This window comes from Serinus canaria, chromosome 23, assembly GCF_022539315.1.
Source record: "Serinus canaria isolate serCan28SL12 chromosome 23, serCan2020, whole genome shotgun sequence".
In the NCBI taxonomy this organism is placed as follows: Eukaryota; Metazoa; Chordata; class Aves; order Passeriformes; family Fringillidae; genus Serinus; species Serinus canaria.
Window position 1 is genome coordinate 6,402,497 of NC_066336.1, and position 62,508 is coordinate 6,465,004.

The window sequence follows — 62,508 nt, forward strand, 5'->3', positions numbered from 1 at the left end:
AGATACTTATTTACATAGAGAAGAAAACAGCTGGAAACAGATTTTTCTTCTCTCCCAAGGTTTTGGCTTCAGCAGGTTGATGTGTAAATCCCTTCCTGCTGCCTGGTTTGGTGGAGGCAGAGCCACATCAAGAGCAGCCGTGGCTCAGGGAGGTGTTGGCTTAGATAAAATGTTGTTGATTTAAAGGACTTTTTTAAATTTGGGTTTTTAACTTCCCCTTCTTGGCTTGCCCTCCCATGGCACAGTAGGGAGCAAAACTTGGTCAGGGATGGCCACAGCTCCCAGGAGCTATCCCCCTGTGCCCATCAAGGAGCCACACACACACACATCCATATGCATGTGGCAGAGTGACTGGGAGCATCAGAGCAGCAATGTTTCCAGGGATGAAGGGAGAGTTATAGAGTGCCCATAACCACCTTCAAGGTAATGTTCCAACCTAATTCCCAATCCCAGAATGGATTTTTCCCATCAGCCTGATGGAAAGATCCATCCTCCTCCCTTCCACTAATAACTGCACTCCATTAACAACTTGAATGTTCTAGGCTAAGTGTTCCCATTTCTCCCACAAATGGGGCCCTTCTTGTGCCCACCCAACAGCACAACACCCCCTCCTCCCCATGGCTGTGGGACCAGAGCTGAGGGTGGATGCCAAGGGGACAGTTTTTAGTCCTTGCTGTAACCAAGATATCTTCTGAGCAAAGCAATTTTTCATTTTGCCTTGTGCTTCTACCTTCCCCGTATCCAAGCACAGCCAGGATCCTCTGAGGGCCTGAATGACTCACCACAGCAGAGATGTAAGGGCATTAGCACGATTCCTCCCTGGGCTCTACATCTCCCACCATCAGGAGTTTTTATATTCCAAGCATCTTACCTGCCCCGAGGAATTGTCACATTTACCTGCAAAACGTCTGGGCAGAGGGAGCACGTCGAGGAGACAGCAGGGATGGGGGCTGGACCAGGGAGGGTGGTGTAGGGATCAGAGGGATGGGAGCACACACACGGAGTGTCACAGCCTTGCTGGTGGCAGCATGACAGACGTGTTCCAGAGCTATTAGTGCCCTCATCCTCAGTTATAGCCGGAAGATGCAGCAGTCCCTCCTCCGTGGCTGCTCTTTCCCCACAGCCCCAGCACTGTGACGAGTGCAGTTGGCTCACTAATTACATGCCATGCCTAGACCGGCTGCTTTGCACGGTGCTATTAGTTAGCATTTGTTTCCCTGATGGTTGCTGACCCTGCCAGAGTTGGGAATAAATTTGCTGCTGTGGGTGATGGGTTTGCTGCGCGTGGCCGGCGCTGGTGGCGCAGCTCCTGGGTAATGGCTTCGTTACAGGACACACTATTTATATTCTCATTTTGGAAAGACAAGGCGGTTTGTTGGAAGAACGTGGCCCTCAGTGCCAGCTGCTCTCAACTTTCAGGCTTCCAGAGACCTTGGAGAAAAGGCAGAGAGCTGAGACAGCTGGGATTGTTCAGCCTGGAAAAGAGGCTTTGAGGTCACCTAATTGTGGCCTTCCAGCACCTAAAGGAGCTGTAAAGAAAGACGGACAGTGACTATTTACAAGGGTCTGGAGTGGCAGGACAAGGGGAATGGTTTCCCACTGCCAGAGGGCAGGGTTATATGGGATATTGGGAAGGAATTCTTCCCTGTGAGGGTGGAGAGGCCCTGGCACAGGGTGCCCAGAGCAGCTGTGGGTGCCCCATCCCTGGAAGTGTCCAAGGCCAGGCTGGACAGGGCTTGGAGTAACCTGGTTTAGTGGCAGGGGGTGGGGCTAGATGGGCTTTAAGGTCCCTTCACACTCCAAGAACTCCATGGTTCTACAACAATGAAAGGGAACACAGATATGGCTGGGGGCAGAGCTTGGGACCCGTCCAACCTGCCCTCCTGGGGCATTTTTACTCAATAAATAATTGACATGGGGCTGGGAGACTCTGGAATGGTATAAAGCTGGTGGAAAGATACTCTGGGGACATTACAAGCAAACCTGGGTTAGAAAATGTGCAATGATTTTTCCTCTGCAACACAAGCCCTGCCCGGTCCACGCATTTTGGTGCAGAGGATCACAGAGTAGGGATGAGCCTGAATATCCCATTGAGCCCCCCAGGCTCCTTCTCCTCTTTCCCATCACCTTGGGTGCTCTACCTGCACTAAGCCTGTCCTAAACCATGTCAATCTGTAGAGCAACTGTCCCCCCCCTTCCCCTCCCCCCTTGTTCACCAGCTCTGTCCTCCAGCCACCTGGCACTTCATTATATCACTCAAGATTAATCCACAGCTCCTAATTACCAAATGCCCAAGAGCTCCTGGCAGGGAGGAAAAAAAGTGTCAGGCAAAAAAGCCAATGTCTTTTTTTTTCTCTGCAATATTTAGGTCGACGTACTAATGTGGGAAGCACAGGGATGGGAATTTGTGCGCTTTGAGGGAACTGGGGGGGTTTATAGCATTTATCGGGGTTTTTTCGCTGTCATCTCCTCCATCCTGGCTGTAAGAGGGAAGAGTATGCATGATTCCAGCTGAAAGTGAGGAAAAAATGTATTTTATGGAGGGATTTTTGCATTTAATGGGGGATCTTTGCTCAGTTACTCTGAGTATTCAGCTAATGGAGGGGAAAAAAAAGGTCTGTGCCAAGCACTGTGATTTTAGGCAGGCTTAGATCAAAGTGCTCTGCAGACTCAGCAAACCTCTCTGGCCTGGAAAAAAAAGGGCACAGGGTTTTTCTTTAGGAAATGTATATCCTGTAATTTTCCATGCAACACATTTCACTTTAGAAATAAAGGTCTGGGTTCAGTTTGGGCTCTTTTGATGCTTTTAATCATTAGAAAGCCTGGTGTGCAGAATTGCAGCCATGCACCTCGGCGAATCATTTCCTTCCAATGGACTGCAAACACTGCAGATGAAAACTGATTTTCCTCCTCTTTCTTTTTTCTTTTTTTTTTCCCCAGAAAAACACCCCAAAGCAAATACCCAGTCAGCTCAAATCCATGGCTTTGCTCCAAGTATTTTGGCTTGGCTGAAGATCCAAGCTGGATCATGTGGCTGTCCTGGACAATCACTAATTTTTTCAGAGCTGCTCCAAAGCAATTGAGTCACTCACATCAAGACAAAACAATGAAAGAGAAAGGAAATTCAATTTGCATCCCAACCTGGGGCTGGAACCAGAAGGAGGCTCAGCATTTTTTTCCCTCCAATTTCAGTGCTATTTGTGTGTCATTCAATGCTGGGAGTGTCCTGCCAGTTACCCCTGCTTGGTTCCTCCAGGTGTTTGGGGACCACCATACCACTGCATCCTTTAACAACCACCCCTACGGAATTCAGACCCAAAGCCCTGCATTCTCCTGCCCTTCTAGCAGAGGCAGCACCTTGTGTTTAGGAAAACCAGTGCCTAGGGGTTTATTAAAACAAAAAGCTTGAGGTCTGGGGAGGCAGTGAGTGCCTGTGCCTAAGGGATCATTACCTATTGATTGGAAGTGAGCATGGGAATGGGCAGGGGAATCTGCTCAGTTTGTCGCAGAGAATGCCAGTCATGGAATCATGGAATGGTTTGGATTGGAGGGGACCTTAAAGCTCTTCTCATTCCACCCCTGCCATGGGCAGGGACACCTTCCACTAGAGTGGGTTGTTCCAAGCCCTATCAGGCTGGCCTTGGACACTTCCAGGGATAAGGCAGCCACAGCTTCTCTGGGTACCCTGTGCACAGCAGGAGCACTAGGACCCACACAGAGAGGTAAAGACTGGCTCCAAAACTGCTTTAATTCAGTTCAGTTCCAATAAGCCCAGGTGCTTGGGAAGCCCTGGCTGTGGTGAGACAGAGTGGAAATTTTCCAGAGGGTCCCTCCAGGATCAGCTGTCCTGGTGGTGGACAGGACACATCATCTCCTGCTTCATCCCTGTGCACAGGGACCTCCCACTGTGCTTTGGGGGTCGGTGACCGGGGCCGGGGGAGATATAGATGCATTAAGTGAGAGGATGGGGAAATGGGGTTGCCAAGGAAACCACATGAACAGCAAAGTTCTGATTGTTTTCTCAAGGCTGGAAAAATGCGGGGGAGAAGGGCAGCGGCAAAGCCCCGTGCTGCGGGGGAGCTGGGGGGCTGGAGTATGGTGTGGTGGCCCCTGGGTAAGCCAGGATTGCAAAGTAAAACTGGCCATGTGCCAGAGTCTGTGGAAGAGGGTGTCCCTGAGGTGGCTGAGGGTAGTCTTTGGGGAAGGGATGTGGTCTGGCCGCACCAGCAGTGGCTGTCCCCTCCCGGGGAAGCCTGGCTGGAGTTGGACACTCTGTGGGGATGTTTAAAGTGGTGCAGGTTGGAGGTTGAATATAAAAACTCCATCAGATAGAAGATTCAGCATCTCCTTGGAGTAACCTGGAGGGATTTAAAAGATATGTTGATGTGGCACTGGGGACATGTAGTTAGTGGTGGGCTTGGCAGTTCTGGGAGAGCAGTTGCGCTCAATTATCTTGGAGGTCTTTTCCAACTGAAATGATTCTGTGATTCATGCAGAGATAGGAAGGGAGAGGCGGGAAGAAACACCAGCTTATGCTGGAGCATCCAAACCTGGAGCCTCGGCGTGGGTAAATCAACCCCTGGCAGGAACTGTAAGGGCCTCTCCATCATTGCATGGTCACGACCAGCCCCATATAGGGCTGGAGCTGCAGCAGAGGGCCTGAGGGCTCTTGTGAAGGACACAAAGGGATGCCAGGAGATCCATCACAACATGCTTGGAATCTGGCTCCCTCTGGTATCACTAAAACACCTTTACTAGACTGGACAGCAAAAAAATATAAGTCCAAATCCCCCTATTTCAACCTTGTCCTAGGCAAACATGCCCTGCAGCGCCCTGGGGATGGCTGGGAGCCCCAGTCCTGCCCTTCCTGTGCTCCCCTCACACCTCAAGGTCACACTGATGTTTTATTCATTCCCTACAATCCACTATATTCCTTAATTGCAGCCACACACACTGTCACAAGGGTAAATAATTGCCTTGGAGGCTCATTAATCACTTCAGAGTGTTAAGGAGCACCACAGCCCAGAGAGCTCTTTCAGGGGCCTCAAGGGTGGTGGGGACCCTCAAACACAGAGGGTTTAGCACCCAAGTCTGGGTACAAATGGCACGGCCTGTGAAAAAATTCACACCAGCCCAAGATTAAAAAATTAATGATGGGTTAATTAACAGCTTCACTGTCCTTCTCTGCTCTCACATGCTGGCTCATGCAGGCATAGGAGCAGTACCCTCCACAACCCTGAGGCTCAAGCTGGGGAGCTATAAACTTGAGACAGACATCCCAAACCCATCTTAGGAAACAGTCTGTGCTGCAGAGACAGTTCACACCTTTATTACTCTGGCTGGAAGGGTTCTTCCTCGCTCTGCCATCTTTCCTTCTTTCCTGGGACATGGTGCCTTCAAGCCAGGCTGGATGGTCCATTTGTCATAGAGCAGAGGGGCACAGTGGCATCCCAATAGCATCTGGACATGCTGCACCCACCCTGTCCCCTCCATGTCTCTCCCCTCCCTCTGTGTGCACTTAGGTGAGGAAGAAGGTGTTTGGGTTATTACCTAGCCCTCTGCCACTCTCAGCTCCCAGGCAAAGCTGCATGACCATGGAGCAATGTCTGTCCTGCCCCCAAACCAAGAATGAGTCTGTTCCCAGTGGGATCCCAGCACACCCCAATCAAAGGGCAGGTATTTGCAGGGAAGAACCATTGAATTCACAGGGACCTTCTCGACTGAACTTGACATTGCCAAAGGCCAGGTCCCCAGGATGTTTGAGGGAGCCCAGTGCAAAGGTAAAAGGAGTTGGAGTTTAGGGACTGGTGCCACCCTGACTCCTCCTCCCCTACCCAGCTGCCCAATGTGGTGTCACAGCAGCTTGTCTTGCACCACGTTCCCTCCAGCCCAATCACCAGCAGCGTCAGCAGAACTGCAGGAGAAGCAGAGTCCAGGGCAGGTGGTAAGCCCTCACCCAGCACCCAAAGCACCACTTCAGGGGGCTCTGCTACCCGTGAAGGCTAGGAAAGGGGTGGGTTGCCCAGAGCATCTCCCCAGATGGTTACAGACCTTCCAGCGGTTCCCACACTCATTGCACAGCACGAATGTTGTCATGGGCTCATCGGCACTGCGCGTCTGTACCTGAGGTGGAGCAGCACGGCCTCAGTGCAGACCCTTATAGCATCCCCCAAGCCAAGCTCCCCTGCAGACCAGGCCTGACCTGGTTGTACGTGCAGTTCTTCTTCTTGCATTTGCCACACTGGAAGAGGTCGGTGACGGTGCCACCTGTCTTGGCCATCTGGTGCTCCCGGATGGCCTCCTGGGTCATGGCATTCCGCAGCTTCTTCAGCTCATCACTGGCCATCTCCTGCCGGCAGCATTGGCCCAGATGGGTCAGTGTGGCCATGACTCTGCTCACATCCAAGTACCACAGTCCAACACCTTCCCCATCCTCTCCCAAAACAAGATTAATCCTGCTGTCTGTGCTTGCTGGGAGGGCTTAGACCCATCCTGATGAAAAAAATCACCCCATCTTCAAACTAAAACTGCTGTCTGCAGGGATCTGTCTCCTCACAGGAGAAACTGGGCTTCTGAGGAGCCTGATTTGTGGACTCTGGTTGAGGACAAATGGGGACACTCCAGCCTGATTCCTGCCAGTGTGACATCCCACAGCCAGATCTGTGATAGGCTGGGGGGTCTGCAGGTCTTTAAGGGTCCTAGCAGTGCTGCCTGCTTTCTCCTAATGCTCCCCGTGTCTCATTAAGTGCTGGGGTGGGACAAGGAAGTGCTGGGACAACCCCACTGTGGACAGCACCAAACCAAGACCCAGCACTTGGGCACCACAGAGGCAGCATGGAAGAGATCCAGGGGCACCAGCCCCATGCACCCCAGTGCCCACCTCAGCAGTCATGCGGGCGATGAGGCTGGGCTCGATGGCCCCACACAGCACATTCCTCCGCAGACCAGGGTTCTTGGGGTCCTTCAGGTTGCTGATCCTGCTCCGCACCCGGTTGCGATACTTCATGTCTGTGCTCTTCAGCTCCTGGAAGATATGTGGGGTCTGTCAAGGAATCAACACGGGGATGCCAGCCTGGGTGCTGCTGTCACCAGGGCCAATGGTCACGTTGAGGTGGCTGATGTCACTGGGGCTCTCCTCCCTGTGGGAAGTGTCTCCATCCTTGGCTTTAAGAGGATGAAGCACAGCTTGAGATGTGGGGAGGAAAATGACTTTGCATTGCCTTGGAATGTCTGACATCCAGGCAGAGCTATGGGGCTCAGGGACTATCACCAAGCCCTGTGCTGGGACAAAAGTTCATGGTACTCTGTCTGCTCCCTCTTCCCAAAGAACATGGTATGGACAGGTTGATGTAGCAGCTTTAGGCACAGAGTCTGGGAGGCACCAAAAAGGGAACCCAGGAGGTGAACCACCCTGGAGTTGGTCCTGGACTCAGGGGGCTGCCAGAAGAACCCCAAGCCTTGAGTTGGGGGTGGGCAGAAGTGGCTCCATCTCTTCCAGCATGGCACAGCCTGGACATTGTGAGAGACTGGTTCTGGCAGGAGACACGGGCACGGGCTCATGGAAAAAGATTTGGCTGGGTTTGAATTTATTTCCCCAGAGATGAAGGCAGGTCCCTGACCAGAGGGGATGGGGGGAGCACACACACTCCCCTGCACGAAGGCAGTGTTCAGGAGACGCTATGCTCAGCATCAGCTTCAGCCTTAGCCTCAGCATCCTCTCACTGAGGTCTGGGCTCCCTCTGCAGGCAACGAGCACGGCAGAGTCTGTCACCCTCTTCCTTGTCCCTGTCACCCTTTGTCCTGTTCCCAGCAGCACTCTGGAGCCCATGTACACCCCCCCCAGCAGATTAAACCTGGGGATCCGTAGCCCCCGAAAGGATATGGTCTTCAATCTCCGATGCCATCTTCTCGCAGTTGACACTGAACTCCTTATAGTCGTCTAAAGGGTAGAGAGGTTAAGGGGTGACTTCCAAGTGTGAAACCAGCCACAGATCTCACTGTACTTCCCTCAAAAAATCTCACCTCTCCCCCTGTACTTGCCCCAGACCCTCCATCTCTAAAATACCTAGTTTTACCCATTTTGAACCTTAAAGATGCATCCTCACATCCAACTCCCTTATCAGAGACCCTACCAACCTCCTTTTCTTTTCTTCGGGGCTGAATGCTCCTATCAGGACTGTCCCATAGGAGAAATAGCCCAGCCTGGGGTCCAGACACCTCAGAACTGCTCACCGTCCATGCGCAGTGCAGCCGTCAGCATCTCAATGCACTTGTCCCGCACCGAGTCCCCTGTGAGGTAGCAGGGGGCCAGGAAGCAGGGGCTGGCAGAGAAGGAGGGGCTGCTGGGGGTGCGCGGCACCTCAGGCTTGACCTTGCTGCTGTTGGCTCTGCAGGGGCACATGGAGGGGGCACGGGCAGGTGGTAGGGTCCTGGCACAGCCGCAGGGACCTGACGGGGTCCCTTGGAAGTGGAGTGGGTTTCTCCTACCTTTCCTCCTCTGTCCTACCTTTCCTCCTTGCTGTCACTGGAGTTTCTCTGGGAGCTGGTGGGAGCTGGAGAAAGGCTGGTGCCCACAGAGGCTCTCCTGGGAGTGGCATGAAACAGGACAGTGGGGATGATACCAGAGACAGGGCAGGCAGGACAGGGGGCAGGGACTGGTGGCAGGACCACACGCATCAGCACATCAATGAGAGCGCTCACTCGGAAGCCAACAGGAATCTCCATTTGCTCCTCCCAGAAAATATCCCAGTGCTGGGGCAGGATCAGGGCTCCCAGCCACTTCTCACCCCCTCCATGGTCATGGTATCCTCAGGGGGGACCTTAGAAGCATCCCCAGGCTGCCCAGGGACACCCCCTCCTTACCTCTCCCCTGACAGTCTCTTCTGTGTGGAGGAAGAGGAGGAGACGGTTGAGGACTTGGAGTCAGCAGAGGCTCTCCTGGCAGGACAAGCCCCATGTCAGAGGGCAGTCACTGGGACAAGTGGTGGGTCCACACCCGAAGCACAACCCAGTGAGGGGCCAAGGTCTCGCCTCTCCCATCCTCACCCAGCCCAGCACCCACCTCTCTTTCTTGCCATCCTGAGGTGATTTCTTGGAGGATGCAGTGGGGCTCCTGCCATCACTGGACTCTCTTCACCACGGAGGCCCAAAGGAAGGGAGAGAAGCTCTCAGCAAACCCAGCATACTCTGGCAACCTGTGAGCTGGATCCTGTCCATCTGCATCCCCCATCCCTGAGCCCCACCCCAGGCTGCTAGCAAAGCCTCCTCTGGGCTGGCAGTGCCTGGCATGAGGGTCAGGGCATCCTTCAGCAGGTACCTCTCCGGGCTGGAATCGGCAGAGTGGCCCTGGGTGTTGGTGGCGTGAGAGTCACACTTGCTGGGCTTCCTAGGGATACAGAGAGCAGGGGTCAGATGAGCACTGTCCAAAATAACCTAGTTTTAGAGAAGGGAAAATAGAAAATGGCCACTTCTCCCTCCTCCAAAATCTGCCCTGGTGAGGCAGTTTGGTCTCCAGAGGTGCTGCTAGCATCCATGGGTAGGCAGAGATGGATAAACTCTTAAAGACCAAGCAGAGGGTGGTCTCATATTGGCCCTAGTGTCCCCCAACAGCAGGCAGGAGGCCTCACCTCTCCTTGTGCTTCTCCCTGTGCTTCTCAGCTGTATTCTTGCTGTGCTTCACCCCTTCACTGGTGCAGCTGGAAACATCCAGCCCTTTCTTCTTCTCCTTGTCTCCATCTGTGTCCTTCTCCTTCTTCTTATCTGCATCCTTCTCTTTTTTTGTGGTGGTGGACTCTGGGGGAAGGATTTGGGTGTCACAGTCACAGCCCAAACCAGCACAGGGCACCTGCAGAGTTGCATCCTGGGGTGGGGAATGATTGTGGAGATGCTCAGCCCTTGGTGGGGCACACATTGAGTTATGCCACTCTATCCCAGAGGGAAAACAAGCCCTGGGAAACCTGGGTTACAGGTTATAGGAGCCTGCACGTCCCAGCTCTGGACTGATTCCACTCCATCCCCCCAGAAAGCACTGGGGCTTGAGGTGCGGGGATGGCTCAGGGAGGATTGAGGCTTTGGGGGGGTTCTCGTCTCCCTTCAGCATCACTCACCCAGAAGCCGCTTCCAGTTTTTGATGAGGATTTTGGCTGAGGCCACCACCTCTTCATCTGAGCAGTGTTTCCGCACTGAGTTCACAGCCACTCCAATCCGTGTGGTCTGGGGACAAACACCAGGAACACATCCTTAGGGATGTGCTGGCTAGCACAGGGCACAGGACAAGCTACCCCATGGGGTGTTCCCCCACCGAAACCCCCTCACCTGGAGCAGCTGGATGGTCATGGTGTAGCTGGTAAGAGACTTGAGCAGATCCAGTGCCCCTTCCTACAGCAGGGAGAAGCCACAGGAGCCCTTGAGGAGGCACCAGGCAGCACCAGGAAGGGCATGACAGGAGAACCCAAAGCAGCCCTGGGCTGCTCCCTGGCATTGCCTGACCCTCTCACACTTATAGAAAAGTCCCACACCCAAATCCTGCTGGACCATCCCAGCACCAGGTCACATCTCCAGCTGGATAGCATGAGCTTTTCTTAAAACTTGGGAAAACCCCCATGTGCAAGAAAAATCTGGGCTGGTGGGAGTTAGGGACAGCTGGGGGATTTCCCATTGTCTGGGCTATGAAGGTCCATGGGACACAAGCCCCAGGATTTCATCCTGATACCCTGCAGTGGCAGCTGGGATAAAGACAGTCCAGCACAGAGCCTTCCTCTTGCTCCCTCTCTTTCTCCTCCTCCTTACCCTTGGTATTTTTAGAGCCCCAGCAGCAGACACCAGTTCCCAGGTATTCCCCCCTGGGGACACTGTTCCATGGAGTCCCACCATGAGGGGCTGGATCTGATCTCCCCGGTTTGATGGGTGCAGGGACATTCCTGTGCTGTAGGTGGACCCTGGCTCTGTCCCATCCCAAAGTGCAGCAAGAGAGGTGTGGAACACCCCTGTCCCTTGACCCCTGGGTAATTCCTGGCAGCAAGCAGAGCCATGGGATCTAGTTTGATACTGAGCATTGGTATCCCAAAAAGCCACCAGATCCATGGAGACGGCAGTGCTGCCCCCCCAGGCAGGAGCCTGCACCTTGTCAGGGCAAAGGCCAGTGGAAACAGTCAAATATTAACTCGGAGAGCTGGGCTTGGCCCATGTAACTGGCTCACCAGAATCCTCACTTGGCACAAGAGGTGGCAGGGCTGGATCCTGGCTTCTCCAGAACACAACCACCAAAAACACCCCGGAAACAGTGTCTGACCCCTTCCCCTCCCTTTGCACACTTGTACAACAGGCAGGGCTGTGCCCAAGGGTGCATTGAGGGTCTTACATCCCCCAGACCAGAGCTTCTCCTTGCCTGTACACGAGCCTCTGGCCCTGGCACTGATCGGGTGTTGGTGCACAGGCTGGGGGCCAAACACCTGTCACCCACAATCCGGCACTGCCAAGCAGTGTCAGGAGCTGCCACCCATGGGAAAAACGCCCCCTTACCCCCAAATCCCAGTGTCTGGGAGCAATGGGGTCCAGGAGAGCCCCAAATTAGAGGCAAAATTAAATCCCCTGGGTGCTGACTATGATGTCCTGAGGCTGGGCTTGGGTGACAAAGGCAGCACCCCTTAAACTCACTCCGTGCCTCCAGGGACAACGTGAGGGGTGTGAAAAGCAACCCCCCCCCCCCTTTCCCAAGCCACAGAACATTCAAACATGCACGTAAACAAGCAAGTGTGTAAATATGTACACCTGTAAATACGTACGTGTTTAAATACGCGCACACGCCCCAACGAGCTCGGCCACCTTACCGTGCTTTTCCTGGCCACCATCTTATCCAATTTCTTGGCAATCCGGACCAGCTCCTCAGCAGGCCCCATGGTGGGGGCTCCAGCAGAGCAGGACGCTGGCTGCAAGCACAGCTGGGTACTACTGACATGGGGGTCCTGGGCAGCGGGGTGGGCGGGAGCAGAGAGGAGGGGAAAAGGGGGAAAGGGACGGGAAGGGAAGAGAAGGGAAGGGAGAGAAGCAGAAAGGAGGTGGGGCTGTCCCGGCCAGTTACAAACTCCTGCCAGGAAAGCAAAATAGCACAGGGGAGGGCTAAATATAGCCGAGAACCACGGCTGCAGGAGCGGGGGAGGTGCACATCGGGGCGCTCCAGGACGCACAGCTCGCAGCCATGGGGAGCCCGGGGTGCTGAGGCACAGGGCCTGGGATGGGGCTTTGCCATCGAGATAGCTGAGGCAGGGAATCCTCAGGGGCAGGGGTACCGTGTGCCACAAGCTCCGTTTTTCCCAAAGTTGATCCAGCAGCAAGATCCCTGGGGGAATAATCTTTATACTCCATGCATTGGAACGTTCCACTATACGTGGAATTCCAGTATACAGGAATAGTTCTTATTCTGCAGTACTCCACATACTGGAGTATTTTGGTACTGAGAATATCCCATCCCTGGAAATGTCCAAGGTCAGGATGGACAGGCTTGGAGCAACCTGGTCTAGTGGAAGGTGTCCCCCCTACATCAGGGGACGTAAAAACCGATCTTTAAGGCCCCTTCCAACATTCCATGATTGTGCAATGACAAATGACACGCTGCAGTCTTTGAAGTGCAGCAGAGATGGTACTCCAGCAGTGGCAGCAGAGCCAGTTGATGGTGTGCCAGCCTAGGGCAGGAGCGGGAGCCCCTCAGGCCTGGTTGGACAGGCAGCAATACGGGGTGCAGGCCATTGGGATATGTAGGTGACAACAACCTTGCTATCCTTGCTTGTCCCTGCTCCAGCACTCACATGGGGTGGCTGTAGGATGAGGATCCTGCTCTGGATGCTTGTCCCAGCCCAGCCCTACACACCCCAAGGGTGAGCACAGATGCCAGTGACTGGGAGCCTTGGGGAAACATTAGCAGCATCGCCATGCTGGGGATGGCCAGGGCAGGGGTTGTACCCCCCAACACACTCCCAGGTGTTAAAAAATGATGGTTTATTAGAAATCAGACAGGAAAAATTTAAAAAAAGACTTTTTTGAGATGAAGCATTTGACACAGAAATGGGGGCCCCTGCTACAGGGGTATGCTGGTCCTAGAAAAAGTTGTAAAACTCCCTCTGAGACACCCCCCCAGGGAAGGGGCAGTGATCCAGCACCCACCCCACATGAGGGACATGGGGCAGGGGCTCTGTGGTAACACCTGGCATTTCGCTACCAGTTTTGGAGAAGCTTTGGAGCATCCCTGAACTCCATCAGTCCAGGCCCCTCCCAGAACCTGGGGTAGGGGATGGACACAAAAAAAAAGGCCCTCTCCTATTTCTTGCCCATCCCAAAGGCTTCACAGTTGGGGTACAGAAGGAGGCTGGTGGTTCATGGCTGCCCCCAGGATGAGGAGGAGGCTTCATGACTATCTGGCAGAGGGAGGGGGATACCAAATACAGCTCCCCCATCCCAAATTCCTTTCAGAGAAGGAAGAAGAAAGCCCAAGGGATGGGCAGAGACCACGGGAAGGACAGAAGAGCAGTAGGAGCAGGGGCTGGCACAGAAACCTCAGCCCAACAGTGCAGCGAGCATGTCCATTCTCTGCTCTTCAGCTCCCTACTGCTGCCATCCATGGACAGTTTTCCCAAAGCAGGGGATCTCTGGGCCCCCTTGTAGGGCAGTGGTCTCATGCCAGGATCCAGGGCACATGTCCCTTGTGGCCTGGCTCTACCAAGTCCCCGGCAGGGAGCTGGCTCTACTCCCAGTCAATGGGACAGTGACAAATGGGCCACCCCCACATGGTCAGTCTTGCAAGAGGTGGACGAAGCTGGCAGGGAAGACTCCAGTGCGGGAGCCATCACCCTCGATGAAGCCGACCTGAGGGTGCAGAAAGAGGGTTCAGGGGAGTGCAAGTCTTATCTCGAAATATCAGCCCCAGAACTTCTTCCCTGCTCAATTCCAACAGGGATTTAGAGAGGCAAAGCTGCGGTGACAAATCCGTAGAGCCCTCCCAGCCCTCCTCCATGCATACATGGGGCAGAAATCTGTGCCCCCCCAGAAAAACCTAGCCTCCTTCTGAAGAGAACTGGAGGGGAAAAAGGACCAGGATTTGGATCCCAGCATCTGTTTGTGCCATGGTGACTCACCCAGATCTGCTCGTCCTCCTCCCGTGTCACCACAATGACCTCCCCCTTGGAGAAGGTCAGCTCTCGTGCCTTGTCTCCCTTGCAGTCAGCCACTGCCTTTACCCGCTTCTGCCTCCCCTTGGCCTGAAATGGGATCAAAAGGGGGTGACAGACCCCCCCCGAGGCCATCCAAAAGGTGGTAACAGGGATAGGACTCCCTGATCACTCCATCTGCCACCCCAGGATAAGAGGAGCTGGGATGCTTGGGGATGCAGAGGAGGATTTGCACCTACCGGAGCAAATCTTCTGGGCATGGGCACAGGGGGCACCTTGCTGAGAGCAGGGTCCTTGGGGCCACCAGGGCTCTGGGGGGACCCAGCCGACCCCATTTTGCCCACCATGCCACCAATGCGCCGGTACGAGCGGGTGCTCTCTGAGCTGTGGGTGACAGTGGGAACCATGTCACCCCCTCTCTGCTGTTGCCTTCCCCCACCCTGTTCTCCGTCCTACGAGGTCTCAGGGAAGTCAGGGCTTCCCCCATGGGACCTGGATCTCACCCACAGCCCCCTGGATGCTGATGAAGAGTCCCCAGCACCCAAACTCCCTCAAATGAGCCCATCCCACCACATTTTCCCAAAGGAGAGAAAAAAATATATGATAACGGGCAGAGGATCTTGATGTCCTCGCAAATAATCTGCATCATTGTCTCCAACAACAACAACCCAGCATCCCCACAGCTGCCCTTGTCTCCTCCTGCATCCCAAGGTCACCATCAGTTTCTTTGGGGATCCCAGAGGGTGGGGATCCCTTTGCTTCACAGCAACTCTCCACGCCCGTGGGGGTGGCAGTGTTTAAAGCTCACCCACCAGCATTGTGCAGTGATCCCCCAACATCAAGTGCAAATGCTGTCTGGAGCAGGGTCCCTACCCAAACTTGACAGGGGGGATGTCAGGGACTGTGCTGCCTGGCAGGGGCTGTGTGGGTGGGGGACTCAGCTCTGGCCCCCGCCGACTGCTGCTCGTGTCTGTCTCGGAGCGGGTTTCCCAGTACACTGCCCGCTGGCTCTCAGTGGGGCTGCGGGTGCTGGGGGTGCCATCCAGGGCACCCGTGCTGCTGGCAGAGGGCAGGCTGCGTGGTGCCACTGCCTCCACTGTCCCAGAGAAGTGGGGCTCCGATGCCTGCCGGGGCAGTTCAGGGTGCTCTGGGGGAACACACGCAATGAAGACAATAAACTTGGTCTCTGGGGGAAGGCACAGCCCCACCATGATGACCCCCAACTCCGACTCACCGGTGGGGCTGTGGCTGGGTTTGGGGCGAGAGCTGCCCCGTGTAGGGTTTTTGAGGGGCAGCGGCGGGGGGATCTCCTCGCTGTGAGCCCGGCGGGGTGCAGTGCACGAGGGCACCAGGATGCTCTCGTAGGTTTTGTTGGTGATGTCCATCCCCATGCAGCTCCATCGGCTCTGGGGGCAGGCAGGTAGTGGGCTGGCGGCGAGTGGTGGTGTGCCCTTGAAGGAGCGCTGGAGGGGGCTCACCTAGGGGCACACACAGAGTTCCAGGGATGTCCCACTGCCACCAGCCCCCCAAAAGGGTCTGCAGTCCCCCAGCTCTCTTACTGGGGATGTGGAGGCCCCACCATCCCACAGTACCCACCATCATCCCCACAGTACCTTCTCCTCTAGCTCATCCTCACTGTCATAAGGGAACTCTGATGGGGGCTCCCAGTCATAGTCCACATGGATTTGCAGGGATAGCTTCCCCGCCTGCGCCTGCTCCAGCTGCCAGAGGGATGGGGCAGGTCAGGGGGATCTCCAGATGGGACAGCCCACAGGGGTCTCGGCACTGGAGGGACATGTTCCAGAAGCCCCCTGCCTTCATGCCAGCCCTCCTCAGGCACTTGGTCCCCTCTCCCCAGTCTGAGCTTCTCCCCCATTCCTCCACCCCACCTACCAGCTCCTCACACTCGCTGTACTTCAACCTCCTCGCCACATCCAGAGCTGTTTCGCCTGCCGCGTTCACTGCCCAAGGGACAAAAGGGGGACAAATCCAAATTGCAGCCTTACCGCTCCCACCAAAAAAGCCCAAAACCCCCATCCCAAGCTCATACCTGTGGTGAAGGTGGCTTTCCCTTTCAGAAGCAGCTTGAGGCAGTTGGGCTGGTTATAGAGTGCACCATAGTGCAAGGCCGTGTTCCCATTCTGTGTCACCCGGTCCAGTGTTCCCCTATGCAGGAGCAACAGCAGGAAAGTCAAGGCTAACAAGCATCCTGTACATTCCTCCCATGAGGGAGAGGGGCAGAGAATACTGGGGGGTCCTCGGGGACGCACCCATTCTGGATGATGAAGTCCACCAAGGGAAGGGATGATCTGTCCGCGTGGCGCACAGCCATGTGCAGCGGCAGCTCGCCTGCATCCTGCCAAGAGATGGGAGGGAGAGATGACCCTGAGACTGCTCATCTTTCCTCAGGATAAAGGGAAAAGAAGTACTGGATCCAAGAATGCTCATCTTGCCTCCTGAATGAAAGGAAAAGGAGCACTGGACACATGTATGCTCATCTCCCAAGATATGGAAGGGAGAGGAGAGTTGGCCTCAACAATTCTTCATCTCCTATGTCTAGGAGAGAAGAAAGCTGGACCTAAGGATGCTCATCTTCCAACCAGCATATCCCTTCCCAAAGCCCAAGACAACCGAGAGCACAGCCACCCAGAGAGGGAAAATCCATCCCCTGTCAGGTGCAGGCCTCACCTGACCCTCAGGGCTGGCCAGGGGCTTGGCCAGGTCATGCCCCTCGGCAAAGGCCTTGAGCAGGGCCAGAAGGTCACGGGCTTGAATGGCTTCCCAGAGGCCGTGGGGGTTGTCCTGGCTGCTTTTCTGCACGTAGCGTCGCTCCATGTACTTGGCCATGATGTATTCCTTGCGCGCAGCCCTGCCAGAAGGGGGGCTTGGATGGGCATGGAGACGGGGTGTGCAGCCCTGTGCTCCTGCCTCCTCCTGAAGCCTCAGGATCAAGGGTAAGCCTCCAAAGAGGTGCAGATCCCCACCACAAACCAGCAATGACACCAGGATGCCTCATCCCAGGGCTGTCTTAGATGGACAGTGACAGCATGGGGACAAGAACACGGCACATGCCATGCACTCCTTTTCCTTCTCCTCCTCTTCCTCCCAGCACACCCAAGCCCCTGACTCACATATCACTGCTGGCTGAAGGCTTGGGACAGTCCTGTGTGGGTAGTGCAGCCTCCATGATCTCATTGAAACGAGTGTTCCCAATGCTAACAGCCAGCTAGGGAGAGAGGAGAAGAGAGGGACATGAGCCCTCCTGACCACACTCACCCTGTTCCAGCCAGATTCCATCCCAGAAGGAAGATCTTTGCCAGGATGAAGCTGTCTTATGGCAGTGGAAATCTGGTTTAGGAGGGAGAAAATCCCGGGGAGCTGCCAGCAGCCCCCTGCTTAGCAAACAGCCCTTGCCCACACCACTGCGCTGGGGAAACTGAGGCAAGTTTGCAAGCCCTGGAGCAAATTGGGGACAGATGAGATGGAGGAGAAGGAAGGAATCCTACGTCACAGAGTCTGGGGGACACAAAGGGTGGTTCCCAGGGGCCAGGAGATCTCTGGGCTCAAAGAGCAGCTTACCAGCAGCTCGGAGGTGCTGAGAACATCCAGAGTGAGGGACTGGATGCGGGAATAATGCACACCCAGCTCCCGATGGATCCCAGAGCACTCGATGCACGTCAGGATGCCGAGGTTGGTAGAGAGCCATGTGGGATCTGCAGTGGGAGCGGGGCAGGGCTCAGCACCACGCCCAGCCCCCAAAGATGCTGTGACCCCCATGACCTCTGACTCACACCCAGGGCGGGGGGACACCCCAGGCCATGACATACCTGGGGCACCGCAGTCACAACACTGCTTGTTTCCTGGCATGTTCTTCACCTCGCTGATAACCAGCCTGGTGAGCTCCTGCATGCCGCCGTCCACCCCGGTGCCTGCCGCCCCCCCGCCACTGCCCCCATCCCCCTTGAAGGCATTGCTCAGGGCTTCATCCTTGCTGTTCTGCAGCACTGAGACCCACCTGGGTAGGAGGGAGGGGAAGAGGAGGATGAGGAAGGCAGAGCAGGATCTGGCACGTCAAGGAGGAGGGATGGGCTGTGGCACTTACACAACACAATCTTGCTCATCCTCCGCTTGGAAGTGATACGTCCTGTTGTCTGCAGGGATGGTGAGAGAGGAGAGAAGGTGAGAGAAGCTGTGTCTGCCACATCCCTTGAATTGTTTAAGCTTGGACGGGGCTTGGAGCAATCTGGTCTAGTGGAAGATATCCCTGCCCATGGTGTGGGGATGGAACTAAACAGTCTTTAAGATTGCTTCCAACCTAAACCAATCTAGGATTCTGTGGTCTAGGGATGCCGAGGAATCAGCTGAAATCTCTTCAAAGGAGCTGCTTAATTACAAATTAAATCACTGCACATCACTCTCGCATCACCTGAGCCCTGTCACAACCTCTTTTTGTCTCAGCTTTCTAGCACTCATTGAAGAGATTGGTCCTTCATCTGTAAAGACAGCCAGGAAGACACCCTGAGCCAGCTTACAAGGCTTTAAAGAGGGTGCCACTGTGTTTCAGAGGGAAAACCCACTCCAAAAAGGGAGAGGTCTCACCACAGCCTCCGCCTCTAGGTCAAACACCTTACACCCCAGCCACTGCACCTCATCCCAGGTACTCACGTGTCACCAGATCAAAGCATTTTTTCTCCTCAGCATGGGGCCGCACCTGGCAGGTGAGGAGGTTCAGCTTCACAGGGGGACGGTTTATCTGCAGGGTGAGAGGACCAAAGTGGGTTAAAGGACCGGGAACGAATGGGATGGGCATCATCAAGGGACGGGCATCACCATCTCCAGTGGCAACTGTGGTGGTACAACCACCACCACAGATGGTTTCTCTTGGGATTACCATGCAAATCAGACCCTGTCTGACTCATTTCAGAAGAACAGGAACCCTTTGCAGGGGAACACGGCTCCAAGAGGTCCCTCTGTCCCTCCTGCAGTTTCCAGCCTTCACCGCCAGGTGGCAGCCCTTCCCTCCCATCCAGCCCCGTCCCCTTTGGGCTCGTCGGGACCCTCATTGTCCATCGGGCTGCCCCAGCCAGGATCACCCTCCTCTCCCATGGATCCTGTCAGACACGGGGCACCGCCTCTGGACCCCTGTCGGACATGGGGGACTTCCTTTAAACCGTCCTGTCTCATCCTGCATTGACTTTTACGCCAGGCAGATTTGTGATCAGTTTTGGCAAAACTAAACCTGAAATCCAGTGGACACCAAGCCCCAAAGGGTGCACAAAAAAGGGTCAGGGCTGCAGCCCCCACGCTCCCCACCGTGCTGTGGGAGATGGTCAGACAGCCGTACTTCACACCACACTTCCTCTTCTGCCACACTTTGCGGATCCTGAGAAGGAGGAAGAGGAGGAGTGAGGATTGCACAGCTGCAATCACCCACATCCACATCCCAAACCAGACATGGCAGAGGCCTGATGGGAGTTCTGGACATGGGGTTATGCTTTCTCCAACTCACAAAACACTAAATGTCCTGTGAGCTGGATTTCAGCTCTGGGGCCTCCCATGAGCACTGACAATATCAAGATGAAGCCAAGAACTCTCCGGGATAACACTCATCCTCACCCATCACTCTTCTTGTACAGGAATCCTGACTTCTCTGTCCCATACTGCTTGTTGCCTTGGTGCTGGTGGATACTGTAGCCACTGCCAGAGTTCTTCCTGTTCAAGTTTTCCTGAAAAAAAGAAAATAAAAAAGCAAAGTGAGAGGCACAGAGGCAGCAGCTGCCCCAGGAGACCTTGTCCTTACGGGGGTGCAGTGTGTCCCAAAGATGACAGACAGCCCCGTGCCCTCCCAGCATCCAAATGTCTCCAGGTCCCTTGGAAAGGTTAACCCAGCTTCCCTCTCCCAAACTAACCCCAGGTACCCAGCACCCTCCCGATACTCCTTCTCAGCTCTTCCCTGCTCATCCTGGGGTCTCACCTCCTTGTTCTCCAGCTGCAAGATGGTGCGGAGGGAATCGCGGGTCTGCGTGAGCTGCTTCACCTCCTCTTCCTGTGCTTGGCGCAGCTGCAGAGGGAGCAGCTGCCCTCAGGGCTGCTCTGAGCACAGGGGCTCTCAGGGGCTGGCACAGGGACAGAGGCATCCCCGGGGACAGGCTGAGGGCACTGCATGGCAGCGTGAAGGCCTTACCGCATGCAGGGACACAGCGAGCTTCTCAATGAAGGGGTAGAGATTCTGGGCAGCCTTCCAGCCGTCTTGGAAGAAACTGGGTGTTTGTTGAGGGTGATTAAGATGCAGATGGGGAAGATGGAGCAAAAAAGAGGGTTTTAAGAGAAAATGTGGCAGGAGATCATGGTGATCCTCTCCCTGGTACTTGCTTTGTGGCTCGCTGGCTACAGGGATCTGGAGAGAGCCCAGCAAAGGCCAAGCCTAGCCCATGGGGTTTGGATACCCCAAATATTTGGGCCGTTTGGCGTGCACGATTGGCCTCTTGTTTAATCCCAGCTCAACTCACTGGGGAGCAGTGCTGCCAAAAGCCACATTCTGGGGGGGGTCCCTGGATCACAGTCCCAGCCAAAGACATGCTTTTAACCACAGTGACTGTTTCAACCTGCCTCAGTTCCCCAACTTGAGAGCTGGAGGAGATGGTGACTCCCACACACTGCTATTCCACCCTCACAGAGAACCGGGAAAGGCAAGGAGATGTTGATCCTCACTCCAAACACCCTCGTTACAAGCCCCATGGCTAATGCCAGAGCTGCTCAGCTGAGCTCATCCCTGGAAATCTATCCAGAAACCAAACAATCAGATACATCTCAAGCCAATGCCCCTCCCACTTCCCCATGGACAAGATTACAGCTCCTCAAGACCACAAAGCACATTTCAACTCCCCAGAGAAAACTGAAAAGTGATGGGCTCTGCCCAGTATCTCCATCAACAGCTTTATGGCTCTGGGATGAGAGCAGAAGACCCCAGACCCTCGTGGGACCACCCAAGGGTGACAACCAGCCCCATTTTGACCCAGGTGGCACCTACTTGTGCTGAGCATGGAAAAACTTGATGAGGCTCTGCAGGAAATCTGGTCCCTGCTTCATCTGAGACTCTCTGGCTTTTAGCAGGTACTGGAGGGGGAGAAGACACCTGGTTAGGTGACAGAGACAAGGACCAGCTGAAAATATCCCAGAGGAAAGAGCAAGAGCCTGCCTAGCCCTTGATTCCCTTCCCAGCACAGGGAGGAAGGTTAAAACACTGGCTGGGTTTCAAGAAATCAAGTCATGATATTGGATTTGAAGGCAGCTCACTGGGGACCACCCTCAAAAACCTGACTCTGGAAGTCCTCCAAAGACATGGAAAGTTCAAGGACTGAGGCAGGCCTCCAGGCTTTCCAGCCAAGCATGCTTCTCCCACTGCTCATTCCACCCTCACTTCTGGAGTTAATAAATAACCAAAACTCAAGGCAGCTTGTGGAGGAAAGAAAAAAACACAACAAAAAAGGCCAAATGTTTTTTAAGATATGGCCCTTTTATTCCCAAAAAATCTGGTTCCAAGAAGTGAGCACCTGCAGCCTACCAGCACTGGAGGTCTGCTGAGGTGCCCCATGGGATGGGGAATTTCAGCTTTATGCATCAAACCCATCCATCAGCTGCAGGCAGGGAAGGAAACACACAGAGTCTCGCTCACCCTAAGCAAAAAAAAGGAGGGGAAGAGATTTTCCCCCTGCAAGCTCCTCTCCAAGGCTGGAATAGTTTTGAGTGGGGAGCGAGGGGAGGGGGAGGCAGCCTTGAGCTCTGGGGGCTTTCCAGGGTGAGACAGAGCTCCTGGAATGGAGCCTCACCATGCCCCAGGCACTGCAGACACCCTGAGGGGCCACTGGACTGGGCACAGCTGTAAAGTGCTCCATGACAGCTGGAGAGCCCAAGTCAATGTCAGGGAGCACGTCCCACCTAGAAAAGGCCACATATGTGCAGCTCCTGTGGGATGTCCCTGCCCTGCCACCCGCATCCCACAGTGACAGTGGCAGCAGAGCATCCCAGGCAGCGCTGGCTGGGACCTGTGAACAAAGGGATGCTCCCAGCAGCCCTAGGGCCGTGTCCAACTGTTCCCACAGCCCTGAGGGTGTGAGATGGCCCACGACGGGGAGACACCACCACCCCATGGGGTGAAACAGGACCCTGGAAGTAGCAAAACTCACTTCCCAATAAACCTGTATGCATCATATGGCCCCCAGCCCCTAGAAGAAATGCCCTCCCATTTCCAGGGCCAGCAGCAGCTCTCATGCATGCAGAAACATGGGTACACATGCCCTGCTCCAGCTCCCACCTCTCCATGTGCTGTTATTTATCCCACAGTGGAGCTATTCAAGGGAGTGACTCATCTGGCTGGGTCCCAGCTCCGAGGCAGGCACAGCTTCCTACCCACAACCCCCGTTCTTTGCTGGGTGGGCATGGGGCAGCACCAAGATCTGGCCCTCAGGAACATGGGAGACCTCTGGGACAACCCATGGCAGACTGGTTTCCTGCTCTGCCATCCTCGAAGTTTATGGGGCTGCTGAGGGTCTAGAGCCAGGACACTTGGGTTCCTCCTTGCCACAGGGCTTTGAAATTGAGTCTCCTTCCCTTATTCCCATCTGACCTCTTGAGCATGGACTGCAAGGACCCAGAATTGACAAGGATCTGGGGTGACTTGTGACCCCCTTCATTGAAGCTAGGAGCAGTTTTGAGAATAGGCAAAAACCACAAAGCCAACCTCGCGGATGTTAGCCAAAAAGCTTACTTTTTACCCAAATGCCACCCAAGGAAGGGCAGGAATGGGGCTGGGGGGACATGGAAGGAACCCCCAGGCCATCCTTGTGGGGCACCATGGGTGCCATTTGGAGCTGCATCCCACAGGGACTTCAACAGGGGGATGGGATGGGATGGGATGGGATGGGATGGGATGGGATGGGATGGGATGGGATGGGATGGGATGGGATGGGATGGGATGGGATGGGATGGGATGGGATGGGATGGGATGGGATGGGATGGGATGGGATGGGATGGGATGGGATGGGATGGGATGGGATGGGATGGGATGGGATGGGATGGGATGGGATGGGGTCCCCAGTACTCTGTTCCTGGGGTGGGAGGGAAGTCCCCAGTCCCCTCAGCACAGCCCCCACCTCACACATGTGGAGCTGCAAGAGCCGCCGCTCCTTCTGCATGTCCTCGGTGACCTCCGCTGCTGCTGGCTCCGCCTGGATGACCCCGGCCACGCGGGCTCGTTCCTTCTCCTTCTCCATCTTTCCCCTGTGGAATGGGATGGAGGTGGGCTGGGGACATCCTTGCTCTGAGGGGTGTCCCATGCAGGAGGCTACAGTGGGGATGGGATCAGGAGAAACATCTCCAAGCCCTCTCCAGCCCCTCTCCCTTCCCCTTTTGGGAAAAGCTGGACCAGAACCCTCCCCATGACAAACTGGCACCATCGGTGCCTGGCTCCAGCCCAGGGACAAAACACCTTTGTGCAGAGTGGGATTAGGTAGATTTTGCCACAGGCAGCACGTTACTTACACTTTGGTCTCATAATCCTTCCAGGCCTTTTCAATCTGCTTCTTGGAATCCTGTGGCAAAGGAAAAGGGGGATAGCAGCTGTCAGGGAAAACAGAAGAGCCGGTAGCACTAAAAGGGCCAAGAGCTTTGCTCTGCATTGCTGCACCCCTTGAGGGTGACAGGTGTCCCTACCACATCTTCATCCCTCACTTCTGTCACTCCCAACGCTCACTGCTTCCTTCCAGGCCCTGGTGCTAGCTCCTTCCTTCTCCTGGCCACGGGCATGAGCTGAATCCATACCAGAGGTCTCGCTGCAGAGTGTCGCCAAATAAATGACCCTGGGGACAGGACTTACCAGGCGGCCATCCTTCAGCTGCCCCTTCAACAGGCTGTCCAGGGGGAAGGACACGATGTTATTCAGGTTCTGCACCTGCAGAAGGTACAGATAGGGTCACCCCACGGTGAGGGAAGTCAGGGAGCTAGAGCCACAGGTCCTCCTTGTTGCCAGGGACCTCCCCCCAACTCCGTCACTGCCCCAGGAAGAGTTAAAGAGGGTGGAAGGGTGGCTGAATCCAGGATCCTGGCAGAGGGCACGCTGGGGCTTGTTGGAACTGGCTGTAAGATGTCTGACGAACGTGGCTCTTCCCACAAACCACACCAGCGCCACAGCTGCCTAAAACAAAGCTGTCTTCCCCCACTGACACCACATCCCTGTCCCCATTCCTGTCCCCAGCATCCAGCAACACGACCAGCCCCTCCATGGTCCTGTGATACAAAGAGCTCACCCATGTCAAAGGGGCTTCTCAAAATGCCTGCCTTTGCTGGGATCTGGGGATAGCAGTGCAGCCACCTCCATCCTTACCAATGCTGTGCAGGGGTCTGTGGTGGGGACACAGGAGCCCATTGCTGTCCTGGCATCCCTCCATGCACGGAGCAGCGGCCCATTTTAGAACTGTGAAAGCAGCTCCAGCACCCACATGGGACTTCCCCAGTGCACCCAGATTTCTTTTAAAGGGTTTTGGTCCTTTGCAGCACCTGAGGAGAAACCTAGCCCCAGGGCATAGGACCACCCCCAAACCAGGGGTAATGGGGGAGCTCCAGGGAGACTCTAGGAGGGGAAACAGCTTTTTGTATCTGGTTTTGGCACAGAACTCACTCAGCAGCACATGGGGCAGGAGGTGGGGACCCTCAGAACTGGTCCAACTCCTCCATCAGGACAGTTCTGCAGAGCCCTACTGGAGCACAGGAGTCCAGCAGGCTATGACAGCCAGGATGGGGAAGGGGAGGAGCAGGGAGGCCCAGATTGGGGTAACTGGGAGAGGAACACGTCAAAAATCTGAAATTCTTGCTGGGGGAAGGGCAGCAGAAATCAATTTCATCCTTAAGCAGAGCCAGGGGCCAAAAACACCCTTTGGAGAGGGGGATTTGAAAGTGAACAGAGAGGGGACCACATGGGACCCCCCAGGGATTTGCTGCTGGGCCAATGCATGAACCCAGCTCCATTCAGGACCTGAGTTTTCCATCGGAGCCATTCCTGGCTCGGCTCACAGCCGCCTCTGCCTGCTCCCCATGGCCCCACTGTGCAGCCCAGCGTGGCTTTGATTTACTCTTGGCAAGCAAGATCAGAGATGCAATTGATGTGAGAAAAAAACAGAAAGCAAGAAAAAAGGGAAAAATTAAAATAGCAGCCCCAGCTTCCCATCAGATCCCAGTGTCAACGGCTCCAGGGAGCTGGGAGTGAGCTATAAATCCAGTAACAGGGGTATCAGATGGTCTGAGAGCACTGGGAATGTGTCCCTGAGCCCAGGGTAGGAGGTAGGGATTGCTGCATGTGGTGGAGGGCAGCTAAACTGGAAAAAGGGAAGCTGCACTGGTTGGTGGGGGATTCCAAATCCATATGTATTGGGATAGTTTACCAGGTTCTTGAAGAGTGCAGTGACCTCGCGGGTGAAGACGGCCAGGTTTAGGAAGCCTGTAGACAGCTCATGGTTGTTCTGGGAGAGGTGGTTGTTGCCAAAGTTCTCCAGGGCCTCGCTGTACTGTTCTTCATTCTCCACATGGGCTGTATGGAGAGACACCAAAGAGGGACATGGGGTGACCCTGCAGCACCTGATACATCAGGGTCACACCATCTCTCCATTCCATTCTAACAGAGCTGGCCTGATCCTAATGCAGGACAGCAGCAGTGCCCCAAAACAACTTCCCTAAGGTTCTCAGTTTTCCCTTTTATATGTATTTCAGACAGTTTTTGGCATCTAAGCACATTATCAGGTCACATCATGAGGTTCCACCAGCAGCTAGCATCCACCTCCGTACTTTTTTTGGGTTTGCCACCCACCTCTGCAGCAAAGCTGGACTGATCCTGCTGCACAACAGCACTGGAATATCCAAAACAAGCTTCCCAAGACTCTCCATTTCCCTCTTTATACAATTTTAAGACCATTTTTGGCATCTTAGCATGTTTCCAGACTGGCAGACTGGTAGCACCCAAGCAGCAAATACCCCCAGGCTCACCAACACCCATGGCTGCCTGGTGTGACCATTGCTGGTGGAGGGTGGGACTATCACACACCCCCAGCCCCTTGCTCTGGGAATGCCCATCATCTCCCGAAGCCCAACTCACTGAGCCCAGAGATGTGAATGGCTTTCACATATTTCCTGATCCTCTGGAGCACAGCTTGGTCCCCATCCAGGCTCTGCAATAGCAAAGAAAGAAAACAAATGGAGCTCATTAGCCAAGCATGGTGGCCACTCCCCCAGCCCAGCTGGCCCTTGGAAATGCTGCAACTCTACTGTGCAGATGTGCGGGGTGGGATCCAAGCTCCAAGGGCTGGGAAAAGAGCTGGAGGCATCCTGGGATGCTGGAACCACAGCGTCCAGCCAGTCCCCTGCCAGGGCTGTGGTCCCAGTAGCTTTGCTGCCAGGCAGGGCTTTGGCTGGCCCCAGAGAGGAGGCTTTGAGCAAGACAGTAGGAGGAGGTAAGAGGCTCTTTGGATCCCAGCAGCTTCTATTAAGCATGGAAAATGCCTCGCTGGCTCTTGCAGGGACTGTTTCAACCAAGGAGGAGTTTAAGCATCATATAGCACATAAGCCCATCCCCATGGCTCAGAACAAGGCGAGATGTGTGAGGGTGCTCAGCTCCCCACAGAGCCAAAGACATGACCCACGTCCTGCTGATGGGGACCTAAATCCCATAAACCCATGTGCTGGTTGTGTGCTAAACCACAACAATCCCACAACAAGCAATGTGGCTTTCCAAACTCCCCCAGCTCATGCATGATCTTGCCCCATGGTCCCCAGCACTATGAGTCTCCCTGCAGCCCAGATCATCACCCAGATCCTGCTCTGGTTTGGAGCTCTCCCCATACCCCCATCTTTTCCTACCTGTATAGCCCTGATTTGCCCCCTAAGCACTACAACAAATTCAACCCCACCAAGCACTATGACAAACTCACCCCACTCAACCCAAGGGCAAGGGCATGTGGTGCTGCCAGCACGAGCATCCAAGGTGCTGGCCCCAGCATCAGGAAAGGGTTAAGGGCGGCTTGGCTGCAGGTACCAGAGCCATGATAACAGGCTGGAAATATTTAGAGGGCGTGAACAGCAGAAAGGGCAGGGATGAAACCTCGGAGGAATTACAATAAAGAGACTCTCTCTCTGCTTGAGCTCTTTTGAAGGTTTTCAGGCTGATGTCAGGGCTGATTTCCTGACAGCAGGGTCAGCCCAGCTTCAGCACTGTTCTCTTCGTCAGATGGGATGCTGCCAGCATGAACTGGCTCGGAGCAGACTGGGGCTGAGGTGGGAGCCAAACCCCCTGCTCAGGGGAGTCTTGCAATGCATCTACAGAGGGGAGAATGTTGGAGTGCACCAAAGCCCCTCATGGCCTTTCTCTGTGTCAATCCAGGTGCACCAAACTCTCCAGAGCAGAGATATTCCCTGCCTCTGGGGGAACCCAGGTCTGGATGCCTGGATGCTCCAGGCTTGCAAACCTGGCAGTCTTAGGAAGGGGAAAATGAGGTAGCATGAGACGCTTTGGAAGCATCACTGAGCAAATGTGGGAAGACACTCCTTCAAGTGTCCAGGACAGAGCAGCTCATCCTGGTGCCAGCTCACAGCTGCAGGATGCAGGGCTGGTGCAGAGGAGGGATGATCCAGGGAAAGACACAAGGGCTTTCAGGAAGTGGTCCGTGAGTACCAGTGGGCACAGGGCAAGCACAGACAAGTATCTGGGTGGTAAACAGAGGGAATCACTGTATAGTGCACTGGCACCTGCAGGCAGCACTGGCATCCTCGATGTACCAGGCTGGCTGCTGGGAACAGGGTCCTTGGCTGCTCAGGAGTGGAGAGGCAGCGATGTCTGGAGCCCCCAATGGCACCAATCATCCCCCAGCTCAAGGGCTTCTGGTCAGGGGGCAGCTGAGGACATTGGCACAACAGGGATGTCAGCAGGAGGAATTCCCCATGGGATGGAGGAAGGGATGAATGCACACCTGTACCACTGCTAGCTGGGCTCGCAGCCTGGGGACCTCAGGCAGGATGCTCAATGGAGGCCATTCTTCTGCCTCCCCTGCTGCTGCTGGCTCGTGCTACCCAGTGAGGGAGCCACCACAGATGCCAGAGCCAAGGTGCCAAGCTGTCAGGCCAGGAGCAGTATGTGTCACTGCCCTGGGGGACAGGTGAGCTGGGAGCTCATCTGCCAGCAGCCTCTGCCATGTCACCCTGCCCTAGCCCAGAGGTGCCCGGTCCTCTCTGACATGTACACAGCAGCCAGCACCAATCACCAAGGGCTGGATTCAACCTTCCAAGCTCACTCCAGAGACCTCAGGCTCTGTCTTCGCAGCAGCCCCAAGGATCCTGAAGTCCCACAAACCCTGGGGAGAGGAGCACCCTCTTTAATCTCAGGAGGTAAACTGAGGCACAAAGTAGCTCCAGACAGCATCAGGATGTCTACTTAGTGTTGAGCAGCAATCCCCAGTCCTCTCCCTGCTCGCTCCTGCCCCTGATTTGAGACCTACTCCTATCTTGGGTGCATGTGGTCATGGTCTGTCCCAGGGTCCTGGTGGGATATAGGCATCCCTTCCCACCTGGCAGTCACTGGAGTTTGACCAGCATCCTTCGCTCCCTCCTGTTCACCAAGCCACATGCCAGTATTTGGGGGTGGTGACAGGGAAGATCATGGCTCAGTTTGGTTACAGAGCATCTCTCCCCTCCCTCAGTGATCCCCAAATCCACCACTGATTATTCCCCGTTGCCTCATGCTATCGCCATGTTGTGGCTCCAAAGATAGCGTGGAGCTGGTTTGCTCAGATTGCCCTCCTCCCCTTGTGCTGGGACCAGGGAGATGCCAAAGATCCAGCAGCGGGTTGGCCTCCTCCCCAGAGCCTCCAGTGGCATGGAGGGTTCAGCCCTGTGCCCTCCATGGCAGATACAGCGCAGCAGTCATGATTCCCAGCTATCTCTCATGCTTGCTGGAGCTTTGCTAAGCCAATCCCAGATACCCAGTCATTCCCGAGGGATGCATCTCTCCCCATTCCTGCATCCCTTAACCACAGCCTCTCCAAGCAGCCAAACAAAATTCCTGCTGTTCCCTTCTGGCTAGAGATGCTTCCTTCTTCCCCACTCTCAAGAGGATCCATGACAGTGATCAGCATGTGCTGATGGGGACCAGGATGCTACATGGTGTGTTCCCAGATTGCCAGACCTTGGACACCCATCCCACTGCCCCCAGGTATCCCAGCAGCCCTGGCACCAGGGGCCCCCCACTCCCTGCCAGCCCTGGCTCTCTTTCAAAGTCATTCCTTAGCTAATAGGAGTTGGCAAAAGCCACAGGACCAGCTGGAAACTGCCTTTATTCCAGGCAGGAGAAGGAGGATGAAGGCACCCCACCACCTCCACCCTTCCCAAAAAGGCTGCTGATGACTTTGGGGGAGGTTGAAAATACTCCCCAAGAAAGAGACCTCCCAGTGACACCACATCCCATCAGGGCTGGCTCCAGCACAGGAGCTCCATAGTGGATAGAAATGTGGGGCTGATTCTCTGGGGGCATGTCCTGGTCCCCGGCACAGGGGTGGTGTGCTGGACGCGGTGGGAAAGAAGGATGCCCTGGCCCCAGGGAGGGATGCCTGGATCCCCAGGAGGGGCAGGTGGGGTTGCCCTGGCCCTAGAAACAAGGAAATAGGCCGCCCTGGCTTCAGGATGTTGGGGGATATGTCCTGGCCCCGGGGGGCACTTGGAGCTTTAAAGAAGCCTTTGCTCATTTCTACAGGCTTAGCACCCCCCCCCCATAAAAGTACGCTAGGGCTGCTCGGAAGATGCAAACGGCCCCCCACATCCGAGGGTCCCAAACCACCGTTTAGGATGACCAGCGTAGTCTCGGGATGAAAGCGTGGGCCCTAAAAAACAGAAGTCCGAGGGAGGCGCAAGCATCAAGGGGATAGCACCAACTGGTGCGGAGGTGTTCCCGGGCGGGATGCGCAGTCTGACCCCCCCGACCACACCCCCCGGCCTCGCTCACCTCCTCCAGAGCCCCCACGGTCCCCCGGCACTTCTGCACCTTGGAGGCAAAGGCGGCGGCCGGGGAACCGAGGTCCTCGCTGGCAACGGCCAAGAAGTCGGCCACGCTGAGCTGCTCGGGCATGGTGCGGGGGGCACCGGGGGCACTGGGCGGCGGCAGGGGCAGCGGGGGCGGCGGGGAACGCCTCCCCTGCGGAGCGCCCCAGGGTGCCGGCTCAGCCCGGCTCAGCGCCCCGCACCGCGCCGGGAGCCCCGCACCGCGCCGGGAGCCCCGCACCGCCCCTCCCTCCGCCCGCTCCCGCCCTCCGTCGTCACGCGGCTGCCCCGCCCGCCCGCACGTTAAAGGCGAAGAGCCACGGTTCTTCCCAGGAACTACTTCCGTGACCCCCATTCCGGGACGTAGGGGGTGCTGGGTTCCCCTATGCTGTGATGAAGAGAAAACTCTGAGGCGTGGGTGGATCCGCACCCCCAGCCCTGCCTCGGCACCCACCTTTCCCAGGCACCCAGCATCTCCCTAACCCCAATACCCACATTCCCCAGACACCATCACTCCCTTAACGCCAACACCCCCCTTGCCGAGGCACCCAGCAGCCACCTAACCCAAGCACGGAGGGACCCCAGCACCCATCTCTGCCCAGAACCCACCTCACCCCAAGCACTCCAGTACTCACCTCCCCCAGGGACCCCAGCAACCACCTCTCCCCATCTTGGTAGGAGATGGAGACACACACAGTGAGGGTTTAGGATTATGCCCAGTCTGCTCCAAACACCGGTTTAAACTGGAGGTCATTCCCACCCTGCCCTTCCTAGGACCGCGAGGAGACAACCCTTGGACAGGGGATAACTACTGAAGCCTTTGACTTTTTGTCCCACTGGAGGCGACCTCTTTGTTCCCTCTCCTGTCCCCTCATTCGTCCCACCTCTCAATGGAATTTGGTGTCCTATTCCCGCTTAGTTGCTCTTCACGGAGGATGGGGAAGCTAGGAAACCTCAGGTGCAGGCAATTAGGTTGAACAGACACTGAGCAAATCCCACTGCAGGGCTCGGGTTGGTGACAAACTGGAACAGAAAGGGGTAAAAAGTCTTACTGTGACTGGTTTGCCATGAGAGAGGCCAGCATGGTTGCAAGGGGGCTTTGCAGACCCCTCCCCATGCCCCTTGCACTGCTCACCCACGGTGGATCAGACCCTCGACCCTTTTACTGAGCCAGGAGTGGGGCTCAGTAAAACTCGGGTATGTGCCTAACCAGGGGCAGCCCAAGCCCTCCTCTAACACGCTGTTACTGAGGTGCTGAGAGGGACTGGGGTACAGGAAGAGCCATCACAAGCCCTGGATGAACAGCTACGCTTGAAAGATTCCACCCCTCTGGCACCGGCAGGTAGGCGAGCCCACGGTTTGGGGTGTCCTCCCCCTGTTTGGGGGGACCCAAGATCTGCCGAGCCCCCAGGACATCTCCCTCGGCAGGGCTCTGGCAGGCAGAGGGTTAACAGGCTGCAGCCCAGGCAGGACTTGAGTAGGACTGGAGCAGCAGGGATTTGGGGTAAGAGCTTCTCCGCAGACAGACAGCCCCGATCCCCCCCCCGCTTCCCCGGGGGTACCTGCGGTCCCTTGGCCGGTTTGGCCCTGCCACCTCCTGGCTGGCCTGGGGACTGCGCGGGCAGGGGCAAATCGCGCAGAGAAATCCCCTTTCGTGCTGTGGGACACTCATCTCCACGGCAGATGAGGACTCTCTGCCTCTCGCCCAGCTCACCTGGCTCGGAGCTTTCCTCCTCCTCCTCCTCCACACCACCAGACTATTGCAACGCCAACACGTGCCACGATCCCAGGTACGAGACATCATCAGGTACCTTCAGACATCACTGAGTACCTCTGGGTATCATTTGGTACCAATAAACATCAGGTACCCCCAGCCATCACTGGGTACCACCAGAGATCACTTGGATACCACTGCCCACCACCACATGCCACAGGACATCACCTGGTACCACTGACCACCACTTTGCCACCAGCACTGGTGGCATCCCCAGGTCACATGTGACACATGGGAAAGGACTTTACATGGACACAGCTCTCCCAGGATCTTGCTCTGCAGACCCCAAATCGGGGTGCACAAGCCCACTCAGCCCCAAGATCCATAGGGAGCTGACCCCCAGGCCTGGTGGGGCTTTTCCCACACTCATGGTTGGAGGGGCTCTAGCTCAGGCAAAAGCTCATCCCAGCTAGATTTGGGCTGGAAATCACCAATCTGAGCAGGTCAGACCCGTTCTCCTCACTCCAGTCAAAGCTTCATCTCAAACCCCTTCTCCACAAGTGCCTACAGAGCAGGCTGGCCAGTTAAAAAGCTCCAAACCAGGCCATTGAAACAGGAGCAAAAACCAGCTCAGCTCCTCTCTCCACCCAAATCATTCCAACATTTTGCTGCTTAGAGGAAAACAGCTCTTTATAAATCCAAAATTTTATTTTATTTCAACCCCTCCTGGTCAGAAAACATTAAGTGCCACAAGTTTATCCAGGCCAAAACATATTCTCACCCACACCATCTCTTGAGCCAACCTACAGGAACACCAACAACCCAAGGAAGGACAACTTAAATATACCCACTGACAAATCCAACCCCTCCCAGCCCTGCCAGCCCCACACCAAAGGGGGAACCTGGATAAATACAGTGCAATAATTACAGATATTTAGCAAAGAATGGTACAGTTAAAAGCCCTATCCTACCCCATGTCCCAGGGCTTGTCCCAAGCTGTTTCCCAAGCCCCTCCCTGGAGGTCATCGCCTCCCCCAGGCATACCTCTTCCCAGTACATTCCAGTTTTGATACTGCCAGCACCAGTAACTCCAAGAGGCTGGAGGGACTGGGGCAGAGGGGATGCAGCCTCTCAGGGAATATGGCTCCATATGTGGCCAGAGATTTGCCAGAGCCATGTGAGCTTCACCCTTCCCTCACCCAAAGGTGACTTCAGCTTTGATGCCTCAATGGTTCTTTAAGGATATTCCAGCCGTGATGGGGAAAATGCCACTGGAAATGACCTGTTGTGACCATGAAGAACCAGTTTAACTGAGGAGAACTGGAGTGACCCCAAACCATGACACAGCCCATTCTGGGCAGAAGTTCCTCTGCCACCTAAGGGCACCCCTAACCCATGTGGGGCACCCAAAGGCACTCCCAGTCTATCAGCATCTCCCACGTGGTCGGGGCTTATGGTGGGAAGAATTGGTGCCCCCTGGATTTATTGGGGGATGCTGGAATGGGTCCTGAATGGATCACAAGGCACTCTCAGAGCCCAGTGAAGTGACAACCAACCCAGGAGAGTGCAGAGAAGCCACACTGGGGGAGCAACACAAGGCCCCCTCTGCTCTCAATCCTCAGAAAACCCAGTGCTCCCCAACATACCCCAGTCTCTCCAGCCACCCCACAGAGATCCCACAGCTCAGGACACAAGTGGCCAGAGGGAACAAAGGCAATGGGGACTGGGGGGACACTCAGTGCTTCAGCAGATCTCCCAGGTCATATGTCTCAAAGAGGTCTGTGACACCCTCGTCCTCAAGCCCCCAGAGATAGTCATCCTGTTCCAGGGGGGGTGAGAAAGTAACAAAGGGTCCCAGGTCCAGGCGGGAGGGGGTGCAGGGCAGCTGGTCCTCTGTCTGCTGCAGAAGGTGGGCAGGGGAGCCCAGGAGCCCGGGCTCCATCTCTAGCAGTGAGCTGGGTCCCCCCTGAATGGGGAGAGGCAGAGATAGGGGTGAGAGAGGAGTTCCTGTGCCGCCCCAGCTCTGGGAGATGGGGTGGGGTGGCTGTGTGGCTGATGGGGAGCTGTTTGTCAGGCAAAGGGGTACAGCGTGGTCTTGTGGGGAGGTGGCAGCAGAGGGGACAGGGTGGTCCTTGGTGGGGCTTTCCTCCATGATCTCCTCTGGGCAGAGGTACACCTCGATTGGGCCGTTGGTGCTCTTGAAGTAGAGCTGGAAGTTCTCCTAGGAGGGCAGAGTAAGGCTCAGGGTGGGCACCCAGAAGGTCATCCATATCCCACTCCACTAGCCCCAACCCATGAGGGATCCAGTTGGGGCATTGCAACCCTTGGAAGACCAGCTCAGGGTCAAACAGCCCCGTGGAGACACCCCAAAACCACCCAGGGTCATGCTGGGCTGTGTCCTTAGGACAACCCAGAGGGACCCATCGAGTGTGTCACAGATCCAGCAGCACCCACACACACCTGGCTGAAGTCTGGCACCTCCAGCTGTGTCTCAGGGGGAGCCTTCACTGCAATCACCGTCTGCTCCTGGAAGCTGCTGATGGCACGGAGGTCCTGGTAGGTGACATATGCCAGCGTGGACAGGGACGAGGTATAGGAAAAGGAGGGGCTGCAAGCAGGACACAACTGTCGCATCCCTCCAAACACCCCCCAAGCCCAGGGGAATCCAACTGGAGGAGAAGGGGCTCAGAGAGATCCCCAAGACCCTGCCCTCCCGCCCATCTCCCTCAGCAAGGATATCTCTGGTTGGTCTCATTGTCAGCCAGCTGCTGGATCTGCAGGGCACAGTCCTGCAGGAGATGGTCCAGCATCCTCTCTGTCCTAGCCAGTTCGGCCAGTTCCCCATGCAGCACTTGTTGCTTCGCCACCATTGCTGCATCCTCAAAGATCCCTGTCCCCCTGCCAACGGAGATGGCATCTGCGTGATGGCACAGCACACCTTACATGTCCCCCACTCTGCCCTATCCCTGTGTCCACTGCCCATCACTTACATCCACTGGATGTGGTTCTTGGATTTCTTGCGGATGAGCTGGATGCCCTCCAGTACATTAGTGATGTCGTAGATGCGACGCTTCTGGACCTCCAGCACCTCGGCAGCCCGGTTCAGATCCACAACACCGTCGGGAGACTCATTCAGCAAATGGATGAATTTTTTGGTGAGCAGCCCCAGTGAGGTGTCGTAGCGAGTCTTTTCCCCGGGAGACTTGGGGGCTGTGGGGAAACAAGAGACACCCCCCCCCGCCCCATGCTCTCCTTAATTTGGGATGTGGGATGGAGGTGACATGAGAGGTCACGTTTTCCTTTCTTTAGTGTCGGATCCGGGACAGAGATTATACAGGGTTGGAGACAAGAGATCTCCCCATCCTCTCCTTAGCCAGGTCCATGGGATGGAGGTATCACTGGGCTGGACTTGAGAGACCCGCCCCCCATCCTCTCCTTCGTGTGGGATATGGGCTGGAGGTGACATGAGGTATTGCTAGAGGGGACATGGTTCTAAGAGGGAAGAGAAGTGGGGTCTGCTCCCCCCAGCTTCCCCTGCCCCATCTCACCCCGCATCACTTACTCCTGGGGCTGGGGACCTGTGCCAGTGTCCAGCCCTTCCCCTTGGGCGTGCGAAATTCGGGGCCCTCCAGGTCCAGCTTCCTCTTGGCCTGGAGCACGAGAGAAAACCCTGCATTGTGGCCAAGCCAGGCACCTCTCTGATTTCCCCAGACTGCCCCAGGGCCATCAGCCAAGCCCTGGGTGCCACATCCTGGGGTGGGGGAATCCTGCAAGAGGCTTATCCAGTTGCAATACTCCTTTTGGGAAGGGGCACAGCAGCACCCAGCAATGAGGTGAGAGGCCACAGGGAGCACTGGACAGAGAGGAGATGAGGGGTTCCATCACTCCCCATGACTTCCTGCACACTCTGGCAAGTCACAGGAAACCCACTGGGATCCCCCTCACCCCTAGCTCCTGTCAGGGCTCCACGGGCTGACCTCTGGGAACGCAGCAGCTCCAAAGCCAGATTTTCACTCTCCTACCCTGGGGTGCAGGATTTTCACTCTCCTACCCTGGGGTGCAGGATTTCACTTCCCCCCTCCCACCGGGTCATGGTTGAGGCAGCCAAGGGCACCCAGCTGCCACCAGCACACCTGGGACCAGCTGGGTTCAGCCTCCCCCCGGACCCCTGAACACACGTACCCAGCTGGAGGGAAACTGGGATGAGGGAGATATGCTAGGTTCTGGGAGGGGAGACAAACATCCTGGCACCTGCTGTCCTCTCACCACGGCAAGCAGCGCCTTGAAACCCCCCCAAGGAACCCCAAGCAGCACTTGGGCAGAAGGAACCCAGGGAAAAATGCAGCAGAGTAAATCCACAGGAGAACTGGAAGGTGTCACCAACCCCCCCCCCATCCCCCAATACAAACAAATCCCGCAAGACCCCTTCACACCCACAAACATGCACAGGGTGATTTGTGGGGGAATGCTTTGGCTCAGCAGCAAAAAGCAGCCCCCCAGCCCCATCCCAACCCCCCAGCAGTACCTGCTCCCAGGCTGGGCTGTCCCACAGGGTCCCCCCCAGTACATCCCGCATGGCACCCAGGTCCCTGTGCCGGCTCCGACGGTTGCTCCCTTCGGAGCACAATGCACTTCGCAGGGAAGGGTTGGGCACCTCAGCCTCATTCCCACCTGAGGGGGCTGGTGGGAGAGGTGCCAGGGGCTGTTTTCCTCCCCCCCAGGGAGCCAGGTTGGTCCCGAGCTCCTGTGGGAATCTGTTCCCTCCCACCCTTCCCCGAGCAGGTTTTTCCCAGTGAACTTGCCTCCAACCCCAGCTTCGTGCCCCCAGATCTGCCCTGGAGCTGCCGGCACCACAACAGTTAACGCCAAGCGCATGGGAAACACCTGCCTCAGATAAGACCCTATCCATCTGCCAGCATCATGTCCCCTGTCGGTATCCCTTGCTTCTCCAGCATGGATAGCCATAGCTAATGTGTGTTCCTGTCATTGTTGGGAAGATCAGCTGCACCCCACTACCCCAAAAAATGGGGAAACTGAGGCACAGAGCAACCCACAGCAGGTCCTGGTGTTTCCAGACACCTGCAAAGCCCCCAAATCCCCCATCCCCTTGTGTAGGAGGGTATAAAGGGAACCCCTGCTTCCACAGGTGCAGTTTTGGGGACTTGGTGGGCTCACACAGCGGCAGGACCCTGAGTTCTGGGACACACCAGCAAGGGACAATGGACAAGGGTCTTCCTCTTGTGACCCAGCTGCCATCCCCTGAGCTGGGCAGGATTAGGCACACAACAGCTGAGTGGGGCACAGCGAGGGGCTCCCAGCACCCTACCAGCACTGGGGGAAGGGGGGGGCAGAAGATGAACCAGAGTAGGTAGGGGAGCAGGGACCACACCCAAAGACCCCCCCAAGACATGGCAGGACCAACTCACACCACTTGCCAGCCCCCAGCCATGGCTCCTCAGGATGTGGGAACATACCATCTACATGCAATATGGTGGTGGGGGTGGGAAATCAGGCTTGACCTCGAAATTTCGGGTGTATATAAGGCAGTGAGGGGGCAGGCTGGGCCCCCTGCCAGCTCTGCCTGCCAAGCAGCCCAGAGCCCAGCCCTGGCGCCAGGGGCTACACCCTGAGCCCAGCCCAAGCATCAGAGCATCCCTCAGCCCCCCCGCGAAGGGCTCCTCCTGCCAACCTTCCCTTTCAGCAGCATCTGCTGCCTTCTCCGGGCTTGCCCGGGCTCTGCCCAGCCCTTCACGGGGCTCCCCCCAGTTCTCCCTTTCAGCAGCCCCGCCACCCCCACGGGGGCGTGGGAACGCAGCACCCGGGGTTGGGCGTCAAGGGCCACTCCAGGATCCTGCTGCTTGTGCTAAGGGGCTGCTGGGTCAGACCCCCACAGGTGCAGCCCCCACTGCCTTGGGGTGGCTGAGGGCTAGTAGTGCCCTAGAGGCGGACAGGGGAATGGAGGCTGATCCCAGATCTGGGAGACAGTGAGACCACCATGCACTGGGGAAGCAGACAGTACCCCCAGCCCAGGTACTGCTCCCTACTCTGGGGTGCAGCTAACATCTGCATCCTCTCCAATAGCCCCATCCAGGGAGATGTTCCCCCGCAGAGAGGAGCTTTAAAAGCCATAGCCAAACAAGCTCCTCCAAGGCCAGCAGCACAATCACCACTTCCCAACCCACCCCTGCCCCAAAAATCCCCCCTTTTGCCCATGCAGAAAACCCTTTGATGGGATCAAGGTGGGATGGGACTATGTCACCCCTGTAGAATGTGAGGTGCTGCTAAGCAGGTTCTCCCACAGCCCAGCACCCACAGGGGCTGCCAGCCTTGGGTGCTCTTCACACAGACGGCTCAGCCCTACCAGCTCGTTCAGAACCACAGAGGACTCTTGTCCCTCTTCAGGGTGGGGAGCTGGGATCCCATGGCAGAAACATCCCTCTCTCCAGTGCTCTTGCATAGCCCTAAGCCCCTATAGAGACCAGACATGGGCAAACACTGACAATGGGATTGGCATGGGCTAAAACCACTCCAAAATACACATTTTTCCCTGGAGGAAAACAAATTTAATTACTCCAGAACCCTCAAATTGGAGAGTATGGTAAATTCAAGGCTTTTTTGGACGGTGAGAGACAACCCGTCCTGCTTTCCCGTGGGTCACTCATGTGGCACATAGCCGGTAGGAGCGGCTGCAATTGCCCTGCTTGGGAACTGGGAGGAAACGCTGGTATCTGATTGCCTCGGCTCTGCACACAAAGGTTGTGCCACAAACACGGTATGTGCAGCAGGAACCCCAGCTGTCAGGGCTGCAAGTGCCGTACTGGAGCTGGAAACAGTATCTTCAGCACTGCAAATGGGATAATGGCAGCGGGAAGTGGGGAGAGGGGGGAATGCCTCTCACAAGCCACCAAGGGGGAGAGAGGAGCATGTCATGTCTCCAGTTGTCGCATGAGCCCCCAGACCCTGCTCAAGGGATGGTTGTGGGCAGCAGCATGTGGAACATCTCCTTGTGTGGGTGATGAAGGTGGTGATGACAAAGAGGCAGTTAGCCCAAAACCTCTTCATCCCGGATGTCACTTAAGGACAAGCACTTCATGGCCCAAGTGTAACACAAGACCCCCCACGCCCCTCCCCCACCACACTTAGGGGACAGCGGCAGGAAAGAGTACCCTGAGCACTGAAGTGGGTGATGATGATGATGATGATGATGACAAAGGGGCCACTAGGCCAAAACCAGCTCTGCACATCCACAGAAATGGTACTGGGACTCTGTGGGGTGTTTTTAAGGGAGGAGGCAGCAATGATGGTCTTCTTAAACAACAGACCCAGGCAGTGCAGGATGTCTCACACAGTTCAGAGACAAAGAGGCCGGAGAGGAGACAGGTGGTCCCAAAGTCCCCCGGGATGGGACTCGAAACAGCCGCATCCAGCCCCCCAGCCACGGCACAAAGGGGGAAGCAAAGACACTCCCTCTCCCTCCGCTGTGGCAATGTCCCCAGCTGGCACCAAGCATCAGGGAAAAGGGGAGGGGGCGGGAGAGGAATAAATAAATAAATCAAGCTTTGGGAACACTAAATCAGTGTTAGCAGGGTCTGGGATTCCTCCCAGGACCGAGGAAAATAGAGGCTCACAGTGAGGGCTGGATGTGTGCCCAGGCTGGAGCAGGCAGGAATTAAATGCCAGCTGCTGGCGGGGCGAGGACTCGACTCGGAGGGGGCCCTCCGGGAGCAGGGACAGGCTGGGCAGAGCCTCCTGTGTGCCCTGACAATGGGCACGGGGCCAGCACCCGGCTTATGCCTCACTTTCTCTGTTTAGGGGTAGCTTTGTAGCTTCGTGTTGGGCTTTATAAACACAATATTGACCCCGCAGCTTGGCGGCAGGGATATGGGACAGCAACCCCCTACCCAACTCCCAGCTCCAGGGTCTGAGCTATCAAGCCTTGGGGTGATCCATGGAGGATGAGACCCCTCCCAAAAAAAAAGCCAGCCTCACTGCAGCCACGGGAAGAAACCAAGGTTAGAAAGCGCCCCCTGTTCCTTGCCCCCCCCACCTCCCTGGGTCACGCCAGGGGTCACAGCTCCAAAGCGGGGAGAGCCAGTGGGCACGGCTGGTGCCCCCCACCCAGAGCAGGCAGGGGCTCTGCCTGTACCCATTCCTCATTTCCCCACCATAGAAAGGGCTTCTCAAAGGGCCTGGGATTGCTGACCGGGTGTTGAGGCACAACCCGGAGTTTTTGCAAGCTGGAGAAAGGAAATGAGGCCGAAAAAGACCAAGAAGCGGAAGCTGGAGCCGCGGGCACGAAGGGGCGAGGGGAAGTTGAGAAACATCTGAGCCATTTCACTGCGACTTCTGATTTCAGACCTCACCCTCCCCCACTCCCAGAAAGACACATTAGAGGGTGCAGACTCCAATATAAGCAGCAAAATTTGAGAGGGGACTGTACATGCTGAGGTCACCCATCCGTTGCTCCCTACCCAGCACCATCCCCAGCCTCCCGTGACCGTGAAGCAATACCCGAGGAAGAGACGGGATGCAGACATCTTACCGGCAGCCGTCCCGCCGAGGCTGAACAGAGGGTCCTGAGCTCGGGGCCTTGGGGGGTGTCACAGAGGCACCCGCCTCGGGAAGAGGGGACGCTGACAGCCGCTGGCGTGTAGACCTGGGTGAAACAGCCTGTGGATAACGGGGAGCTGCCCAGGCTGCGAGCCCCCGGATCACAGGAGACCATCACTGACATGACCTTCTTCGGGTGGTGGTGGGGAGCGGGGGGCGGGAGGGCGGTACCCCCCCTCCCCGGGGCGGGGGACACTCCCCTGGGGAGCCGCAGCATTGCAAAGTCCTTTCTGAGAAGCCCGGCCTGGGGAAGGGGGCAGGAGCACCCCACGATTCCGTAGCCGCGAAGGGGGGCTCACAATCTCAGCCGTGGCATTTTGGGGGAGCGGGAACGCGTTCCGGCGGGCGATGTCACCGGTCGGTCCCCAGATTCCCCCCGAAAAGTCCGCAGAGAAGAACGCGGCGGCGATGTCGCCGAAACCACGGGAAAATTCGCTTTTGGCCCCAAAAATCAGCCGCACTGGGGCCTTATGAAGCCGGGGCGGCCGGAGAGAGGCCCCGCCTGGACCAGGACCCCCGTGCCCGGCTCCACTCCCGCCCGATCGCGCCCGGCCCCGAGCGCTTCTTTTCTTTTTCTTTTTCTTTTTTTCTTTTTTTTTTTTTTTTTCCCGTTTTTTTTTTTTTTTTTTTAAGCGCCAAAACCCGTGCCGCGAAATTCGGAATTGCCGCGGAAAACGCCGCATGTTGATTGGCTGCCGCGGCCGTGGCCCCGCCTCTCCGCCGCGGCCGGCGGCGCTGAGCCGGGAGGGGGCCTTAAAGCGGCCGCGGGGCGGGCGGGGTCATTGATGCAAATAAGGGGAGGGCCCTTCTTGAGACCACCTGTTGGGGGTAGGGGCACCTGTTTTGGGGGTGGAGGGCTTTTGCGGTGGGGATCGGGACTAGGATACATTTTCTGTTACTTATTTATTTTTTCGAAGATACTTCCCCCACCCCCATCATTCTGTTGGGGTCTACCTTGGGGGCTGCGACCCTCCAACCCCATCATCCCACATTCCTCACCATCCTCTTATCTCCATCAAGCCCCAGTCCTCATCCTTATCCCACCCTTCCCATTATTCCCCCACCCTTATCCCCAGTTACAGCAACCCAGGGTAGGGGAGAGAGAGCCGCATCTATTTAAAACAAAAATTTTGGCCTCCACAAGCCAGAGGCTGACTGGTACCTCCCTACAATGCTGACAGGGGACAGTGCTGTTGGGGGAGGGCAGGGATCTCAGAGGGGCCCAGCATGAGGAGATTTGGCCTCTGGTTCACTCATAGTTCATTCAGCCTGCCGCCCATTGCTCCACATGCATGCCACCCATGTCCTTGGAATGCACCAGGTCTTTCTGGCAAAGTGGAGGGAGAAAAAGGGGATGAAGGGCACCCAAGCTGGCCTACAGGGTATTTCAGAGTGCAGCAGTAACAGGAATCACTGAGGCAATGGCAAACCCCTGAGCAAGGGCAACTCTGACCCTTACTGGCACCAGTAAAAGGTCACCACAGCCACAGAGACAGGCTGGGGTTTAGTTCTGCTGAGGCCACCAAGCCACAGCAGTTGGTTTCCCTCCGTCCCTCTCTGTTACCTTGTTTGTCTCTGTCCCCTGGCTCCTTTCCATTCCCTGATTTGTCTCCATTACCTGGTTGCCTCCACCCATTCATTCCTCCCCCTCTCCCCCTTTTTCTTCTCTCCATCATTCTCCTCTCCAGGAAGAGCCAACTCCATGCTCAGGTTGGGATAAGGATAATCATGCAGAGATAATCATGCAGAGATGGACTTTTGTGTGAAGAAGCCTCCTGGAATACAGACAGATGGATACACATGCTGGGCATGGCCTCTGCTGTGGATGAGGAAGGACACTCAGCTGGGAGAGACACCCAGAAATGTGCCAGGAGCCTTGGACCAAGGATAGACATTTGTCTCCCACAGTGCGAGACTTTGAAGCAGAACAAAAGGCCTGGCAGCAGCGATGCTACCCCAGCTGGGCAGAGCAACCCCTGTGCCAGGAGTGTGGCTGAGCTTGGCAAATCAATCCACCCAGACCTTCTTCTTCCTCTCTGTGGGAAGAAGGCCACTGCTGTCCCAATTCCAGTGCACAAAGACAAGGCCATGACCAGCAGAGTGGATAAATTTGTGTCAATTGCCTGCCTTGGGCTCGCTCCAGTGGATGACCCTTGGGATAAGGACATTGGTGTATGGGGTGGACCCAGCAGCTTGTGTCCTCAACTCCTCCAGTTTGGACAAAGCAGAGATGACATCCCCACGTGTTGTTAGTGTGACCTCACTGGGGTAAGGGCTGACCCAGAAGGCGGGAAAACTTGTCAGCCCTCATCCCCTCAGCTGTGGCATGTTTCCCACTACTCAATATTTGCTCAATAAGCCTTTTCTAGCCATGGCTTTCCACCAGCTAAGTCCTTTCCCATATCAGAAGACACAGATTTGTATCTTCCTGTGACACCAAAGGGCAGGCCATGCACCAGCTTCCACCCTACAAACCAGATGGGTTTGGATCGGAAAGCAACTTCAAGACCATCTCATTGATGTCATGTTACAGAGGTCTGGGATGACCTTGTGGATGGCCTGAATCATCCCTAATCAGTCCCTTGACCAGCATCCTCACCCTGGAGCAAGGTGAGACATACCATCACTCACTGGCCATAGTGAGGGGAGGAGCAAGGAGACCTCTCCCAGCTTCTCCCCTGAGGGTCTTGGGAGGACCTGAACTGCACCTGGAAAGCAGGGTGAAGAGCTGATGGGATGAACAAGTAATGATGTTGCTTTCCCCAGTGCAGATTCAGCACACGGAATAGTGGCGCTAATCCTGGGCCACTGCATCTCTGCCCAGACCAAGAGGGCAGAACCAGAGGCTTAGGGGTACGGCCCCCACACCGTCGCTCAACTCAGGATCTGGAAATTCTTTTGCATATTGAGCTTGGAGGAGAGGGACCTCATCAGGATGCAGAGCACAAGGAGGAGGTTGACTATATCCCAGAAGCAGGGGGCTGAAGCTGTGGATCCCAAATGAGATCTCATCCCCTAATGTTCCTCCCCAAGGAACATTCCCAGGAGAAAGAGGGTTCAAGGGGTGCTGAGGCCCTATGGCTCTGCCTAGAGTGAGGGGAAAAACTGTCCAAGGAGCATGTGATGGGCCACTAGGCAAGCACAGGTGGCCAGCAGCCCCCACAGCCCAATGCCACATATCCCTCTGCCTGGAAAGGGGGCAACAGAGGAGGTCCCAGTTCTTGCCGGGACAGGCATCGGGGGAAGTCCTGGTCGTTTCCAAGGGTACACCAGAGGAAATCTGAAATCCCAGTTCTTCCCGAGGGTAGAACCTTTCCGGTGAGCCGGGCTCTTCTTCCTCTGCCCAGGAGACGGCAGCAGCGAGTCGCGGCTGCGGGCCCGCACCGCCCCGGCTCCACTCTCCGTCGTCCCCGCAGATTTTGAGACGTGAGTAAAGCCTCTGTCCCACCGTGGGACAAAGCTCTGATGTCACCTGTGGGAGAGGGAAGACAAGGGCTGACAGGAACAATCGAGTTGGCTACCACGACGGAGGATGGTCTCCACGGGGGTGGGGAGGGAGCAGGAATAGCTTCCTCTAATTCCACAGCATCTCTGGGGGGTCCAACCAAGGGGGTGCTGAGCCCCTACACAGGTTGGTTTGCAGGATGAGCCCTCCTATGCATACATGCACACGTGCGTGTGTAGGCACGTTTGTAAGTGCACACATGTATGAATACATGCACAACATACACAATAAGTGTGCCTGTATTTTAAGTGTGCACAGACGTGGGTCAGTGCCTGTAAGCATATTGTAAGTATTAATGGGCATGGGTGTAAATGCATGCATGTGTGAGTGTGCCCTGACACGTGTCAACATCTGAATACACATATGCGAGTGCACATAGCTGTGTGTAACTGAGCACAGTCACATATGCGTATCTGCCCGTGTGAGTGTGCACAGACACGTGTATCAGTGTTTGTAAACACGTGTATAAGTGCACACAGGTGTGTGCAAATGCACAGTCATGCGTGCATACATGCACACACATGTGAATATGCTCATACCACACGTGTCAGTGAGTGTATGTGAGTACACACGTGCGTGTGCGCACCCGCGCTCAGCGGCCAAAACCCCCCTCCCCGCGTGAGCGCGCCTGGCCAAGGTCACGCGTGTGCGCGCAGCATCTGTGTCAGCGCGGCTGGCGGGGAGCCGGGCGGGGGGGCCGCGGGGCCAGGCCTTGGCCGGGGCAGCAGCGGGAGGAGGAGGAGAAGGAGGAGGAGGGAAGTGCGGCTCAGACAGCGCGGCGCCAGCAAACACCTGCAAACAGCTCCGGGCACACAATGGCAAATACAGGTGGGAACCGCCGCCTCCGTCAGCGCAGCGATTGCATCAGACTCCGGCGCTTGCCAAGAGGGGAACGAGCCGGATCACGGGCCACCGGCACCGCGGCGGGGCCGCGCTCGACCTTCACCACTCCTCACCCCGGCCCCCGGTATTAATTTTTGCCCTCCTCACCGTCTTTTCTGCACCCCTGCAGTGTAGCTGGGGTGGTAAAAGTAACGCCGGGCTTACTCGGCCAGGAGCATTTTTCTCGTTCCAGCTGTTCTCCCCGAGGTAAATCTCGGTCCCTGCGGCTATTTTTAGCTGCATGTTTTTCCCGTTTTCTTTATTTTATTTAATTTTTTTTAAATCAGGGTTTTCCAGGAAAGCGTCGGCATCCCACAAGAGCCAAGATAAATCTGCTGCATGGGGTAAATCTTCTCCCGGAGGCAAATCCCATCTGCCCCCCGGGGTAAATCCTGGCCCAGCAGTTTTTTGGGGTTTTTTTTGTTTTTTTTTTTTTTTTTAAGAGACGTTTCAAAGAAAGCACTGGCAACCGACAGCCCAGTCCAGGGAGCCAGTGGGGTCTGAACACGGCTTGTGCCAGAGTCTGGGAATGTCGGGGTGGCTGTTCCGGGCAAGGCGCCGGGATGCATCCACCACGGGGGAGGAGGTAACGGCCCTGGGAGGCTTCTTGGGAGCTAGAGCCGAACCTACACCCTGTGGACACCCCACAGCCCCTGGCCTCGGAAATCTCCTGCCCTGATGCCTGAGAGGGGACAGGGCAGGGGCCACCTCCACTCCCCGGGAGCTGCAGTCCCTCTCCACCTCCCCAGTGTCGTTTCCATCCAAAAAGCCCCAGCAGGACTGGTTTCTCCCACCCCATCAGTGCCTAGTTCTACTTCTCCAAGTAACCCTAGCCCCAAAGTAGGCTCACTAATGCTCCCACGAGTCCAGGATTTCCACCACCATCATCTCTGATGAGGGACCCATTACGACCTGGCATGGAGTGTTCACACTGCAAGAAGCTCCACTTTCCAGGTACCAAGCTCATCCCTGTCCCCTGGCTCATGCCCAGGTTCCTTTTCCCATCCATCCCACTTAAATCCCTTTGGCACATCAGCACTGGCACAGCTGGAAGACCATGGCACTGGAGTGAATGTGGGGACACTCACCCCTAACCCACCCCTTGCCTTTTCCCCCAGAGCCAAAAACCAGTGGAGATGGCAAAAGCTAATTTTTTGCTGAGCAGCTCTGTTCCCAGATGCAGTAGTTTCTGGATGGACACCTTCACCTGCCTCTCACCATGCCCGGACAGCCCATGTCACCCCATCCTACCCTACCCAGAGGTGCGGGAGGATACCAACCCTGGGGAGCCTGGGGACATCAAGCTGGGAGGAGGGAGGAAAGTTCCCAGGGGCTGGTGATCCAGTTGGACCAGCTGGTGCTTTTCGGAAGCTCCACGTGATGCTTTTCTCCATGGAAATGCCCATGAACAAGGAGCATTTGGCAGGTGCCAGCTGCACCCTAAGCTCCTGTTCTCCCATTGGATAGAGGCTGAAGCTGTGTGTGGGCGAAGCTTTGTATCACTCTGTGCTCCAACACCCTCATGTCTTCTCCCTTCTCCTCTTCCCATGATGCACACCTGGATGCTGGAGCATCCTGGGGACACCCCAGTGCCACAGGGCAGGATCCACATCATGCCTGGCTAAGCTCACAGCAGCAAAAACAGAGCCTAGCACAGGGAATAAAGATGATGGTGCTACAGGTGGGGGTGAAGTCAATTTAACTTCATCCTAGGCAGGCCAGTACCTTCCCCAGGGAGCATGATCCAGCTCCACAGCTCAGCCAGCCCAGTCACATCTGTTCTGCTCCCGGGCCAAAGGGAAACCACAGCATTACCCAAGGGGAGTGAAAAAGTGTTTTTGCTCCCAACACCTCTTCCCTGCAGCGTTGACCCAGAGGAGATTGGCCCAAGCAGGGCTGCTCTCTCAATACTACCTGGGGCAGCAAAAGCAGTCCAAAAACTCCTCTACCCATATGGGGTTTATCCTGGGGGAGCAGCATCCCCCCTTCTAGCCCAATAGAAGCTCAAATCCAGGATCAGGGCACCTATCAGCCCATTTTCACATGGCTAAAAGTGATAAAAAAGCTGGAGTCCTTTCCCAGGGCTCCAGCTATACCTCTAGATGCATCCCAGGGGCTCAGCACCATCTTCACTCCTTCACTATCAGTTAAGCACAGCAGCACACAAAATAGCTGGCAGCCACCCCGGCCAGGAACCCAGGGTTAATTCCTCCCATACCTGAGCTGACATTTCAACACTATTACACTATTATGGAGATTCCTACAGTAACCCTAGAAGTTCCCATAAAAATCTGGGAGGCTCCCACCCCCCAGGAGGTTTTCCCACCCAGAGGTACAGCCCAGCTCCTTCCATCCCAGCGATGAAGGAGAAAAACCAATCAAAATTATCTAGTTTTATTATGCAAAAATGTTAACTTTTATAAAAAGTTTATAAAGCAAGTACAAGGCATATTCGCAGAAAATCACCTTCCTGCACAAAAGGTACAAAAAGTTATACTCTAGTATAGAGCTCCACAATACACGAGGCCACAGCCCCAGAGTTTAGTTCACACTCAAGGATGTTTATCCCCCCCTCCCCAAAGCCCCCTAATCCCCACCCCGCCATCCCATTAAACATCTTTAAAAAAAAAGGACTTGCTGCTATAATCCAAAAATATACAGACAACCTCCGCTTCATCATCACTCTATCATTAAAAAAAACTCATGTGAATTCGGGTCCCAAGCTGGGATGCTGAGCTCCGTGGGTGGGATGCTGGCGGTGGAAGGCTGGGGGGGGGGGGGGTCGGAACTAGCCGCTCCCCACTCGCGGTGCCTGGGCGAGGCGATGGCGGGGCCCGGTAGGTCGCAGACAGCCCGGCGCCAAGGAGGAAACTGCTATTTACCTCCGGCTGATAACGAACCAGGAACCGACACTCGCTGCCTGTTTGCTAATTGGCACAGGGAGGTGAGAGAACAGAGGGGGAGGGAGGAGAAAAAAATAATAGCGGTAATTAGTGCGGTGGTAAGTGGAGTTGGGGATGAAAATTTGGGAAGAGGGGGTGGGAGCCAGGAAACCAAGTTCCTCAGGGACTGTATCTGGCTCCCGGCTGGGGATCCTGGGGGTGGGTTGGTGCTGGTTGGGGACTGGGGTTCAGGTGGGAGACTTGGGGGGGGGACTGCAGAAAGGGGGAGCACTGGTCTGCGTTATTTGGATTGGTATCGGTGGTGGGTTGGGGAGCTCGACTGGGGTGCAGGTGGTGAAAAATTGGGGCGAGGGGAAATTAGGGAGAGAGGCGCATGGGTTGCTGGGGATCGGTCCGCTGGGGATTTTGATGCTGGGGGGCGGGAGGGGGCCTCGGGACGCCACCTGGGCTGAAGACATATGGCGAGGACTGGGCTGCGGATGGTGGTGGCGGGGGTAATTGTAGGCGACACTCACCTAGTGGAGGTGGGCGTTAGTGACACAAACTTCTCTCGTCTCGGAGTTCTGATGCGAGTTCAGCCGCCTGCAGAGAAGGGACAGGGCTTAAGATCACCCCGGCAGCTGGTGGTCCCCACTACTCCCCACCCACTCCTCCCCATTCCCCACCGTGCCATGAGCCACCAACACACTCGAGGAACTAGCAGCACCCCCGTCTCGATTTGTTATCACCTCCAACCTAATAGATCCTCTCTCCTCAAATCGATATAGCTAGCCCCCAGTCCGAAGCGACCCTTACCTTAAGGGAAAGTAGGGTGGCCTCGGAGGAGGGGTCGCGGCCCTTGGACCCCTCCTCCAGCACAATCTGGAGGTCGAAGATGTAATCTATGACGTGCTGCAGGATCTCCACCTGGCTCACCTTGGTGCCTTGAGGGATGCCCGGCACCAGCTCCCGCAATTTGGAATAGCAGTCGTTCATATCGTAGAGCAAGTTCATGGGCTCTTCCAAGGCCGGGCTCTTGTTGTGGCTGCCCCGGGCGATGGCTAAACTCTGCTCCGAGAGGCAGCAAACGGCCTCGTAGCAGCTCCGGACGGAGCGCACCGGGCTGATGGCCTTCATGGTGGGCTCAGAGCAGGTCTGGAGATGCAGGACGGGGGGATGTCTAGAAGCCTCAGGGGCTGTCGCGGCAGCGGGGGTTTTGCTGGGACCTTCGAGCACCAGACCGCCAAAGAGGGCAGCTCTAAGAGTTTTGACTCTCACCCCCCGGACCCCCAAATTCCGTATTTCGCCAGCAGATCGGAGAGGGTACGGGAAAAGAAAAACTGCCCGCGCCGCCTTTATATAGGCAGCGCCACTTGACCGCGCCCACTACATGCAAACTTTGAACAACACAACCCCCTTTTATGTAAAATAAGCATTAATCTCTTCCCTTTTATGTAAACGAAGCCCTAAACCCCGCCTCCGAATGTCAATGAAGCATCAAACTCCACCCCTATACATAAATGAAGTTTTAAACCCCTCTACCTTACCCCCCCCATCCCCCCAGCCCCCCAGATTGACCCTTGATGACCCGACGGGGCAGGTCCCCCTCCCCATGGCCAGACCCCCCAAAATTCTTGGGGATTATTCCCCCCCCAACACCTTCAACACCCTAGCACCCCCAAACTGTCCCACTCCCCTTCCCAGTGAATTCCCCCTATTTTTAGATAGGACGATGGTGTTTCCCACCTCCCAACCTCCCTGTTTTAAGGAAATTAGTGCCGCCCTTTTCCTCAATCCGCTTCTCATCTGACCTCCAGACTTTCTGGCGTCAGGAATTATCTTGTGACCAGCAGAAAAAAATTAATTGCGGTAAAACTGAGGTTACGATGGAGAAACCAGATTTAGGTCAGCGCCTGCGAGAGGCCTGGAAGGTTTTTTATTTTGGAGGTGGGAGAGGAGATTTATAGGCAAAGGGGTTATCCCAGCAGAAGTGATTGGCGCGGGGGGGAGGGGGGGGGGCAGGATATGAAGGAAACTGCCCTACTGAACCATCGCTGCCCTAAAACTTACAGAATCAGAGAATGTCCATAGAAAAAGCCCAAAGCTGGAGCAATCTGGGGTCCCCGGTGGGTATCACTGCAGCGGGTGGCACATGGAGGGGTTCTGCAGTAGTAGCAGCCTTGCAACACCCCGACAGTGAATCAGGATGAGCCCGAGGGGAAAATCCTCTCTCCTCTAAATATTGACTTTGGTGGCATTTAGTTAAGGAGGGTGTTGTGGGGGCTTGGTTATGAAAGTGCAGGAAGGGAATGTTACAGCCAAGAGGGTTGGAGGGAGGCACTCTGGGACCCTGCTTGGCCCAGGGCTCCCAGCTAATAAGGGGGGCAGGGGGTGAGGGTACAGGCACCTGGACCAAATTACTCCTGCCCACGGCAGCGATTTATTCTAGATCTGCCAAATCCCATTTTGGTGGTGCTGGGGTTTACTTCCAGCCCCCAAAGGCGCCTGGGGACTGCAGGCTGGAGGGCACCCCTACTCCCCACATCTCCCCCAAGCCATGAGCTGCTCAACAAAAAAACCCTTGAAAGCAGCATCCAACACTATGGTTGGATTATTTTTGTACCTTTTAATTTTCTTTCCACCCCACAACCCCATCCCCCAACCCCCCCCCATCTCACTCGTTGTGAATTTCCTGGGAAATCACCTCTGTGTAAAGGATAACAGCTTGGGAAGATGCATAATTACCCTCATTAACCAACCCCCCCTCCCCCCAAAAAAAACCCCAACAAAATAAAGTTAAAAAAAAAATTAAACATCTTTTAAAAATAAATGATAAGTGTAAAACTTAATGAAATTAACACAGAGTTTTTAAATGTTTACAAAACATTTAGAAAATATTTTCAGACCACCACCTGAATCCTTCTTATGACTTCTCCTCAATACAAAACACCAGCGTACAGCCTCTGCTTATTCCCATACACCCCCTCTCATTTCCCAAGGGATGGCGGGGGGGGGGGGGTGCTGAAAGGCTTCAGAGGGACTGGGAGGGGAGCTTTTGTTTGCAGGGGGGTTTTGTTGGCGGCGGTTCCCACAGGCCCTGCCTGGGCGGTGGGACCCGCTGCCTTTGCCCAGCTGTGGCCCGGGCCCTCCAGCTGTGTTGATCTAACTCCCGGCCCCAGACAGCCTGGCGCCAGCCCTGCGCACGTCATGCATTCACAGAGGGATGCGTGGCCAAGGCAACCTCCCCCCCCCCCCCCCCCCGCCTCCCCCCGCACCGCCACCGCCACGGCCACGCTGCCGCCGTATTCCAGGGGGATTCATTCCAATCCTAGGATACCCCGAGTGTGTGAGAGGGCTAGGAGCACAAGAATGTTTTTATCTGATCACTCCAAGTGTGTGTCACAACCCCTTATTCCCCCGGACGGCTCACTTCACTTTTGACCGGGGGCAAAGCGGTGCTGTTACGGTGCCCTTGCGGTGGCAGCTCCGGGTTTGGGGTGTCCTTACACAGTGGCTGCGGGAGGAGTGGATTTCTTGGTGTGGAGGAGAGAAAATGGGGGAGGAAGGGAGTGGGAATGCTCTGGAGCATGATGATTTCATGGTGAAAGAGCCCACACTGGGTGTTTTATTAAAATGAAAAGTAAAAGAATCAGCAGAAGAAGCAGGAGCTGGGATTTTCCACCTCAGCAAGCACCCCAAAATGATACCAAATCCCTTGTGGGAGGGGTGACCATGTACCTCACTACAGCTCAGCTATTGCTCCCTACACACCTTTCTCCTTTTCCTGGGAACAGATTTTTAATGCCAGGGGATTCGCCCATGCTGCAAATACCTGCAAAGGTCCTCAAAACTTGGGCGGGGGGGAGGGTGACTCACAAGTAGCTGCTTTCCCCCGCCCCAAAATAATCTACCCCATGGCCTTGGGTTCGGGTTTTTTTTTCCCTGAAATAAGTCAGTACAGGTGACAGGATGTGAGGGATGGCCAGATTTGGCCCGTCTGCTGCAGGGCAGGGAAGGTGAGTGTGAGGGTCCCTGTGTCCTGGGGGAACACCACCAGCATTTTTGGAGGAATTTCTTGTGTTTTGGGAGCTGGAGGCTGTCGGGAAGCGCTGGCAGCGGGACAGGGATTTGGTGGGAGAGGAGAGGAACGGAGATGTGGCAGGGTGCCCAAGGCAGCTACAAAGGGAAAGGCTCTTCCCCAGGGGTCATCTGGATTCCTTTTCAGATGGGGCTGAGGTAAATCCCATTTACCAGGGATCTTCAGAGACCTTCAGGATCCTTCAGGAGCAAGGGAAGCAGAGGGACCTGGCTGGCTTGCTCTGGCTCAGCAGAACATGGGAACAAGAGCTCAGAGATTAATTTACTGATTTTTGGAGATGCTTCAAGCCAATCTCCCCTCCCCTCCCATCTTGGGCACCCACATGGCACAGCACAACAGCAATACAAGGGAGTTTCGGTGCTGGAGAAGAAATCTAGATGGAAACTCAAGGGTAAAAAGGGATTCTGGCTTCTTAAAAGGGCTCTGAGATCTCTTTCCCACCTTATCCCAAAGGCCACGGGGAGGCAGTCCAGTGGCATTTGGTGATGCTGCTGAACACTGTGTGTCAGCTCTCTTGACATTTCAATTTGTGCTGGAGCTAAGTGCTCCTGGATGGACAGTGGGTCCAAGATGGGTAAGGACAGGCAGGAACAGGAATTGTGGCCCTGCTCCAGCCATTGGTCAAGCAGAGAATGTGCTGGAAGGCCCCTGTGCAGTTTGGCAAACCTTCCCTGGGGTCCCTGTAGCCACCGTGTAGTATATGGTAGAGATAATTCAGGCTATATATGTGTATAAAATATTGTAAAATCCAAGTTATTCTTTGACCACCCTGGCTGGGAGCAGAGTCTTGTTTATATTCAATTAGTTCCTGGACAACATTAAGATAATATCAAGTCTGTTAACGTATGAATGAAACCTTCTCTGGCTATGATTGCTGACTTTCCTGAAATGTCTAGGCCACTCAGGAGGACCTGCACCTGGGAAGATTGCATCTACCAACTCACCAAGCCAAACGCACCTGTGCCACTCTGCTAGCTCTTCCGAAGAATCCAGACAACCATCCAGACACCTGGAGTGACTTTTGTATATTTCTGCATATGTATGGCCCCAGTTCTACATGTGAAGGGACACAGAGGAACATTTGGTCATTTCTGCCTCAGGCAGAATAAACTGTATATAAGCTAGCTGCATGAAGCAGTCGGGGTGAACCACTGGGGAGACGCTGACACTTTGTCGGTTGGATCTCGGTTCACCCAGCACCGACACCCGGGGTTGACGCTGCCTTGGCTGTGGTGGTTTTCAAAATTCTATTTTTGTTAATGATCTAATAAATCTTTGTTAAATTTTATTATAAATTTGGCTGCCGATTTGCTCATTTATAACAACCATGACAGCCCTATGTTGAGCTATGATGTCCCAGATTTGGGGTGTTGCAGGATCAATGGAGATTATAAATTGGAGCTGGCAGATTGGATGGATGGATGGATGGATGGATGGATGGATGGATGGATGGATGGATGGATGGATGGATGGATGGATGGATGGATGGATGGATGGATGGATGGATGGATGGTCCACAGCCCATGCAGAAAGAAACCTGTCTCCTTTCTGATGATCTGTGCCTCAGTTTATCCCCCTCACCCACCACAGGGACCCTCTGCCAGAGCCAGACAATGCCAGAGGCTCCGTAATGGGCCATGAACAGGGCTGGATGAGCAGACAAATGGCAGAGAATTAAGGGGAGGAAAAGGAGTGGCACCTACACTCAAAAAGCAGCAGTGAGGTACCCTGCCCCCCCAAGCCAGGTCACCAGGCGACCTGATCCAGCCCAGGGGAATGTGCGGCTGTTTGTGTAGGGGATTAGCCCCAGGAACCTCCCCTCAGCCTGAGCCTAACCTAGCCTGAAGGCAGCACCCAGGACAGTCTCTGCTGGTGATCATTGGGGAACAAATGAACACCATGAGGCATTACCTTGTTCCAGAGTACTCAGGGGAGGGAGAGGAACCCTCTCTGGAAGGGAACCAGGAACCGTGACATGAACTGTGGCCAAGCTGCTCAGTCACTGTCCATGCCTTAGTTTCCCCACACTTCCTCTCATCCAAAGCCCTGTCAAGAGCAGAGCTATGTCTCCATCACCCTCAGAGCCAGAGGGAACTATATATTCCATGAGGAGTCACAGCTGCTTCTTCAGGGCAAACCCTGGACACCTCTGTTCCCTGCAGAGGAGAGGCTGGGATGTTTGGAACATCCCTGGGTAGTACCCAGAGTGGGGAGAGACAGTGGGGCTGGGCCCAGGCGGTGTTGGGCAGGCAGCAGTGGCTGTTCCCAGCACCGGGATTCCCCACAGCTGCTTCCTGCTGCCCTATCTCACAGGCGCATCTGGGGAGCCAGGAGCAGTGCTTCTACTGCCACTGCTTCCTGTGCCAACCCCCCTGCCCTAGCCACCGTTCTCACCACCTCCCCCCATGGCTGGACAGACCTCACCCTTCTCCTCCCCTGAGAAGGGCAACCCCTCTGAGTCCATCTGCACCCTGAGGGGTCTTTTTTCTCCTGGGACCCTTTTTTGGGCACCCTCAATGTTACCCTAATGAGCATCGCACCCCCATGTTACCCTAAGGGGCTCAAGACTGATCAGCTCATGCCATGTGACCCCCCAGGCCCTGGTGAGGGGGCCTGTGTGGGTGTTCCCAGCAGGGTAGGTGCTGAGGTGCTGCTGTGCCATTACTGGAGATACACTGACAATTTGGTGCTCAGCCCACCCCTTGCTCTGCTCCCTTCTCCCTCCACCTTTTTGATTCCTCCCTTCCCAAATTGCATCCATCCAAATTGCATCCCTGCAGAAGGAGGAGGAGGATGGGGGTGCAAAGGCTGCAAGTGTGAACAACCCTGGTTGTTGCGGGTGTGGAGACAATAGGCTCACTCGGAGGAGCCTGGGCCCCCCTGCCACTGCTGGGGTGACAGTGAAGCAACTCCCACACCATCCTCAGGGGCCTGGGGTGCGGCAGCAGGGGGGCAACGGGCACCCAAACCTGGCACTGTCTGCCACAGCCTCCTCCCAAACAAGGGGTGCTGCAGCCCTGGCATGGTCCAAAGAGGGGAAACAGGCATGGGGAAAAGGATCCCAGCCTGTCTTATGTGGGGGTCCCAGGAGGAGTTCTGCTGCTCCCAATCCCTCCCTTTCTCAGCACCCCAAATTCCTCCCCCCAGTTCCTGCTGTGCTGCAGGATGTGGCTTTGCCAGGCTGCCCTTACTATAATCAGAGACTGTTAAAACTCATCACACCCCCCCACCCTGCATTGCCTAGCCCTAAATCATGCCAACCCCAGCAACCCTCCTCTAGAAAACCTGACACACATCCCTAAAACCCTTAAACCTCCCAGATCCTCTCCAAAACCCAACACAAGCCCCTGGCCAAGCCATCCATCCCCACTACCCTCAGAAAGCCACATCACCCAGCATCACACAGAAGAGCCCCTCCATGGGAAAACATGTTGGGGGGGTGGGGGGAGAGATGTTTTATCTTGGCCTCCATCTGCCCCTAATAAGGCAGGTTTATTTTTAGTGGAGGTGAAAGCCGGAGCCACCAGCTCAAGAGCTTTTTCCACTCACATCTGCATTTGTACAATTTGGGTTTCCTGTCTTGGTTTCAGTGCTTTTCAAACCTGCCCAAATTGTTATTTTCTTTGCTCGGCAAAGAGCAACACAGATCGGTCCCTCTGTATCCTCAGTATAAATATCTTGGCAACATCCCCTGTCCAACCTCCCCTCTCTAACCTCTCTATTCATCTGGCTCCTGACATGCTGATATCTTGGAATGGGGTCCAAGCCGCCTCATCGGGCTGGGATGCTGGTGAAAGTTCAGACTGGACCAAATAATTCCTGTCCTGGATTGTGCCTTACTAGCCCCAGTGCGTAATGAGAAGCCGCTCTTCAGACTCTGAGTAGGGAAACTGAGACAGGGATGGTGTCAGTGCTGTAGTTTGTGGATGGTGGACCCCCCCAGCTTGTTCACCCCCAGGGGCCTTTGGGTTGTGTGGCCATGCTGGGTTTAAGCAGGAGTGGGAAACAAAGTGGGGGGCGGAGTGAGGGGGGGGAGTAAGGGTTGTGCCCTCCCTCTGCTTGGAACCCACCCCACGGGGATGAGCCCAACTCATCCCAGGTGCACCAGGGACTAGGGTAGCTCAGGCTTGGCACAGGCGCTGGGGGAAGACACCTGGATGTCCTCCCCAGCTTCCTCTGACACACAGTTTCCATCCGCCCAGAGCAGATGCCACATGAGGGGTAGTAGCAGGGTGAGGAGGGGTTCTTTTTTCCCCTCTCCTCAAGCCACATCCCTGCAGGAAACGGCGGACATGGGGGCGTCCCCTCAGTGCTCCTCCAAAGGCACTGGAGCTGTGGCCACACAATCCAAGGACCCCTTGGGAGTGGCCAGACTGGGGGTCCCCATTCCCAAACCCTAGTGCTGAGATTTTCCCTGCCTCAGTTTCCCCACTCAGGGTCTTAAAAGCAGCTTCTACCCTTTTGTTGCCAAAATCCAGGCCCAATATATTGCTGTGGTCCAGCCCCAATATCCTCTGTTTTTCCCACCCTTTGGCCCCTCTCCTTATCCCATCCTCTGATTTCAGCAAGTGGGGTGAGGGGTGCAGGGGTCCTGGGGAACAGTCCACAAAGTCTTACATCTGGGCACAACCATCTCAGTCATTCCCTGTCATGAAACCCCACTGTGGTTGCTCTATCCAGCACCATTCCTTGGGATGAGGAGGATGCTGGAGTGCAAGGCTGAAGGCAAGGGTCCCTTGCCCCCTGTCCCAGCTCCTTGTGCAGAGCCAGCTGCCACACCCGCTGCGGGGCCACTTGCTGGAAGCCAACTTGCGCTCCCTTTCTCACTGCTTTTAGTTATTTTTTTCACTCTGTTCACCCAGGGAACTTCACTTTTGACAAAAATGTCCCAGCGTGTGTCTCCACTGTGGGGCTGGGGAGAAGTCCCATGCTGGGCTCAGCCCCTGTGACATGGAGATGTGATGGCATCCTCTCTGCCCCCATCCATGCTGGAGTTGGGGGAACAACCAGCATCCAGCAGGGATGTGGGAGCCGGAGGTCAGAGCCTATAGCACCTGTGGAAGCACATATAGGCACGTATGGAAACCGTAAGGCCCCGTTCACGTAAGTAGATGTGTGTAGGGGACCTGTATGTCCCTGAGCATGCGTACTCTCGTCACTTCTGTACCCCTGTGCCACCCCCATCTGGACGGGCATGTACTATGTTTTGTGTGCGCACGTACGTACCGTAAGTACCGCTCGTACCGTAAACGCCGTGCAGAGCTCACATTTCTGTGGCTCTAGCACTGCCACCTGGGGAGAGAGCGCGGCACTACAGCCTGCGCCCGACGGCGCCCACGGACATACGGACACACTGACCGACGGACACATAGACACGGCGTACATGGACACAGACATATGGACATGGCCCCCGCGGACACGGCTCTGCGCCTCCCCCTCCCACACCCCCACCTTCGGACTGCAGCCCCACGCATCTGCCCCCATAATAACCATTAAGCCCAGCCCTTCCCCTATCACCGAGTGAGCCCCAACACCCAGTATCCTCCCCTAGGGCAGACCACAGGCCCGCCTCCCCAAAACAGCACTCGTGGGTATGTCCCCCTATCCCAGCAACCCACCACAACCCCCACCAGCCACAACTATGGGACCTGCCAGGACAGGGTGAGGGGTCACAAAGTTTAATCACAGGTCACATGGACACTGTGGGGTGCCAGGATAGCCTAGGGGACATGGGGACAACCCAGGGGACACGAGGCAGCCCCTCAGGAGGTGATGGAGCAGGTGACCCCAGCACCCTTTAGGCCACAAGAGGCCCCAGGCTGCTTGTACAGGTAGTGCTGGTGGTAGCCCTCAGCATAGCGGAAGTCCCCGGCCAGCTCGATGATGGTTGTGATGTCCCCATGCCACTCTGCTTCCAGTTCCTAGGACAGACCCATGGCAGGGGGAGCCTGGAGGGCCCCCCCCACACACCCCACTGCCCCACACATGAAACTGCTAGGGCAGGGTCTTGTCCCATACTCCCAAGCTGGGGAAGGCAGCTGGTGTCACAGCATACTCAGAAGGACTCCTGGTCCATCGCTCACTTTACCCTTCACCCTGCTGCTACCAAGCCCCTTGTCCCGCCCCACCTGTGTCTCTCTGCAGCAGCACGTAGGAGGCCAAACTTTTGGGGACAGTGCGGCCCTCGCAGCAGGACAACACCCAAATAAAACAGGCAGGGACAAGATCACTGGGCTGCAGGGTGTCACCAGGGGCTGCAGGCTGAGGGGAGGGGGTCGGAGGGTGACACAGAGCATGGGGGCAGCTAAGGCAGAAGGGGGCTTTAGGAGCAAAGGGGGTCCTCCAGGATGGCACAGAGATGCTGAGAGGCTGCAGTGGGGAACTTGAGGATGACACAAAGAGGCTGAGGGGCAGGGGGTGCCTTGAGGGGCAAAGTGGGGGGTGCTTAAGAGTGACAGGTGAAACATCTCTCACACCACACCTAACCTCACCCTAAAAAACACCCCTACCCAGATGGAGAGTGCAGGGTGGAGGTCAGGGGGCGAGGGACAATGTCAGGGGGCTTGGGGTGACACACAGATATCATGGGCTGAGGGGCAAAGAGGGGATGGTTTGACAGGTGGAGAGTTAGGGACACAGGGTATCAGGTAAGGTTAGGGTACAGGTGCAGCAGCCCTCACCCCAGCCCTAAGCTCACCCTAAACCACACTCCCAGCAGCCCAGTTTTCCCCAACAGGAGCACAAGGCAGCAACCCCAATGCTGGGACAGCCCCAGCAGGTACAGGCTGTTGCCCCAATTAAAAGGTATGGATGATGTTTGGAGGCTACAGAGTTACAGGTCGGGGGTGAGCAGTTGCGCAGTTTTTTAGGGTTCTTTAAAGTTTATTTCTCAGGGCTTTTAAAGGATATTTTAGTTGTTTTGTTTTTTTTTTTTTTTTTTGGGGGGGGGAGGGAAGTTGTTAAGAAATTCTCTGGGAATGTTAAGATATATTTAGGGCTTTTTCAGGGCTTTAAAAAGTATTTTTTAGGGTGCTTTCAGGGCTGTCTTACTACTAAATAGAATTGTTAGGATTTTTTTGGGGTATTCTTTGGGCAATTTAAGACTACTGAAACATTTCTAGGGCTTTTGGTGGACTGTTGAGGGTATGTGGAAGACTTTTTTAGAACTAGGGTATTTCTAGGGTTTTTGCAGGAATTTTTTATGGTTTTTTTTAGGGTCTAATCAGGACATTTTAAAGATTTTAGGGGTATTCTTAGACCTCATTTAGGAGTATTTAGAGATTTTTTTAAAAGGTTCTTTGGGGATTTTTAGGGGTGTTTTTGGGCCTTTTAAAAAATAGGATATTTTTAGTGTATTCTGAGGCTATTTTTAGGTTTTTGTGGGGTGTTTAGGACACTGAAAACTAGGGCTTTTTTAAGGAAATGATAGGGGCTTTTAGGGTCCTTTCAGGGCATGACAGAGGCTGAGGAGCAGCTTGAGGGGCACTGTGGGGGCTTGAGGGTGGCAGAGGCTGGGAGCTGAGGGAAGAACCGAGAGAGGGGACAGTGGGTGACACACAGAGATGCTGAGGGTGGCAGGGGCAGCTGGAGCGTGACACCGAGAAGCTAGGGGCTGAGGGGCAAAGGAGAGGGGTTAAGGGTGACACACAGGAGCTGAGGGGCAGCTGAGAGGGGGCTTGAGGGTGACAGAGCCTGAAGGCTTGGAGGCAGAGGGAGAGGTTGAGGGGTAAAGGGGCAAGGGCTTGAGGGCTGGACAGTCCAGTGGATATCAGAGCTACAAGGGTACAGCTTAGGAGCCAAGTTAGGGTACAGATGCACCACCCCACACCTCAGTCTAACCAGCCCCCCTAACAGCAGCTTTTTCCCCCAACAGCAGCATAACACAGCAACCCTAACAGTGAGACCAGAGCAGAAGCCTCCCGGTGGACAGGACAGCAATCCTTACACCACTACAACAACAGAACTCTCAGAGGACAAAAAGATCCACTGCAAAAATGTAGGGAAGACATCTAAGGGTTAGGGAATAACAGGTGGGTCTTGGAGGCTGAGCAGGTTTTTTTCAGGATTTTTCCACAACTTCTAAGTTGTTCTATATGGGATTCTTGAAGGTTTCTTAGGACTCATTTTGGCTTTTCAGAGTATTGTAAGGCGTTTTAAAAGGATATTTCGGCATTTTTTGGAGTATTGTTAGGGTCAGGGTTGGGGGGGATGCTCAATGAAAATGCGGAGTTTTAGGACTGCAATGAAACACATTTGAAAAGGGCCAGTGGTGACATAGTGGATTGGGTAAGACATTGCCGGTCCAAAAGCTGTGAGTTCAAGGCCCAATGGAGTCATTGTGGTTCAGATGACTGGCAGCTTTGCAGGGGAGAAATCCAGGACAGTAAACATCAGGAGCCCATGTTCCTGACGTCAGTTTGCTAGAGGCATTGGTGTTCAGGGGCCTGAGGCACTGAGTGGCTGGCTGCCTCCTAGGCTTCTGAAAACCACAAAGCCCAGAGCCCCTGGCACACTGCAGCTGCAAAAGGCATCCCAAGGGCAACACAGAAACACAACAAAAGGGTTTCCACCACAGCTTTTTCCTTGAATCCAGCCTTAGTCCAAGGCTGCTTTTACTGCCTAGGGTTACACCTAAGCTTAGGGGTTAAAACCTACCAAGCTCAGAGCTCCAAGCAAACTGCAGCTGCGAAAGGCATCCCAAGAGGAACACAAAACTGCCACAACATGGTTCCCACCACAGCCTTTTCCTTGGAACCAGCTTTAGAATGAGTGGTCTGCTACATGCAGAAATTCCTCATTGTGCAGGATGCCTCGCAGACCCAAACTGGCACCAGTGCCAAGTCAGGCTAGTTTGACAGTGCCAAGTACCTCCTGCAATCTGCCATCATGAACCTGAGCTGGGGACTTCTATCTCCCAGGGAAAAGGGCCAGCGTTGGTATTCCAGGGCCTGTGGCTCGGAGCAGCCAGGCTGGTAGGACAGTGCAAAGTACCTCCTGCAACCTGCCATCATGAACCTGAGCTGGTGAGTTTTGCTTACCTGGGAAAAGGGGCAGCGTTGGTGTTCCAGAGCGTGTGGGTTACAAGGGCCAGCTGGCTCCTAAAATTCCGCATTGCGCAGAATGTCTCCCAGACCCAAGCTGGCACCAGTGCCAAGTCAGGCTGGTTTGAGAGTGCCAAGTGCCTCCTGCAAACTGAAACCTAGAACCAGGGTTGGTGAGTTTTGCTTACCTGGGAAAAGGGGCAGCGTTGGTGTTGCAGGGCCTGTGGCTCGCAGCAGCCTTCTAGCTCCCAAAATTCCGCATTGCGCAGGATGCCTCCCAGGACCAAGATGGCACCAGTGCCAACTTGGGCTGTTTTGAGAGTGCCAAGTACCTCCTGCAAACTGACACCTAGAACCAGGGTTGCTGAGTTTTGCTTACCTAGGAAAAAGGGAGGCATTGGTGTTCGAGGGCTTGTGGCTCAGAGGAGCCTTCTGGCTCCTAAAATTCTGCATTGCACAGGATGCCTCCCAGGACCAAGCTGGCACCAGTGCCAAGTAAGGCTGCTTTGAGAGTGCCAAGTACCTCCTGCAAACTGACACCATGAACCAGGGTTGGTGACTTTTGTTTCCCAGGGAAAAGTGGTGGTGTTTGTTTTGCAGGGCCTGTGGCTCGCAGCAGCCTTCTGGCTCCCAAAATTCTGCATTGCGCAGGATGCCTCCCAGGACCAAGATGGCACCAGTGCCAACTTGGGCTGTTTTGAGAGTGCCAAGTACCTCCTGCAAACTGACACCTAGAACCAGGGTTGCTGAGTTTTGCTTACCTAGGAAAAAGGGAGGCATTGGTGTTCGAGGGCTTGTGGCTCAGAGGAGCCTTCTGGCTCCTAAAATTCTGCATTGCACAGGATGCCTCCCAGGACCAAGCTGGCACCAGTGCCAAGTAAGGCTGCTTTGAGAGTGCCAAGTACCTCCTGCAAACTGACACCATGAACCAGGGTTGGTGACTTTTGTTTCCCAGGGAAAAGTGGTGGTGTTTGTTTTGCAGGGCCTGTGGCTCGCAGCAGCCTTCTGGCTCCCAAAATTCTGCATTGCGCAGGATGCCTCCCAGGACCAAGCTGGCACCAGTGCCAGCTTGGGCTGTTTTGAGAGTGCCAAGTACCTCCTGCAAACTGACACCATGAACCAGGGTTGGAGACTTTTGTTTCCCAGGGAAAAGGGGCGGTGTTTGTTCTGCAGGGCCTGTGGCTCAGAGCAGCCTTCTGGCTCCTAAAATTCCGCATTGCACAGGGTGCCTCCCAGGACCAAGCTGGCACCAGTGCCAACTTTGGCTGGTCTGAGAGTGCCAAGTACCTCCTGAAAACTGACACCTAGAACCAGGTTTGGTGAGTTTTGCTTACCTGGGAAAAGGGGCAGCGTTGGTGTTGCAGGGCCTGTGGCTCGGAGCAGCCTTCTGGCTCCTAAAATTCCGAATATCGCAGGATGCCTCCCAGGACCAAGCTGGCACCAGTGCCAAGTCAGGCTGGTTTGAGAGTGCCAAGTACCTCCTGCAACCTGTCATCATGAACCTGATGTTTTGACTTTTGCTTACTTTGTGAAAATGCCGGGGTTGGC

At 55.4% G+C, this 62,508-nt stretch overlaps 4 protein-coding genes across 11 annotated transcripts; all 4 read right to left on the reverse strand.

The window, feature by feature from the left end:
* Positions 1 to 5,313: 5,313 nt before the first annotated feature.
* On the reverse strand, positions 5,314 to 12,854 carry TCEA3 (transcription elongation factor A3). 3 transcript variants are annotated; one of them, XM_050983210.1, is made up of 14 exons: positions 11,829 to 12,854; positions 10,315 to 10,377; positions 10,107 to 10,212; positions 9,627 to 9,792; positions 9,317 to 9,385; positions 9,062 to 9,130; positions 8,863 to 8,937; positions 8,507 to 8,584; positions 8,233 to 8,387; positions 7,878 to 7,939; positions 6,881 to 7,030; positions 6,203 to 6,349; positions 6,052 to 6,123; positions 5,314 to 5,914 (listed from the first exon to the last, which is right to left on the reverse strand). In XM_050983210.1, exons 1-14 carry the CDS (start codon positions 11,895 to 11,897, stop codon positions 5,906 to 5,908), a joined length of 1,290 nt encoding a protein of 429 aa, XP_050839167.1. In that variant the 5' UTR covers positions 11,898 to 12,854; the 3' UTR covers positions 5,314 to 5,905. The 3 variants fall into 3 exon arrangements, with proteins under 3 accessions (XP_050839167.1, XP_050839165.1, XP_050839166.1); XM_050983208.1 differs by lacking the exon at positions 5,314 to 5,914 and having other exon boundaries at positions 5,932 to 6,123; XM_050983209.1 differs by lacking the exons at positions 5,314 to 5,914; positions 10,315 to 10,377 and having other exon boundaries at positions 5,932 to 6,123.
* Positions 12,855 to 12,978: 124 nt separating this feature from the next.
* ASAP3 (ArfGAP with SH3 domain, ankyrin repeat and PH domain 3) lies at positions 12,979 to 30,373 on the reverse strand. 4 transcript variants are annotated; one of them, XM_018923698.3, is made up of 26 exons: positions 30,193 to 30,371; positions 26,302 to 26,374; positions 25,595 to 25,740; positions 24,034 to 24,108; positions 23,700 to 23,749; positions 23,312 to 23,438; positions 21,190 to 21,275; positions 20,344 to 20,419; positions 20,134 to 20,220; positions 19,776 to 19,885; positions 19,473 to 19,542; positions 18,825 to 18,912; positions 18,262 to 18,310; positions 17,987 to 18,174; positions 17,739 to 17,872; positions 17,291 to 17,385; positions 16,848 to 17,028; positions 16,430 to 16,515; positions 16,210 to 16,325; positions 16,053 to 16,120; positions 15,773 to 15,880; positions 15,394 to 15,637; positions 15,033 to 15,306; positions 14,399 to 14,543; positions 14,127 to 14,249; positions 12,979 to 13,857 (listed from the first exon to the last, which is right to left on the reverse strand). In XM_018923698.3, the coding sequence occupies exons 1-26, from the start codon at positions 30,313 to 30,315 to the stop codon at positions 13,783 to 13,785; spliced, it is 2,997 nt and encodes a 998-aa protein (XP_018779243.3). In that variant the 5' UTR covers positions 30,316 to 30,371; the 3' UTR covers positions 12,979 to 13,782. The 4 variants fall into 4 exon arrangements, with proteins under 4 accessions (XP_018779243.3, XP_050839162.1, XP_050839163.1 ...); XM_050983205.1 differs by lacking the exon at positions 12,979 to 13,857 and having other exon boundaries at positions 13,864 to 14,249; positions 30,193 to 30,372; XM_050983206.1 differs by lacking the exons at positions 12,979 to 13,857; positions 15,773 to 15,880 and having other exon boundaries at positions 13,864 to 14,249; positions 30,193 to 30,373.
* Positions 30,374 to 32,628: 2,255 nt separating this feature from the next.
* LOC103823540 (transcription factor E2F2) lies at positions 32,629 to 41,178 on the reverse strand. Of its 3 annotated transcripts, none has more exons than XM_018923704.3 (6): positions 40,484 to 41,178; positions 35,504 to 35,591; positions 34,932 to 35,151; positions 34,681 to 34,839; positions 34,402 to 34,516; positions 32,629 to 34,162 (listed from the first exon to the last, which is right to left on the reverse strand). In XM_018923704.3, the coding sequence occupies exons 1-6, from the start codon at positions 40,766 to 40,768 to the stop codon at positions 33,677 to 33,679; spliced, it is 1,353 nt and encodes a 450-aa protein (XP_018779249.2). In that variant the 5' UTR covers positions 40,769 to 41,178; the 3' UTR covers positions 32,629 to 33,676. The 3 variants fall into 3 exon arrangements, with proteins under 3 accessions (XP_018779249.2, XP_009096887.1, XP_030089618.1); XM_009098639.3 differs by lacking the exon at positions 40,484 to 41,178 and adding an exon at positions 36,467 to 36,686; XM_030233758.2 differs by lacking the exon at positions 34,681 to 34,839 and having other exon boundaries at positions 34,402 to 34,549; positions 40,484 to 40,682.
* A 6,138-nt stretch (positions 41,179 to 47,316) lies between these two features.
* Positions 47,317 to 49,359, reverse strand: ID3 (inhibitor of DNA binding 3). Its single transcript, XM_009098641.4, has 3 exons — positions 48,637 to 49,359; positions 48,357 to 48,423; positions 47,317 to 47,865 (listed from the first exon to the last, which is right to left on the reverse strand). Exons 1-2 carry the CDS (start codon positions 48,955 to 48,957, stop codon positions 48,373 to 48,375), a joined length of 372 nt encoding a protein of 123 aa, XP_009096889.1. The 5' UTR covers positions 48,958 to 49,359; the 3' UTR covers positions 47,317 to 47,865; positions 48,357 to 48,372.
* Positions 49,360 to 62,508: the final 13,149 nt, after the last annotated feature.

Excerpts from the sequence above, each read along its gene's own strand:
- LOC103823540 (XM_018923704.3), bottom strand. The coding sequence starts at position 40,768 with ATGCTGCGGCTCCCCAGGGGAGTGTCCCCCGCCCCGGGGAGGGGGGGT. Across the intron at positions 35,592-40,483 it reads CCTCGGCGGGACGGCTGCCG|GCCAAGAGGAAGCTGGACCT; the intron begins GTAAGATGTCTG and ends CTCGTGCTCCAG. Across the intron at positions 34,163-34,401 it reads AGGTGCCAGACTTCAGCCAG|GAGAACTTCCAGCTCTACTT; the intron begins GTGTGTGTGGGT and ends CTGCCCTCCTAG.
- ASAP3 (XM_050983205.1), bottom strand. The coding sequence starts at position 30,315 with ATGCCCGAGCAGCTCAGCGTGGCCGACTTCTTGGCCGTTGCCAGCGAG. Across the intron at positions 19,543-19,775 it reads CTGTACAAGAAGAGTGATGG|GATCCGCAAAGTGTGGCAGA; the intron begins GTGAGGATGAGT and ends CCTCCTTCTCAG. Across the intron at positions 15,638-15,772 it reads AGGATGAGCTAGAGGAGAAG|GTGAGCCCCCTCCAGCGCTC; the intron begins GTACTGTGGGGA and ends GTGTGCCCCTAG.
- ID3 (XM_009098641.4), bottom strand. The coding sequence starts at position 48,957 with ATGAAGGCCATCAGCCCGGTGCGCTCCGTCCGGAGCTGCTACGAGGCC. Across the intron at positions 48,424-48,636 it reads CCACCCTACTTTCCCTTAAG|GCGGCTGAACTCGCATCAGA; the intron begins GTAAGGGTCGCT and ends CCTTCTCTGCAG.
- TCEA3 (XM_050983208.1), bottom strand. The coding sequence starts at position 11,897 with ATGGGGCCTGCTGAGGAGCTGGTCCGGATTGCCAAGAAATTGGATAAG. Across the intron at positions 10,213-10,314 it reads TGACCATCCAGCTGCTCCAG|ACCACACGGATTGGAGTGGC; the intron begins GTGAGGGGGTTT and ends GTTTGTCCCCAG. Across the intron at positions 9,131-9,316 it reads GCCGATTCCAGCCCGGAGAG|AGAGTCCAGTGATGGCAGGA; the intron begins GTACCTGCTGAA and ends TCCGTGGTGAAG.